This window comes from Ostrea edulis, chromosome 1 (assembly GCF_947568905.1).
Source record: "Ostrea edulis chromosome 1, xbOstEdul1.1, whole genome shotgun sequence".
Classification (NCBI taxonomy): domain Eukaryota; kingdom Metazoa; phylum Mollusca; class Bivalvia; order Ostreida; family Ostreidae; genus Ostrea; species Ostrea edulis.
The window spans coordinates 72,214,723-72,276,867 of NC_079164.1; the positions used below are offsets into that span (position 1 = coordinate 72,214,723).

Sequence of the window (62,145 nt, forward strand, 5' to 3'; positions counted from 1 at the left end):
CCAAATTTCAACTTCCCAAATCAATGCATAATTTAAAAAATGTAACATGGACGGATTGCAAACTAGCAGTCCCCTTCGACTAAATATAAAACACTCTTAAATATAGAAAACAAATTAAATGCTAGTGCACTTTAAACACTCTCTTGACATGGAATTGATATGATTCATCGTTTCTTTTTATGTACTTTAGAATGACTTTTTAAACGTAATTTTCGAGCTATTATTTGAAAAGAGTAAGTCAATCTAATGTCCTTGAATGTTTTGCACCACAGATCAATTTACCGACATTCAAATTTGTGGAAATCCAGTTGTAAACAGTGTCCCATATTCTATATTCAGTATGAAGTTTACCACACGGCTCCGTGTCATAAAGTTAGAAACATTGATAAAGGTAAAGTTAGAAACATTGATAAAGGTTAAGTTAGAAACATTGATAAAGGTTAAGTTAGAAACATTGATAAAGGTAAAGTTAGAAACATTGATAAAGGTTAAGTTAGAAACATTGATAAAGGTAAAGTTAGAAACATTGATAAAGGTAAAGTTAGAAACATTGATACAGGTAAAGTTAGAAATATTGATAAAGGTAAAGTTAGAAACATTGATACAGGTTAAGTTAGAAACATTGATAAAGGTAAAGTTAGAAACATTGATAAAGGTAAAGTTAGAAACATTGATAAAGGTAAAGTTAGAAACATTGATAAAGGTAAAGTTAGAAACATTGATAAAGGTTAAGTTAGAAACATTGATAAAGGTAAAGTTAGAAACATTGATAAAGGTAAAGTTAGAAACATTGATACAGGTAAAGTTAGAAACATTGATAAAGGTAAAGTTAGAAATAGTGGTAAAGGTAAAGTTAGAAACATTGATAAAGGTTAAGTTAGAAACATTGATAAAGGTAAAGTTGGAAACATTGATAAAAGTAAAGTTAGAAACATTGATAGATGTAAAGTTAGAAACATTGATAAAGGTTAAGTTAGAAACATTGATAAAGGTAAAGTTAGAAACATTGATAAAGGTAAAGTTAGAAACATTGATAAAGGTAAAGTTAGAAACATTGATAAAGGTTAAGTTAGAAACATTGATAAAGGTAAAGTTGGAAACATTGATAAAAGTAAAGTTAGAAACATTGATAGATGTAAAGTTAGAAACATTGATAAAGGTTAAGTTAGAAACATTGATAAAGGTTAAGTTAGAAACATTGATAAAGGTTAAGTTAGAAACATTGATACAGGTAAAGTTAGAAACATTGATAAAGGTAAAGTTGGAAACATTGATAAAAGTACACTTAGAAACATTAATAAAAATAAAGTTAGGAACATTGATCATTTAAGTAAGTTTAGAAACACTGATAAAAGTACATTTAGAAACATTGATAACAGTAAGTTTAGAAACACTGATAAAAGTAAAGTTAAAACAATGATAAAACTAAAGTTAGAAACGTTGATAAAAATAAAGTTAGAAACATTGATAAAAGTAACACTAATAAAAGTAAAGGTAGAAACACTGATAAAAGTACACTTAGAAACATTGATAAAAGTAAAGTTAGAAACATTGATGAAATAAAGTTTAAAACATTGATAAAAACAAAGTTGGAAACATTGATAAAAAAAGGTAAAAAACATTGATAAAAGTAAAGTAAGAAACATTGAAAAAAAATTAAGTTAGAAACAATTATAAATAAAAGTAAAGTTAGAAACATTGATAAAGGTAAAGTTAGAAACACTGATAAAAATAAAGTTAGAAATATTGATAAAAGTAAAGTTAGAAACATTGATAAAAATAAAGTTAGAAACATTGATGAAATAAAGTTTAAAACATTGATAAAAACAAAAAAAGTTGGAAACATTGATAAAAAAGGTTAGAAACATTGATAAAAGTAAAGTAAGAAACATTGAAAAAAATTAAGTTAGAAACATTTATGAATAAAAGTAAAGTTAGAAACTTTGATAAAGGTAAAGTTAGAAACACTGATAAAAATAAAGTTAGAAATATTGATTAAAGTAAAGTTAGAAACATTGATAAAAGTAAAGTTAGAAACATTGATAAAGGGCAAGTTAGAAACATTGATAAAAATAAAGTCAGAAATATTGATAAAAGTAAAGTTAAAAACATCGATAAAAGTAAAGTTAGAAACATTGATAAAGGGAGAGTTAGAAACACTGATAAAAATAAAGTCAGAAATATTGATAAAAGTAAAGTTAGAAACATTGATAAAAATGAAGTTAGAAACTTTGATAAACATTGATAAAGCAAAGTTAGAAACACTGATACGGATTTTTGGTTCTAAGGTATAATTGACATTCATCAACTATGATTCATCTTGTTAATGATAATTTCAATCATTGCAAATCTATATTTATCAAATAAACAACTTTTATTTTTACATTTATAAGTTTTAGCTTCAGCTGTACAATATAGCTACAGACAATTTAAAGTAGACTTCTTATATCTTATACAGCTGTTTTCTTAAGCTATCCTGTATATAGTCTTATTTTCGCTTCAGTTTATTTTTTCGCTATTTTTACTGCAGTCCAAACCATGAAATTTAAACATGGTCTTAATATTTATATACAATAGACTGGAAATAACAATCCTTAACTGTGATTTTAAAACTGCATGACTAACAAGCGCTTTCTATAATTTACGCATGGCGTGAATTATATAATTTTACAATGGATAAACTGTAATTATCATTTGTAAACTATAGCTTTGATAATTGCAATTCACCATTATATATATATATATATATATATGAAGAATATTTTTGTGAGACATTGAACAGTATTTACGTCAGATTACGATTGCTTACCCACGTTTATCAGACTGTGAAAGTTTTAAAAATCCCCAACCAACTACTAACTAGACTATACACTGTAAATGACTTAGTGATGTACTGCATGTTGAATTATACTAACGCCGTTAACCATCATTTACAGTGCTTGGTACACTATAAATTTTAGCGTGCAATTCGCCCAGAAATAGACTCTACAATGTGTTTTCACGTCTTGTTTTAAATTCCGAGGCTAAAAATCACAAACACATTCAAGTTGTATAAGGGCTTCAAACTTGGTTATGTTAACCAAGGCAAATTTGATGTAAATTAATTTATCCGCTATATTTAACCCACTTTTCGTTCACTCTTTTCTTGTTCCGGGTTCAGTTACCCATTTCTCGCCTGGAGCAGGTTACTTAAGGTAGTACTCTACATCGTCATAATGGCTGACTTCCTTTAAAAACATGGATGAGAAAATCGATATCAGCAATATTTGACTTTTCCTTTTCCATTTAAATACCTAGCCGAGTAGCTCAGTAGGTTAGAATACCGACTGAAATAAAAGAGAGAAAAAAAAGAATACCGACTGCTGAACTGTAGGTTGCAGGTTCGAGTCCAGCAGGGGTTTTAAATTTTTTTCAGATTACCTTCTACTAAAACTGTATTTTTTTGACAAAATAAAGTAAATTTGAAAATTTGAAAATTCAAAATATTTTTTGTGCATATCCTACACTTTTCATCTACATCAAATTTCTCTGGTGTAGCATACCTCCTTAAACCCAACCCAGTGTTACTTTAACCAGACCCAATGTCAACGCGTTACAAGTTACTTTAACCCAATCCAGTGTCAACGTGTTATAAGTTACTTTAACCCAACCCAATGTCAACGCTTATGGGGAAGGAAATTTAAAAATAAAGTTTACAACATTAACTACAAATTACATGAACTGCAAACTACATGTGGATGCAGCACACACACACGCTCGCACGCACGCGCGCGCGCGCGTGCGTGTGTGTGTGTTTTGCAAATCATGTGTATACACAAGTAAATGGACAATATCAGTATTATACCAACATATGAATAATATAAACTATAATGGTTTTGCAGTTTTAAAACATCATTTCTTTTTCTGAAAGTTTTAACTAAATATTCACTATAATTGGGGTGGGTGTCTCATTATATAACCATGAGGTAATGGGGGGGGGGGGGGGGGGGGGGGGTAATGCTGCTACATAGCCAGTTTTTCATGGAGAGAAATTACTAAGAGAAAATTACCATACAATACAATAACGACCCTAGATTTTTCTAAATTATATTTTAATGGAAGGTGTCTTAAAGCATATAGAGAGAAATTGGAAATCTGAGCACTGTTTTTAAATAATATTCTTTGAATTAGGATCAAGCCGATTTATATTGTTCATGAAATGAAGAGAATCATTTTCAAATACAACATTTGCATATGCTGTTGACATGTTGCAGAAGGTTGGAAACTTAAGAAGAATTCAAGTTAAATTAGTTTTGCTGAGATGAAACGACCTCTTTATTGCGAAACTGTGTACAACTATAGTCGACTATCAAAATAAACGCGCTCATATTTAAACATAGGGTGGAATTCCAAACCATTACACCCACATCAACCGATTTAAAAGCAGATATCTAACACGAAGAGGTGGATTTTCTCGATGATTTATACATTTCTTTTGCTTAATTCCATTTTTGAAATATGCCTGAACCTTTCCTTTTCTCTGAATGCCCTTGGCTCTTGTTAAACATTGTAATTGATATTCTCGTGTTATTGCGCCGTATTTAGTTTGTTATGGAAACTCCTAACACGAATTCTGATCCGGGCAGGCAGACACCACCCTGACCTTGTGTGATCAGTGCAGGCAGACCCTAACCTTGTGTTTATTTAACAAAAATATTTACTCAGACTCCCTGACTTGTACTGAATAGGAAATTCAGTTGTTAGTTCCGAATATCAAATTCGGTGTTTTGTGTGGTATGCATCATTCGTATTTGTTCATTTGGTTTTGTTTTTCTCTTTCTGTCTTAGAAACAATTTAATTAATTTGCGAAAATGTCTGATAATTTTGACTTGACATTAAAAAATTTGAAATAAGTGCTATACTCTCTCTCTCTCTCTCTCTCTCTCTCTCTCTCTCTCTCTCTCTCTCCTCGCTCTCAAATTCTATTAGCTTCTTCAATGCCCTTTTGCATGTATGATATTGACACAATCGCATCTCTTACGTCTTTCTTTCGGTGGACATTTTTCTCCAAGCCATTAACATCATATTCATACCCTCTCTTTTTACTACCGATATTCTTTATCTTTGTTTTTCCTGAGGTCTTCTCCATATTGTATCGATATTAGTAAGTCTCTTGAATAATAATTTCAATTATCGCTAATTATTCCTTCATTACAGGTTTATCGATACTGCCCATATCGTCAACAGAATATCACCTGTATCATAGAACAATGTGATGTCAATACACCTCGGTACAAACACAAAAATTGAAACCACAGTCCCATTCATATCTAGGTCGTTTACCGAAGCGAGGCACCTTAAACAGCAAGAAAATGCATGAATTAGTCTAAAGTCAGGAGGAAGCCTAATAAAGTTGGTTACATTTTAGTGGCTTGTACCACAACCATAATCAATGAAATGATATGTACATGTACAACAAAAATTATGTCAGTATCGATACGATAACATCGATATTAACATGAGCGATGTAATGTAATGATCTAATTTGCAAATACAACCTGTCAATGCGTCATGCGCAATACTGTCTGACGTGTTTCATACTAATTGTTAGGTCGTTCTTTATACATGTATATACTTATTTTGACTACGGATTACTCCGTTTACCCGATCAAGATATATGGATCACGACGGGTGTGGTCGGTCAACAGGGGATGTCTACTTCTCCTAGGCATCTTATCCCACCTCTGGTATGTCCAGGGGTCCATGTTTACTTTTCTTGTAATTTTGTATTCTTTTTATGATTTATGAGATTGGTCACTGTTCGTTATCTTCACTTGTCCATACGTTAAATTATGTCGGTATAGAAATGATATCGCCAAGATACCGATGTGTCTGAATACATTTAAGCAATAAAAATTAGTGGACATTGAAACATGTCATCATCATTAATGACGCATTTAATATGTATAAAATAAATTCGAAAAATTCAAATACCGAATTTTGAAAAAATGAAATCAACTACTGTAATAGTACTAAATTTATATAAAGCTTGAAAGAATTTTACAACACCTAATATTTACGTAATACTGGTTGTAATTTGCTCGATCGAGTAAATCCCCATTATTTTTTCTTTCAGTGACAGAATCCAAGAGTAATTCGAAATAAAAGGAAATCATACAAGGAACTACTGATACATTATGTAAGTCCAAAGCAGCAATGCATTGTTCGGCGTAGGCCATTTTCACTTTAATGAAATAACACAAAATTCATCGTGCATTAGAGGTTCAAAGAAGTACTTTAATTAAACAATAGAATTTATTTTAGTACTTTGGACAGACAGAAATAAAAAAAAGAGTACGGTTTTTAAAATCATGCATGTTTTGTGTGTCTAAATTCCAACGTGCATGTGTACTAAGTGTTTGTTGTCCGATGTTATATACAAAACTTTAAATGTGTTTAAAAGGCTACACAACACATTTAATTGATCATTTTAATCAGATTTAGGAGCAGTGTATTTTCATTCATTTATTAAATATCACAAATTCTAAATCAAAATATATCAGAAAAAACAGTGCATATGTTTTTCCCCCTACAAATGTCAATTTCAAAGGCCATCTCCCCACCAGTTTGGCAACTTTTAAAAACCACATGTTGTCCAACAGCAAACAGTCATCATCGTCAATATTTTGAAAGATGCATGCATCATATTGGGCGTTGCTAGGTGCTGAATGGTAAAATAAACAGTGTTGAATAAAGCAATAAATCGGTCACAAACCTTGAAAACAGGAATGAGAAGACGGTTAATTATATCGCTTTTCTATGACATTTAATAAGGCCTGTCTACTTCTGTAGAATAACTTCTTTTTACAACGTGTACTTTTCTATCTATTTTCTGGAGGGAACTAGATCATCAGATAAAATATATATTTTCACAAGGACATCAAATAATTATTTTCTAAAAGTAGCATAGGAATCAATAGTGATAGTATCGTTCAGTGGCAGCCTGTTTGGAATTTAAATATATATAGCCATTTCTTTTGAAATACAAGAAGACAACAATGTGATTAGATTTAATTTTAGAACTAGAGGAAATGTGATGATCTCATGATTCGTATTGGTATATTTTGGTACCATGTACCCAGTTTTCGAGAGTGATGGAATTTTTGACATGTACCCAACTAACGTGCGACTCCAAAAATAAAGATCTACTGATACACCCATTAAAGCATGGAATTTACCGTAACATGATGTACATGAACATGTAGGTCAAACCACAGGGGCTAAGCCCGTTTTGACCCGAAACTCATTGTAACCATAAATATAGATCTATATTTATGGTTACAATGAGTTTCAGGTCAAAACGGGCTTAGCCCCTGTGGGTCAAACAGAGACTATAGCCGTCGACAATCGACAATATCAATTGTTAATTTTCAAAATTGAAGATAAAGACATTTCTTAAACTTGCAGAATTACTGCTAGACATATAATTTCACAAAATCTGCGACTGAACACCATACATATTCATTTGATCTGTAGATTACATATTATTAAATGGGTAACTTCGCTTTGTAGTAATCTGTAGATTACATATTATTAAATGGGTAACTTCGCTTTGTTGTAATCTGTAGATTACATATTATTAAATGGGTAACTTCGCTTTGTTGTAATCCGTAGATTACATATTATTAAATGGGTAACTTCGCTTTGTTGTAATCTGTAGATTACATATTATTAAATGGGTAACTTCGCTTTGTTGTAATCTGTAGATTACATATTATTAAATGGGTAACTTCGCTTTGTTGTAATCTGTAGATTACATATTATTAAATGGGTAACTTCGCTTTGTTTTAATCTGTAGATTACATATTATTAAATGGGTAACTTCGCTTTGTTGAAGTGCTGCCAACGACATTAATGTAAAGCGCGGATAATGAATGTAGCAATACAATATCCCGGTAACAAGTAAATGATCAAATAAACTTTAAAACAAACTCAATTATTGTGATTAATTTTGGCTTAGAACATTGCCCTTTCGGATGATGACAGTGGAATAATCAATGAATCATTTGTACATTTGCTAATTAGTCTGTGATAGATGAAGCATGTTAAGATAAATGCCAATGAAAATTGATTATATCAAGGACATTTTTAACACGACCTGGAAATGGATTCCATTTATATCGCAGATTTATCTTAGAATCGAAAACTTGAGATGCAGCGTACTTTTACAATGATCTATTGCGGCTCTCGGCGGAGGCTGAAGACAAAAAGCGTCAAGTTCTTCAGTTTATATTTTGCATTTATCTTTGTTCTCCTTGGTTCTGGGCTCAGACACAATAGCAGTGAAGGTCTATATTGCTGTTTGATGTTCAAATGCAGATGGACAAACCTAAACGCACAGCGATTAAATGGCAAAGCAATTACGTGTTCAATGACGTAGAATTGCAAAAACCAAACATTTGGGGGTTGGGTTTTTTGTTTTGTTTGTTATAATAACATTTTGAAATTTCATTAATATATATAATTATATATATATATATATATATATATATATATATATATATATATATATATATATATATATATTAGACAGCACATGACCAATAAGAAAAGAATTCGAAGTTTCAATTACATTTTTTCCCTATTGCTTTAAGGTAGTCAGGCCGTCTCTTGACTGTCTCTGATCTTTTGAAGCAATTGCAGGGGGCAGCACTTGATGGTTTTGACGACCAGATGCTGGTGAGATAATAGTAGAACCTTTTTGAAGCTCTTTATTTTCATATATCTTCAAAAAAACATATTATTACACGAAACAGAAAAAAAAAAAACATCACATAACTATAAATAATCCGCTGAAGCCCTATATTGTGACTCGTATAAAACATCGACGCATCTTATAAAAGGCGCCCGTATAAAAGTGAAAAGCTTCCTTTTCCAGGTGTCAGTAAATAAGTAGCACCGCAGGGAACAGATTTGCCTCCATCTCGATTAAAGTATAGGTTAGATAAATCAAACTAAATTGGCATTATGAGAACATACATTAATCAGAACAATGGGATTATCGTCTTTGCCAAACTATGACTAGCACGTCTGACAATGTGTTATTGGTGGAGAGGATTAACAGGACAAAACCCGACACTGTTGTGGATTGGGTCGGTAGGCCACGAAATTGAATTTGATGATTGATGTTTTATAGATTAGAGGGAATTTATCATCGGTTAAGTGTCAAGTAAACATATATTTAATACAGCACAGAGATAAATATAAAATATTTCAAATGCGTGTGACGACGTAGCGAGAATTAAAATATATATATATATATATATATATATATATATATATATATATATATATATATATATTATATATATCATCCAGCAAGATGGTCGAGCGGTCTAGCGAGCTGGTCACATGCTGTTAAGAAATTTGGTTTCGCAGGTCGCGAGTTCAACCCCGGGTAGTGGCGGAAATGGTAATCCATATACATGTATTGGGAATGTCTCCGTCTTTTATATAATATCCATCTTGATGAAAGGTGACCAAGATAACAAACGAATAACTAAATTCGCGTGGCCTTACGAATTGTTACCAGGAGTTGATCCAATGCAAATCTTTGCCATGACAAAACTTCATATCCAACAGTGTAAATGTTTAGATTGTATGGCAACCTGGTGTAATCCGTTCGATAACGACTGCTTCTAGCGGGCATTATAAGTGCAAGTGTGTCATTCATTTTTTTTAAACAAATGACACTCTTAACCTCGTATTATTTTGTGGTCATGACACTTTGATCCATCGGTCATCGTCAACCAACTGTACACTGTTGTAAGCCGCATTTACACACATTTCGTTTCTTTCGAGAAATTTTGAAATTTAAAAAAAATGAAGATATAATTTTAAAGAAATTATTCATGATAGGCATGTTATAGGACGTTTTCACCATATATTGCAGCTGCTCGTAAATGAGCATTTTGGTCGTGGATTTAATTTCCAGTGGTTTGTGGAGTACAGATGTATTACAGTGGCGGATTTAGAGGGTGGGGGTGGGTGGGTCAGGGTCCTCTTTTTTATGACCCCCTCCTAAATAATAGAACAACAGCAAAAGTACACGATTTGACATTCAACCCTCGACCAATATCAGCCCCTGCATGGGCCTACGGCCCTCGAGCTGATATTGGAGTCTCGGGTTAATATGGAGTATGATACAGATTTGGCCATGTATTATTCTCTATTTATTCATTAATTTTAGTGTGTATAAAGTATAGCTAGAATAGCCCAGAAAGGTACATGTAACATAAAAACCTAAAAATTATGGAGCCTCTTGTCTGTTGTCACCCTTTAACAAATTCTACTGCCACGGTATTGTAAACTATCACGTGACCTGATGGGATACAACACTGTGCAGGACCTAGGTGCCGCTCGTGATGAATTTAGTGGAGCATTCCCCGGCATTATAATATTTTGCCTCCATTGAATGTTAAAACTTGAAAATTATTGTCACTGTTGTTTCACGTCCCGTTCGAGAATATTCAACATAGATTGGAACATGTCATTATTTGAGGGGGACGCAGCTGCTAAAATTTTCAAATTGAAGGTAAATCGTAGTACCTTGTTTAGAAAAATGTACTAAACAATAAAAGAAGCAATAATTTCTTCCCCTACCGGAGAAAGAAATGACAAAATCTTTTGATTTCCTGAATTAAATGTACTTTATTGGGTGAACTTAATTTTTTTCCCAAACCCTTAAAATTTGCGTAATTTTACTAATTTCACCTTATCAAAAATGATAGAAAATAGTACAAATGACTTAAATAGGCGACATATTTCAAGCCCTATAAAATCTAGGAGCTTCCGGGGGCTTTGCCCCCTGGACCTCCACCAGGACCCACTGGGGGCCTCAACGCGGTCAGACCCCTGCTTCATAACCCGGCGTCCCCGTAACCGCAATTCCTGGGTCCGTCCCTGGTTATAGGTGAAATGCCACAGAGTTTGAAATATTGCCTTAATTAAATTCAAAATTCTAACTTGCATGTACATGTAGGCTACATCCCCCAATCACAAGATATTTCATTCTAAAAATCAGTTTTGCAGGAATACCACTTCGCATAAAGTTGTTTTGTTATTCATTAGAAACCCATATCTTCGTGGAAATTAACACCATGCAAGCAAGAGTACAAACTCAAAACCTTGAACGCAAAGAAGAATTGCGAACCAGAGTCCTTGACCTTTTTAATATTGAACTGTATTGTGCCGTTTATAAAAATCTTTTAAACAGGCAAACCAATGAATATATAAACATATGGGCAAGATAAAATATCCCCCACTGCAATTTTGATGCAACGGAGACAAGTATCAATTAAGGTACATCCAAGAAAATTGTTATTGACGCAAACTTGATTATATATTTATTGTTTAACGTACCCCTCGAGAATATTTCACTCATATGGAGACGTCACCACTGCCGGGGAAGGGCTGCAAACTTTAGGTATATGCTCGGCGCTTATAGCCTTTAATATACACACTCGGAAATGATAAACCGTCAGCAAAAACGTTGAAAACATTTGCATAGTTGTAAAGATTACAAGACATGTGCACATTTCCAGCTTCACATATGGAGACGTCACCACTGCCGATGAAGGGCTGCAGAATTTCGGCATATGCTCGGTGCTTATGGCCTTTGAGCAGGGAGGGGTCTTTATCGTGCCACACCTGCTGTGACACGGGACCTCGGTTTTTGCGGTCTCATCCAAAGGACCGCCCCTATTTAGTCGCCTCTTACGACAAGCAAGGGACACTGAGGACCTACATGTATTCTAACCCGGATCCCCACGCAGAGTTGAATGTATGTATAATGACACATAGAAATTGTAAAAATTTACCATTAAAATGGACACATTTTAATAAACCCTGAACTAAAACATGTGGTCTACAGATTGGCAGCTTTATCCACCGCTGCAGTACTGTAGCTCAGTGGTACCCCCCCCCCCCACCCCCGAGCTACAGTTCTGGAGCTACCTAATCCACTGAACTAACCAGTGGCATTTAAAAGGACAAGGAATATATGGTATGATACTCGCTTACAAATTTGCAATAAACTTTCTTTTTAAATATTATGACTAGGTGCAATTCCTCTTTAAACAAAGATAAAAGGCCCACTGGCCTTAACAATGTTAACAGTCACTTGATTATAGTGGACAGCTAAATCAAACAAGGTGTTAATCATTCTTTTTTAAAATGCAAATAAATTGTTTAACCTTTCCTGATTCAAAGAGGTTTTTTTTTCAATGTCCAAGCTCAGTACAGGAGCATTTAAAACGATTGGTGTTCTGTCTCTTCCCAGGATTGCCTCTCTCTGAAACCTCAGTTGCTAGGCCAGGGGTAATGAATTCCACTATTGTGGTTGTAGTCTTTATGCTCTTCATAACCATACATATAGCATTGCAGGTACTTTGATGTAGAATGTATTATCTGATTTCCCCCAAAATCTTATGTTGAAGATTTCTTTCGTCATTTGGTATTGTAATAAATGACAATTTTTCAATCTCAATCATTCTTTTGTTCAGATTTTTAATGACAGCAAAAACGAGCTACGGTGAGCAGAGTTTTTGGGTAATAGAAGCTGATAAACATAAATAGCATTTTGTCACAATGGACAAAAGAAAAGATAAAATGTTACCTATTTAGCTTTGCCGGAAAGCCTAAACCATCAACACAAGGGTAGGAAATTACACAACTTTGTGGGAGAGCAACCTGCTCTTCATAACCATGCATAGAGTATTTACACAAAAGTAAAGAAGATGATTGTATATATACCCATTTGGGCCCAAACCTTAAGGACCAGCGGTAGGGAGCACATAACATTTTTCACAAAGCACAGAAGTAAAACAAACACAACTTTTTCAATATATACCCATTTGGGTCCTGCCTTAAATCCTGGGGCAAGAAATTTGAAAACTGTGGTAGACAGCAACCCAAGTTTCGTAACCACATATAGAATAATTCTTTAAAATACACAGAAATAATAGAGAAGATATTTTAAAATTATTGAATGCATTTTCCCTTTTTACCCATATGAGCCCCACCCTAAAGCCTGCCCTTTGCCAAGGGATCACGAATTCCATAATTTCATTTGAGGGATCCAGACTTTTCATAACCATGTATATAGAGATTTTCTTCAAGCCTGGTATGGGTAAAGATTTTCAAAGAATTTATGCATGTTCATGAATTATAAAGCCCCATCCTAACACCAAGACCCCTAACCCAGGGGTCACGACCTTCACATTTCTGGTAGAGATCCTGGCTCATAATGTCTGCAAGATGTCACCAAGTAAAGATTTTCAAAGACAGCATTATCTTTGTTAAGGGAATCTGATGCGAGGGCAGGTCAAAACCTAAAATCCAGGGGTCATGAATTCCAAAATTTCTGTAGAAGCTTCTTTTCACTATTCTTATGTACTCAGTTTGGTTGTTTGGAAATATCAAGACTTGTAAAGAAATCACACACTTTTACTATGTGAGCCATAAAGCCACAACCTGGCACCAAAACCCCTGAATTTTACAATTTTGGTAAACACTTCTTTTCTTATTATTACACTGTATTCATTGTTTGATGTCCAAAAGATAGAGAACAATCAATTGGAAAAGGTAACCCCGAGTGATTCTAAAGGATTGGAAAAACAGGCAGCCAAACCAAAAACACCTCCAGTCTTAGATCTCCAGGGCAAAGATACTGAACATACTGGACACAAGACTGCTTTTGGCAATACATATATATATAATCCAGAAATAAGTATAGAAAAATCTACACAAGTAGTAGATATATATATATATATATATAGTGTGTGTGTGTGTTGAAAGAGAATAATAAATCTGATATGTCAATGACATCAATACTGTACACACGTTTCAGGTGAGAGAAAAATCTACTGTGGCAACTCCTAAAACAAATTCAAGTCAAACACTAATATTTATCTGTTTAGCATGCCGCACAGAGTTTGTTTTACTTAGTCTTTGTTATCAATGAAAATGTACTTTTGTGAAGAGGGGTCAACTATTGCCATTGTTCATTCTTCAAAATTGTACACTTTGTTGATATTTATCTCCATGGTACTTCAAATTCAATAAACCCTCTAATCAGACCCTTGTAATCTTATGTCAAGACCCTATTAAAGCCTTCCGATACTCACCATATAAAAGAAACACCGAAACATAAACAAATATCCGAAAACAAAAGAGCTTCAATCAAAGCAAACGGAAATTCGTCATATCAAGCTTTATCTACAACAAGATGAGGAGTTTAAATATCAGTTTAAGTAAATATTTTTAAATTTAGATTTTGGTTTATGGTTCAATCGAGTCCCAGATTTATATCTCATCTTCCAGAAAATACAGGTGAAGTACAGCCGACCTTATCGAAAATACCTTGATAATTGCCACACCTCTCTTTGTATGAACATTGGTACATGTATCAACTAAATCCATAGTAACTGGTGCATATAGTTATCTTGGAATTTTTTTTATACAGGTCCTGACTTTATATTAGAGGCAGTTGAAATCTCATCTAGACAGTTTCTTCTGACCTTCAAACTGTGGTCCTCAAATCAATATCAAGGTCATGACAAAATATATTTGTTCATATCACAATTTCATTATTGAGAAATAAATGTCTTCCTGTGTAAACAAAACTTAAGCCAATCAATTTTGAGAGATTACAACAACACGCTTATTTGTCAAGCGACTCACTGTTACGGCTCTAAAGACTGGTTCCTAAGCCTAGAAGTCTGTCATTGTTAGGGCTCTAAAGACTGGTTCCTCAGCCTAGAAGTCTGTCATTGTTAGGGCTCTAAAGTCTGGTTCCTCTAAAGACTGGTTCCTCAGCCTAAAAGTCTGTCATTGTTAGGGCTTTAAAGACTGGTTCCTCTAAAGACTAGTTCCTCAGCCTAGAAATCTGTCATTGTTAGGGCTCTAAAGACTGGTTCCTCAGCCTAGAGGTCTGTCATTGTTAGGGATCTAAAGTCTGGTTCCTCTAAAGACTGGTTCCTCAGCCTAGAGGTCTGTCATTGTTAGGGCTCTAAAGACTGGTTCCTCAGCCTAGAGGTCTGTCATTGTTAGGGCTCTAAAGACTGGTTCCTCAGCCTAGAGGTCTGTCATTGTTAGGGCTCTAAAGACTGGTTCCTCAGCCTATAATTCTGTCATTGTTAGGGCTCTAAAGTCTGGTTCCTCTAAAGACTGGTTCCTCAGCCTAGAAGTCTGTCATTGTTAGGGCTCTAAAGACTGGTTCCTCTAAAGACTGGTTCCTCAGCCTAGAAGTCTGTCATTGTTAGGGCTCTAAAGACTGGTTCCTCTAAAGATTGGTTCCTCAGCCTAAAAGTAAATCTTTCTTAGGGCTCTACAGACTGGTTCCTCAGCTTAGAAGTATGGTTTCAACTTGCCAAACCAGCGGTTACCAGATTCACAATTCTACTGAAGGCCTACCAAACCAGCAGTTACCAGATTCACAATTCTACTGAAGGCCTACCAAACCAGGGTCTACAAGATTCACAATTCTACTGAAGGCCTACCAAACCAGGGTCTACAAGATTCACAGTCCTACTAAAGGCCTACCAGCTCTTCACATTAAGTACGGAATTGTTTGGTTTCCAAGACTTACTATATAAGCCATAAAGTCACACTTCCTATGTCCAGAGTGGATTGACCTTTTGACCTGAAAATCAATAGGGGTCATCTTCTACTCATAACCAACCCACATATGAAATATTACACTGCACCAGGGCCCTACAATCTAATCTGCATGAGGATGTTTGCATATTAATTTGACTTACAGTACATTTGTGGTTCAAGAAAAGATTTTCAAAGAATTCTTATGTAAAACTTTGACCTCTTTTGTCCCAGAGGCTATTGTGTAAACAAAATTTAACCTACACTACATGAGGACGTTTGCATAGTAACTTAAACCTATGTTGAAAAATTGTAGCCTTGTGGTTCTTTAGAAAAAAATACGTATTATAGGCATTTGCTTGTAAGGCGTGGTTTATTTTCATGCCCCCCCACCCCCTCAAAGATGAGGGGCATATTGCTTTGCTCCCGATGTTCAATCGGTAGATCACGTCTGCTCAATATCTTGAAAATCACTTTTAAAAATATTGTAATATTTCATATGTGGGTTGGTTATGAGTAGAAGATAACCCCTATTGATTTTCAGGTCAAAAGGTCAATCCACTCTGGACATAGGAAGATACTGTCTGCTCAAAATCTTTAGAACCCTGTCTTCAATTGGTACATTTTAAGCAGTAGATGGCCCCTATTGAATTTGAGGTCACATGGTCAAACAACTCTGGACATAGGAAAATACTGTACACTCACTATCTTGAGAACCCCTTGCTTAACAGACATCAAACTTGGTACACTGGTATATCCTAAGGAGTAGATGACTTATATCAATTTTGGGTTCACATGGTCAAGGGTCAAACTGGACAACGTAATATATTGTCTCCGATATCTTAAGAATCATTTACTTAATTGAGACCAAACTTGGTACACTGGTACGTCCTAAGGAGTAGATGACCTCTATTGATTTTGAGATCACAGTCATGGGTCACACTGGACACAGCAACATTCTGTCTCCTATGTTTTAAGATTGACACCATCCTTGGTACACGGGTACATCCTAGGGAATAGATGACCCCTACTGATTTTGACATCACATGGTCAAAGGTCAAGGCACTCTGGACTTGTATTTGCACTACTTTCAATCAAATGATGGATCTGTATAACCCTTTTCAATTTTGTACCACTGGGGGAGGGGGAGGGGAGCATAAATCCAACATATATTCCTTGTTGTTTTTTTTGTTGATGACAGTCATATTTTTGGAAGCTAAAAGCAGCCGAGCATTGAATATTAAATAGGGGCAAAATCTTGAAGAAATTATACCATACAAAAGAAAGAAAAGTAAAACAAGCCCATGTTAACTATCTGTAGTGTATTAAACAACCATCTGTAACAATCAATCACTTCTTTCATCATGTCACCTCCTGCAAAAACAAAAAAGATATCAAAAATTTGAACAGAAATGATATATATTCAAGAAATATTCTTTTTCAAATTCTTGCATCAGTAACAGACACTTTGTAACTTAGGAAATTTTGTATATACAACTTGAAATTATGTGTACTACATGTATGCAAAACCTACATGTAATTTCTTAACATGTCCACGTACATATATTTACATCTTAAACTGTGCACTAGCGGGGTAAACTGTGATTAACGCCTCCAACTACAATGTCTTCATTGTGTATAGTGATTCACATTTATTGATACATAAAGGTTTGTGTATAGTGATTCACATTTATTGATACATAAAGGTTTGTGTATAGTGATTCACATCTATTGATACATAAAGGTTTGCATGTGTATAGTGATTCACATTTATTAATACATAAAGGTTTGCATGTGTATAGTGATTCACATTTATTAATACATAAAGGTTTGCATGTGTATAGTGATTCACATTTATTGATACATAAAGGTTTGCATGTGTATAGTGATTCACATTTATTGATACATAAAGGTTTCAGAGACATAATCGGTAAATGTTACAATATTTGTGCGAGTTCAAAACTAACCTCTTTTTTCCTGTTTTGGGTCCTGTGGATTTTTTGCCTCTCTTCTTTCCTAATAATCCAAGTTCCTTCTTTTCTTTGAAAGATGGTCTAAAAATTGTAAATATTCCGTTATTATCACATTCCTTTATTATATCAATAGTATTAAGATGAACGATACAAGTAGTTGGTATCACCAATTTTGTTTCTTTCTTTTCCATAATAGATGACACCCTTAGTTGCATCTGTATATTTCAAGGCATGGATGCTAATGAGAGAGAGAGAGAGAGAGAGAGAGAGAGAGAGAGAGAGAGAGAGAGAGAGATTTCATAATACATGGCATCATATTCTTGTATTGGTGATTGATGCTTTTTCCCAGAAATAAAATCGACAAAAGCCCATGACTCACTATACTCTCACTTGATTTATCATGTGACCTGTCGCTCAGTACTGGGTACTGAGGGCTGAGTACCTGCTGATTAGTGTGTCTAATTTCACCTTTGCGTTTGCTTTATGTAAATCTGTGCAGCTATGCTATAGCCTTTAATTGGACCTTGTTCTTCGTGAAAAATGTTTTTTTAAGGATTTAATTCTGGAATCATCAAATTTCTCAATTTCACGGATTTCGTGCGTACCCCAATCCCACAAATTTCAAACCATAACAAAATACAAAATTTATATGATATTTCAATGTACAGGAACTATATCCGTGAAATCACATTCCATCAAAAATAAACTGTAAAATCTTGATAATACCCCCCCCCCCCCCTTTCAAATTTACATGATTCCATGATATCAGACTAATTAGTACAATGTAGCTTGGACAATGGTTTGAAATACTAGGATATTTTCATAATACAACCTGCATTTTGACAAATTATTGCCTTGTTGTTCTTAAGGAGCTATTTCTTATATATGCTGGCCTCAGGGGCATGGTTCCAACAAATTTGAAAATCTTCACTTCATGAGGATTTTTGCGTACATCATTCTGATAATTATAGTTTTTTAAGATCTTGATAAGAAAATTCAAATCCATTCTTTATCTGCACTTCTGTTATAAACAAATCCCTAATCCACAAATGCTTTATGTAGTTTGGTTGAGATCACTCGAGTGGTCCTGTCAAAGATGTGAAAAGTTATCAGCTGTGTTGATGGATGGGCAGACAATATTTGATTAGACGCTTCCTTCAACTTTCAGCTCAGGTGAACTAACAAAAACTGCAGAGTCACAGATATGAGTTTTCGTCTCATCATCTTTTATGACCCTGGTATAAGCTTTAAAAGTACAGTTGATCCAGTTCCAATTAATCATTCATTATATTCCTAGTCAGCATTCACTACATTATGTAATTCATTTATATTTATTACCAACACAATTCAGCAAAATAAATATACTATACAATATTTATGATACATAAGAGACCAGCAATTAAGTACCCTATTTGGAAGTGATCAATATTTGTATTTCTGGAGAGTCAACAAATATTCATGCATAAACAAAAACCACCCCAAATATGTTCATAACAGTTAAATCAACATCCCTTTCATAATTACATCAGCCATAAGCAAGTCAACAATGAACACCAGTAGCTGACACAATTCATTCTAAAACTAAAAGTGCATCTTACCCAGATCTGAACTTTTTAATGGCATTCTTTCCGGTATTTGTCAGTTCTTGATCAAAAGCAGACTTCCTCTTTTTGCCTCCCTTATTCTGCAGTTTATCTAATAAGAGACACAAATATAACATTAATTTTCCTCAGCACTTTCCTCCCTATAAATCTGTAGTAGATTGATATGGTATTATTTCTCATTACTGTTACATTTTTTACATTACTTTGGCGTTTTGGACAATGTGCTTTCTCATTTTTCATATTTCAACCTGACCAGTCAGTCTGAATAATATAGAGACTATAATGGGAGAAACAGGTTCCACAACTGTTTCTCGGTAGTTACCAGTGACTGAGGAAGCTTATTTCTGTCATTACTGCTGCATGTCCATAGTCACAGAGTGTATTTACTCACACCTATACAGTGATACTTAAAGATACTGAGTTACTACCATTATCACGTGACTATATCATTGTCATGTGACTGTATCATTATCATGTGACTATATCTATTATGTGACTATATCATTATCATGTGACTATATCTATCATGACTGATTCATTATCCTGTGACTATATCTATCATGTGACTATATCATTATCATGTGACTATCTTTATCATGTGACTACATCATGTGACTGCATCATTATCATGTGACTATATCATTATCATGTGACTATATCATTATCATGTGACTGTATTATTATCATGTGACTATATCTATCATGTGACTATATCATTATCATGTGACATTATCATTATGACTATATCTATCATGTGACTATATCAGTATCATGTGACTGTAACATTTTCATATGACTATATCATTATCATGTGACTACCTCTATCATGTGACTATCATTATCACTAACAGTCTCAATAAAACATCAACAAGTAATATTAACAGCTAAAAATCTCAACAAATTATCTAACAACAGTCATCTAATCTAAATTACTGTAAAAGTGGTTATCAACACTGGGGGTTAAGTACGTGTTTTTCCATGTCCAACATTTCGTGTAGAGGAAAAATATGCAATAATTGAATATAATATATATTATATCAAATATTTATAACTATACGTGTGGGGGAAATTTACTCGCTTATTACGTGACCATCTTATTAGTGTAAATGTCCCACATGTGTATATAACCACTTTGACAGTACCCTCAACAAAATATCATAATTATAGTGAAGGCAATCCCTAACAGAACCAAAAACTTATCTAGTAGTAGTAATCACCGGTAAATCTCACAAAATATTATAACAGTAACCGCTTAACAAACTTATCTAGTAGTAGTAATTACTGGTAAATCTCACAAAATATTATAACAGTAACCACTTAACAAACTTATCTAGTAGTATTAATCACCGGTAAATCTCACAAAATATTATAACAGTAACCGCTTAACAAACTTATCTAGTAGTAGTAATTACTGGTAAATCTCACAAAGTATAATAACAGTAACCGCTTAACAAACTTTGTGCATAATACATGTAGAAATATATCTTTTGTAGTAATTTTATTCACATAAATTTCTTTTTAGTAACGTACAAGTATTTGATACATTATAAAACTACACATATTTTCTATCAACAATGAATTATCTATGGGGTAAATCAAAAAATGTTTTCAAGGGCAATAACTTTTGTGTTGGTATTTTCTCTATTGTATGTCTATAATTTTTGAATGATATTCCTGATATCCACAATTAATTTATATATATTCATGAAATAGCAGTTTTTGTTTATTTTAATGCTCACAAAAAATTTAAGCTGTAAAATAAATTTGAGGTGTTTTTTTTGGGGGGGGGTTTAATTTTTTTTCTATCTGAAATTGAAAGTATCGAAAGTCTGGGTGAATTTTCTTGAGAGTCAGTAGAAAATCAATAGCAAGGATAATGAACATTTTCTTACATCCGACAGCTGACCAGTAGTGAAGAGTTTCACTGTATTTGATTCCCTACTTTATTTTGTGATAAAATCAATGGTGCTCGGACTTAGTTATGTAAACTCAATTAGACTTCAGTTTCTCACATGATGAATTATTAAACAGTATAATACACAAAAGTACAAAATAATATACACACTTTACATTAGTACAAAAGCATTTATATTGTGATGAACTGTTATATCTATATTCAATTCATTTATTTATTGACATTACCTTATTGGTATACAGCCAGATATATATAAACAAACGGACCAACAATCAAATCATTAACTGACACGATCGTAATTAGGAAGCAAAATGCATCTTAGAGTATCAATCAATTTTTTGAAGAACATGAATCTCGTTTCCTGTGCATAAAACATACATCTAAATAGTTACACATTCTGCGAATTTGAAATCCATGGATAAATTTTATTTTCATGGCATAATCACCATTGTATAAATGGTTTGTAGTAGTCAGACTGGTTCGATCGCAGGTGGCCAGATAGCTCAGTTGGTAGAGCATCTGAACGGAGATTCAGGGGGCCTGGGTTCGAATCCCAGTCTGGTCCGTTGCATTTTCTCCTTTCCAGTTACAGGTTATTAAAGATATTTGCATATTCAAATTGAAATTTATTGTAAACAGGACAGAAGTAAAATGTGTTTGATCATCCTCAATAAACTTAGAGGAGGGGGACATATACGTTTTTCTTTGAAAATTATTGGTTTACACACCAGCCTGTTTAACAAGTAATGAGTGATCACTAGCTTCGTTAGTTGTGATTGCTCACCTTTTCCTCAAATTGCATGTAAGGTGATCTGTAAATTTTTAATCATTTTGATCCAAAATATTGCTACAGAAGTGGAGTTCCTGAGATTGATAATAGAATTTTGTTAATTTTTCATGAGTTGTATCTATTACAGTTTTAAAAGAGGCATTAGCTGTCATTTTGTCACCAAAAATTGAATTCAATGAAAATTGCTCTACAGAGTTGGAGAAAGACGTCAGACTACCAGATATCTCCGGTAAATTTTCAATTTGTCTGGTAAATCTTAGAAACTCATCTGAAAAACTGTCCAGTAGATATTAGCGGCTCAGACAAAAAAGGGATCATATCCGCTGTTGTTTATTGTCTTTTGTACAAACAAAAACTTTGTCTGGTATACATAACTTGCTTTTGTGCAACAAATGTGATTTTTCCCAGAAATCATAAGCTCACTCCGTGTGTGTACTTTCAACATCACGCATGTCATTCTACTTCCAATTGTGTGGCCTATCACATGGTTGAAAAATCGTAGTTCAGATGTAAAAAAGAAAGTTGAATGTGTAAACACAGGTGCTTGAACAGTATGTCAACATGATCGTGAACAGTATGTCAACATGATCGCATATCTCCCTCCCCTTTAGTTTACAACAAATATTTTTAGAATAAATATAACTATTCACTTCCGTGGCGATAGCTCCGATTTTCGTCAGTTACAAATTATAAGACACACCCTCCCATATTTTTAAGACTGTTAAGGAAACATGTGATAGATGATAGATCAATATTGAATTATTGTAGAACTACATGTAGGTGCTGATTTCACATTTTTTTTAACCTAATGGTATATTTGCACTTATTTTCATAACATGAGTAATAGAGTAAAAAAGCTCAACTACTAATGTTACATGCTTTGTTTTGTACACCTTATATATTTTTAAATATCTAGATTTGTGTTTTTTAAATATGGAAAACATTCCAAGGTGTTAATGTCAGATTTAAACTTGGTATTAAATCTGTATGTAAGAATGGATGTACAATAACTGAATGATACAGTTTTAGAATTTCCAGGAAAATTGTATCAGAGAGCATGACATGCTTATTTGGCATGTTCTGAAAGTTGCTCCGAAACATGCTTACATAAACACAAAGCCTAAATATTCACATTGAACTGTTAAAGTTATAATTTTGTGTCTATAAAAGAACCCATACATATTATCTATAGATAACTCATTCCTTGAAAAAAGATATTGCATTGGTTTTATTGCTCTTCACATACAACTTCCAATCTACATCATATTTTTTCTAAAACATTTAAATTATATTGTATGTTCAGATATTTGTATAAATACAAGACAGACTGAATAAACGCGACACCTACTGGTACTTAGATCCTCCTCTTTGAATACTCGAATCTTTTTCTGCTTGAACGACTTCTTACTGTTACGGATGGCATATTCCTGAGACTTCTGAATTTCGTGATTCACTCTATCCTCTGCCTACAAATCATTATATTAACAGTCAGCATTCGTCATACCTAGCTTATCTTGCATGTTCATTTATTTGTTCAAAGGTTTACTAGATCTGTTCAAAGGGAGCAAACTCAGTTCACTAATACAATACGTACAGTTATTGCTTTTTTCTTCTCTTTACTACTTGTCTTTCTGTGTTTTGGTAATTTGTTAAATTCTCCCAGTCTTAATGCCTCTGAAATTGTATCATTGCTTAATTAAAGAAAAAGATAAATTAGTAAGAACAAATGTCATGATCACACACAATCTGTACAAGTCTATATTGTACAGGAGGTACAAGTACAAAACTACAGAACTGAACATACTTTCTTCATCCTTTCCATCCTGTGAATCTTTCTTATTTTAAATTTGCATCACTTTTTATAAAATATTTATAACAAAGATGAACGAATTTCGCTCTACTCTGCTTGTTATATTTCTATGTGAATTTCCCTCTGATCTTCATGTTCTATTTTTACGTGAATTTCCCTCTGATCTTCATGTTCTATTTTAACGTGAATTTCCCTCTGATCTTCATGTTCTATTTTTACGTGAATTTCCCTCTGATCTTCATGTTATATTTTTACTTGAATTATATTTTTACCCTTTTCTTGCATTCTCTCCTTGTGAGACTGGAACCAGATTCGTTTCTGGTCGTCCATTCCATTTTTGTCCTTCTCCAGCAGATTCTTGGCTTTATTCATCTGGTTTTCTGTCGCCCTTAAGTAAGATTCCTCTTTCTCCTGCTGCTCAATCTCCGCTATGTCTTTCTCTAACTTGTTTATTTTATCTCTGTACTTTGAAATCACCTCTGAAATGAGAATTGTCCAGTTTAGTCAGACTATTTTAAAAAAAATTCTATAAATATTTTCTGAAATCTGCAGCAGTATCATGTTGGAACAAGCATTCTGTAAGTATTGCATAGCAACATATGTCCCCTACTGATCCCGAGTCAAGATTTGATTCGCCGTGTGACACTCTGTGGACATACCATGTTACACGGAGGGCTTTCAGATTCTAGGCTTGCACAGAAACTGCAACTTCAAAGGAGCCAAGTTTTTCTAGGCCCACGCTAAAGCATGGACTTTTGGTCCTCAGGGCCCCGTGTTTTTAGGGGAATACACATGGCCGGTACTGTACCTAGCGTCTTCTATATTCACAATTTCTAACTGTGTTTCTATCGCAACATGATGTTTGAATTAGATCTTTTTGTGTGCAGTGCTTGAGTAAAAAAATCTATCAGATATTTTTGGATGATCAGGTGAATATTCTTATTTATACATGTAAGTCAACCTTAACAAAAGTGAAACCTGATCTGTATCTACTCATTCGGTAACCACATATCAAATTTCAGATTCCTTAGTTAAGGCAAAGTGGAACAAGATGTGAAACACTGATGCTCCACTCCTATATAGTAGCAAAGTAATTTTGGTATCAAAAGAAAAGTCGTATCACAAGGAATACACATGTGAAATATAAAAGCCTAAGCATTTTAAAAGCATTCAAAAGTTTTACAAAACTAGGTCAAACTCTTAAGGTGAAGATCATGAGGTCAACAATTTTGATACCAAAAGAAAGAGCATGTCACAAGGAATACATAGGTGAAATATGAAAGCCTTAGTGTTCAAAGTGTTCAGACATTATGGCCAAAGTTAATGTTTTAGGGTACAAACAGACAGACAGAGTGCGAACTAGTAGTCCTCTTAGGCTCTGCTGGTAGGGGACTAATAATGCGTATTCATGATACCCATTTTAATAACTTGAATTATCAATGAAAAACAATAGCTGTATTTGATTAGAGCTTTTTTTTCTGTAGAGCATTCTGCAAGAAAATAAAGACCCCCTACATACCTTGGGGTACTATTCTGGTTTTCAGAGGAGTTCTAGCTTTCTTGACTACTTCTTTCAGTAATTTCCTTTCCTGTTCTCCAACCAATGTCACTGATCTACGACAAAGAAGGAAAAAATCCTCATATTGATAAAGTACCTTTATAAAATATCAAAATTGAAGACACTATTTTCTAAAATACATACATCTGGAGATAACTTCATCAAAAGTATAAATTCAACTTTAATACCTCTAAAAATGATTGAAAATTGAAATTGTCTCTCTGGTTGAATTACCTCCCCCTGCGTCCTGCTCTGGCGGTTCGCCCCACTCTGTGCACGTAATGCTTTATGGTGTTAGGCATGGTAAAGTTTATCACCTGGAATAGTACATATGTACATCTCAAATTCAAACCTGTAAAAATCTACACTAAAATGTCATCTTGTTAATTCTAAATATTAATATAACTACAGTACAACAGGGGAAAACAAAGAAAATAAAATTAAAATAGCACAAAGGGAAGACCCACAGTTTTCACTCCTTCAATGTCCAGTCCTCTAGCTGCTAAGTCTGTTGCTAGCAACACATCTACAGCAGACTCCTTAAACCTTTTTAACGTCTCCAACCTCTGAAATAGTATCAAGCTATAAATGTATTCTGATGTGTTGGAGGAACTCCATTTTAAGTTTATTCAAAGATTACAGAAAATGATTAGTGATTAGACATTTAGTCCAGAGAGATAGAGATGAGAGTGAGAGAGAGAGAGAGAGGATTGGAGAGATAGATAGATAGAGAGGATAAGAGAGAGAGAGAGAGAGAGAGAGAGAGAGAGAGAGAGAGAGGAGAGTGAGAAAGGAGAGTGGGAGATTTTTCTATTATGAACATGAACACGTTCTAACCTGTGCCTGTGACAGGTTGCCATGGAGCTCACCCACATTGACGCCTAGTAAGCCCAGAACAATGTGCATCCTGTGGGCTTGTTTCTTTGTCTGTATGAACACAATACAGTGGTCTCTGAAGGTACGGCTGACCAGTGCTGCAAAGATATCATAAAATTAGTGTCAAAATGGTTGCTCTCATTCTTCTATCACATCAGAGTTTTATCTGAAGAATCTCACTCATATCAAAGAATTTTTAACATGGATTTAGTTTTGGGTATTATTAGTGAGGGTGTTGAGATAGGTTAAACTGAATATCGCTAACAATTTATTCTGCATCATAGGCAATAGTTATCTCTCTTGGAATTATTCAGTTGCTAAAATTAGCTCTTGTTAATTATATAAAAATGTATACCCATTCTTATCCAAAAATCGCTAAAGTGTCTCATAAAAAAATTCCACTAATGTGGTATATTAAGAGATTTATATTGTATGGTGCTAAACTTAATTAATCGAATAGTCAAATACATGCTCTGATTCTTAATTTGAATGTCAGAGACAATGAAGAATATCAAATTAAATGAATATTCATACACATCCCTCCATGAAACAATAATGATGAGAAAAACAGCTTCACTTCCATTTCATTCAAGTATAACTGAATAAAACTGTACAAAAAGTAACCAGGATACATTACTGTACTTGAAATTGTGAAAAAACGAGCATCATAAAGCAGACGTGTCTCTCCTTCACAATTTGGCAGATTCATACACTGATAGCAACATTGAATACCCATATACAGTGGAGCCTCGGTAATCCGGACGCCATTAATCCGGACACTTCACCTTCCGGACGATTTTTCTAGGGAATGGAATTTTTATACATTATTTTGCATCATTAATCCGGAAATTCGCGTTCCGGATCCGGACGGTCACTTTTTACTACAAAACGTTATAATGCATTGAAAATTGTACCGTTAATCCGGACGGTAATTTTGTTTAGGGAAGGTCTGTGTCGGACAATTTTAGCAAGGTGTAAATTATAAAGAAAACAAGCCAAACTGTCTAATTGAAGCGATTACCTGTACCCTGTCAACACCTTCCTCCAATTAGGTGGTGTGTGATGATAAGTCCGTTAGATAGCACGTGCCGATCGAGACATTGTATTGCCAATTTTCGCACATAAGATCTTTATTGCGTGTAGTGTTGAATTTTGTAAATAAATCTGTAGCATATTATTTTATAGTTTTGATCAATACCCTATTAGTATTAATAAATTAAACATCATGCCGTAATGATAATTTTTTTAACTGCTACACGTATCAGTTGTACTGATTCGTAAATTCATATCGGCTTATTCAAATCTAAAGAGTGTAGATTATACTTCTAGATTCTGGATTTTATTCTGTTGATTGGCGTGAAGTATACATGTATGTTCATGCACATGCATATATAGTATAAGGTTTTAACGTTTAGAATGGCACGCATGTAGAATGTACCTGTGTACGATTGATTCTTGTTACGATGTTGTAGAGTTTTATTGCTTTCGAAATTTTAAACTCTGCGTAGAAGTGAGAAAATTACCATTTTAAGGAAAATGACAATTAAATTCTGTATGTACCTGTAATGTTAATTTCACCCGAGTTTTGTTCCGTTATTATCGCATCATGAAAATAATAGGTGCGCGTGACTAGATCAAAGCAGTAGCAGGTCTTGATATTACGAGCTTAAATGATTTTGTTCTCCTGGTATTGTCTTGGATAATTATAGAAGTCTGGCAGATTGAATTTTGGTTAAAGAATGTTGTCGACTGACATGATAATCATGAAATTCTTATATCGACTTTGGACGATGAAGATTGTTTTAACAGACCGCCGAACCTGTAAATCGTGACAGATGGAAATTACCGGCCTCTTTAAGAAGTAAAAGTGTGATGAAATGTTTGAAATGTAAATGATTATGTTAGTTACTAATGATTTATTTACTTATAGTTACCTAAAGTGCTTCATTATTTGTTTTAGTGCATACGGTACACAGTTTTGTATATTTTTTTTAGGGGTCATATGTATGTACAATGTAAGCACAGGCAAATACACTGAACACGTACATTAAATTTTAGTGCTTTGAAATACATGTAAATGTTAACATTATCATAATTTATTTACTAATGCAAGTGGTTAAATCCAATGATAGAATGTGTTTAATTCACTATGCATCAATAGAGTAGGCACATATTGGCTACTTATGCAAAGCTAGAAAATATGCGATTCAGTTATCCGGACGCTTCAATTATCCGGACGATTTTGCTGGGAACCAAAGTGTCCGGATTAACGAGGCTCCACTGTATTCACCCACTCAATCCAACCACATAGAAAGAAAAACAAAAGATCACTTAATATCTCAATACGTAATCACTCACTCAGTCCAACCTTGTGGTGAGAAAACAAAACTCAATTCTTTTAACCATAAGTTACAAGCTATATACAACTGCTGTACTGCTGTACTTAGAATTAAGAAAATAGAAATACACGTAGCTCACACCAAAACAGAATTTTGTCAAGCATGGAGTTCTTTACAAACTTAACGTACAGGCGATGATTGCCTCCCTTTCCCCCTCTCTGTTGGCTCGTATCCTGATGAACTCCTGCCGAAGACCAAGGGCTACGTCTGTGTTCTGGTTGACAAAAATTTTCACCGGCTGCTTGAGGGAGACTGAGGCCAAGTCCTGCACAGCTTCTGTCATTGTCGCAGAAAACAACATGGTCTGCCTGGTTCTAGCACACTGACGGATGATTTCATTCATCTGCTCCGCAAAGTACTCGTCCAACATTCTGTGAAAGGAAGACTGCGTAATAATATGTACTGATATACTCTTTCAAGTTTAGTATTCGTTTTAGGGATGTCACACGAGATCAGAATTGTAATGTGGTTGATAATGAATTCTTCTGATTGATAAAAGAACTCATCTTGTCAATATTTTGTTTAAATGTATAATGGGTATGCATTAGATTGATCAATTAAATGTGTAAAAAAAAATGTACAAGTCATGCACATCAGTAAATAAAATGTACAACAGCTCCCTAGTGAGTTTGATCTAATAGACCTTTTGATCCCAAAATCAATATAGTTCCTCTCTTGATTATGGAGCAAAAGGCTTCAAGAGTGTCTACATGCTTTTTCTACTAAGTTCCTCAGTGACCTTGACCTTTGGACTTCAAAATCAATACAGCTTTATCTCGTTTAATGAAAAAGCTATATGAGAAGTATCAAATCAATAAAGCAAAAAATACAGTCTCTAGAGTGTCTTTAAGCTCGGCATCAAGCATACCTACACCAACACACACACCCACGCAGTGGCACACTTACACAAACACACCCACCAACACAAACAAACGCAAATGGACCTGTTACTATATGATATCCCCTCTTGCAAAGAATTGCGAGAGAACAACAAGACTGCATGTTTACTACAAGATATGTATTTTTTAAAAATGTAAACACCATACCTGTCTGCCTCATCTAACACTAGAATTTCTATATTTCTGAGAGAGAAGTTTGGAGAATTGTGCAGGTGATCAATCAGTCTTCCAGGAGTTGCTATAACGACATCTGGATTCATGCGTAGGGCTGCTTCTTGTGCTTTTACATCTAATCCACCTGTCAATATCAAACAAAACAGCCTATACACTCGGCTCATAAACAAACAAACTATGCACACGACTCATAAACAAACAAACTATACACATGGCTCATAAACAAACAAACTATACACATGGCTCATAAACAAACAGCCCATACACACGGCTCATAAACAAACAAACTATACACACAGCTCATAAACAAACAGCCTATACACACAACTACATAAGCAGGATATCCCATCAAAGCAAGGTATATTTCCAAAAGTGCTCTGTAATCACCATATCATTTAAAATTCACAACCAACAAAAACCTAAAGACAACATTCCTACATGCTCATTAACTAGAAATGTATAAACCAAATACACTCAAACTTATGCATCTCCTTCTGTAACCTTGACCTTTACAAACTGACCTTCAAAACCAATAGGACCAAGATCTTGATACAAGATACAGTAACATTCCGAAAAATTTGATAAAACCAGATAAGAATATTACTTCAACCTCAAACAAACTCACGAATGAATGCATATGGGCAAGTTAAAAATGTACTATCCATCCACAGCTTTGATGTGAGGGGATAACACACAAGATATCAACATTCAATTGTGTACGTGTAAATGAATATTTCAAATAATGTGTCTTATCGCAATTCACCTTTGAATTAGAACGCTTTACCTGATATAGTATTGCGTTGTGTGACGACACAATTGAATGAGACGATTGAACAATTTGAATGACATGTTTGATGTAATACAACAAGAGTTTTCATTGGCCGATTACAGCCCGCCCACTTTCTCGAGCGGATTCAGTGTAGCTGGAGAACTGTACATAGCTCTCTGAAAAGACCCACCTCTTATAAAAACCTTCGATTTACGGGTCACAAAAAGCTGCAGACGGTTGAGGCCTGAAATCGGTGTATTCTTGTGTTGCTGTCTCATAAACTCAATATAAAAAAATCTAAACATATTTTCCTACTATATACTTGCGTCCAAACATACCTTCAAATATTCATTAAAGCCACACACCACCCGAAAACACGCAGCTTCAAATGATTTCGTTTGTTGACGTAGCTATGTTAGGTAGCTGGTCAATTCGAACTCTTGCTATTGTATCTATTCATAAAATCGGTTGTAAGTTATGTATTCGCTCTTCATTTATTATCATCACGAATAATTAATAGAAATTAAAACATTTTTGTACCAGTTTTTGTAAAGGTAAAATAAGCTGTAGATGAACGAATATGCTACATAAGGACATTAGATGGAGACCGGCCGGCGCGGCGGCCGCTCATGACTAATGAAAGCCGCACTGCCGTGAGTTTAGCTATTTGAATAATTATCATTTAATAGGATTGGGGTGGTATATTATTTAAACAATTTAGCTAAAATATTTGTGGGGTATTAGTACACATCTAGACGCTATTGTGCCAATATGGAAATGAACCGGGATTCGAATTGACTGGCTACCTAACATGGCTATGTCTACGAACGAAATCATCAAAAGCTGTGATCGAGTCTTTGGGTCGTATGGGGCTTTAATAAATATTTGAAGGTAAGTTTGGACACAAGTATAGTAGGAAAATATGTTAGGATTTTTTTTATATTACATTTATGAGACAACAACACAAGAATACAACTTTTTCTCTTTCTTCCTTTGAAGTTTTTTTTCCATCTAGCATCTGGCCGTCATGTTTTCAAATGCTGACTACTCCCGTATAAGGGAATTTGGGCGGACTTATACATATGGACCAATGAGAGTTTCTGTTGCATTTCGCAATTGTATTACAAACAGATTCAATTGTGTCGTCACACAACGCAATACTATATCGGCCAAAGCGTTCTAATTCAAAGGTGAATTGCGATAAAAGAGAAGCAATGGAGGAAATTCAATGAAAAAGCTCTTTATGTTGGAAACATACCAGCTGATAAGACAATGTCTATGTTGGTAAATTGTGCTAACTGTCGGGCAACAGTGTGGACTTGAACAGCCAACTCTCTGGTGGGTACCAGCACAAGGACTCGCGTCGCTGCTACCTGTTGAGTTCGGTACATCAAGCGTTCCAGAATGGGAAGCATAAATGCCACAGTTTTACCTAACAAAATCAACTTTACAGGTTATTATTACATCTCAGCAAACCGCAAATTCTATTTGGTAAACACTTTTACTTGGCAATCATCATGATTAATACCATTTTACAATGTATCAATATTAACTTACAAAATCTTCGTCTGAATAACAATTCATATGTACATGTATATAAAATAAAATGCATGAGCTTTGACAATGATAGAATTACACTCAATTTGGTATAAAATGTTATATTTATGTACCTGATCCCGTTACAGCACAGGCACAGAGATCTCGACCGAGAAGAGCTACTGGAATGGTCGCAGCCTGGATTGGTGTGGGCTTAGAAAAGTTCATATGACCCAGGCCCTGTAGTGACATCACATTGTTCAGAACAGTAATCAGAATGTTATCTAATTAAATAACACTGCTTCTTTTGTTTATCAATGATAAAATTACATCGAAGAACTTAAAACTAGCTTCTTTAAAATTACAGAATTGTGTTATATGGACTGCCTCATTGTCACAACAAGACTGATTTAGTCCTCAGTTTCTTGTCTGATAGAGAATAAATGCTATTTTACCAGCAAAAAAAACCCATTATTAAAAGGACTATATGAATACAAATTAGGGATGTCAAAATTGTCGATGATTCGTCAACATATATTTGATGAGAATATTCGAATATTCAGTAGAAGGAACAATTTCTAGCACTGTTCTATCTTGTGTGTGTTACTCTCCACATACCATCTGTTCACATTTATCTTGTGTGTGTTACTCCACATACCATCTGTTCACATTTATCTTGTGTGTGTTACTTTCCACATACCATCTGTTCACATTTATCTTGTGTGTGTTACTTTCCACATACCATCTGTTCACATTTATCTTGTGTGTGTTACTTTCCACATACCATCTGTTCACATTTATCTTGTGTGTGTTACTTTCCACATACCATCTGTTCACATTTATCTTGTGTGTGTTACTTTCCACATACCATCTGTTCACATTTATCTTGTGTGTGTTACTCTCCACATACCATCTGTTCACATTTATCTTGTGTGTGTTACTTTCCACATACCATCTGTTCACATTTATCTTGTGTGTGTTACTCCACATACCATCTGTTCACATTTATCTTGTGTGTGTTACTTTCCACATACCATCTGTTCACATTTATCTTGTGTGTGTTACTTTCCACATACCATCTGTTCACATTTATCTTGTGTGTGTTACTTTCCACATACCATCTGTTCACATTTATCTTGTGTGTGTTACTTTCCACATACCATCTGTTCACATTTATCTTGTGTGTGTTACTCCACATACCATCTGTTCACATTTATCTTGTGTGTGTTACTTTCCACATACCATCTGTTCACATTTATCTTGTGTGTGTTACTTTCCACATACCATCTGTTCACATTTATCTTGTGTGTGTTACTTTCCACATACCATCTGTTCACATTTATCTTGTGTGTGTTACTTTCCACATACCATCTGTTCACATTTATCTTGTGTGTGTTACTTTCCACATACCATCTGTTCACATTTATCTTGTGTGTGTTACTCTCCACATACCATCTGTTCACATTTATCTTGTGTGTGTTACTCTCCACATACCATCTGTTCACATTTATCTTGTGTGTGTTACTCCACATACCATCTGTTCACATTTATCTTGTGTGTGTTACTTTCCACATACCATCTGTTCACATTTATCTTGTGTGTGTTACTTTCCACATACCATCTGTTCACATTTATCTTGTGTGTGTTACTTTCCACATACCATCTGTTCACATTTATCTTGTGTGTGTTACTTTCCACATACCATCTGTTCACATTTATCTTGTGTGTGTTACTCTCCACATACCATCTGTTCACATTTATCTTGTGTGTGTTACTTTCCACATACCATCTGTTCACATTTATCTTGTGTGTGTTACTTTCCACATACCATCTGTTCACATTTATCTTGTGTGTGTTACTTTCCACATACCATCTGTTCACATTTATCTTGTGTGTGTTACTCTCCACATACCATCTGTTCACATTTATCTTGTGTGTGTTACTTTCCACATACCATCTGTTCACATTTATCTTGTGTGTGTTACTTTCCACATACCATCTGTTCACATTTATCTTGTGTGTGTTACTTTCCACATACCATCTGTTCACATTTATCTTGTGTGTGTTACTTTCCACATACCATCTGTTCACATTTATCTTGTGTGTGTTACTTTCCACATACCATCTGTTCACATTTATCTTGTGTGTGTTACTCTCCACATACCATCTGTTCACATTTATCTTGTGTGTGTTACTCTCCACATACCATCTGTTCACATTTATCTTGTGTGTGTTACTCTCCACATACCATCTGTTCACATTTATCATTGATGACTTCAACAAATATACCACATTTTTTTAGATATACAATATCAAAATCAATGGCAGTCTGTAATAGTTACAATATATATCAACAATGGGTGCCATTAAAACAACATGGAAAGTGATAGTTTAAGTTAACAATTAGCTAGAGTGGAGTCCGCTCTGAATCTCCCATGCACATGTCTCGATATGAAAGCGGGGTTAACAGTCAGAGGAATTTCAGATTAGTTAAGAACTTGATATATAAAAATCAAACATATATCCCAAACCAGGGAAACCCAAGTCAGACGTCTGGATTTTTTTCCTTTAAAAGTAAAGCCAATCTTTATTTATGGCTAGAGAAAACACATTTCATTCTTCGTTAGGATTAATAGGCTAATATCTAGATGTGTGTATGTTGCACATATCCGGGCATAAAACTAAAAAGAAATAACCCCAAAATAATACAGTGATTTTTCTACATTTTTCACAAGGGTCCTGTGGCTTTCGAATTGGGAAAAATTGTCGACATTTCAGTCAAAATGGGAAAAACCAATTTTATCGTAAATAAGTTTTAAAATCATATCAAACATTATATTATCTTTATTTTACACATCTAATTTTCTTTTACCTTCTAAAATTTTGAACTTGAACTATATTCTATCCAAATCACCATTCCCATAACTCTTTGTTAAGTCGTATGTATATAATTCACATTGAATATTTATTTTTTTCAAATACATTTTTCTTTCAGAATTTTATTATTGGGAAAAATGCATGCTAAATTGGGGAAAAATTGACAATTTTTAGGAGGGGAAAGGGTCGAAATTTGGAGCCAAAATGGGGCTTAAAAAAAAATCACTGTAATAAATATTTATTAAAAGCATGTAAATACCGATTATATCAATTACTGATGGATACTGACTGTTCTTCCAGTCAAGACCGATTATGAAATTTTTCCGATTATTCAACACTAATGTTTAAGATAATGTCGGTCATGAAAAATAGTCACCGTGAACCAGTTCATCACTGGAAAATCGTGAGATGAAGTTGTTGCGAATAAAAGTTGGTTTACAGTAAGTTAAAATATATTAATTTTCAATCAATAGCTGCAGGGAGAGACAAAAAAGCCTGCAAAACTGTCAAAATCCATGTTTGCTAAGTTCAAGGTCCATAACTCTTTTGAAAGTAAGTCAATGAAGTCCAAACTCAAACCCATTGATATAAGTTCATGTATACATTTTCAACTTTAAAATAGTATTAAATGCAGGGAAAGAAAAAATTTGGATAGTTGGCAATGCACAGACACCTGCATGGACACACAGGCTGATCACTATAGGGTTCCTGTCTATAGATAGGGCCCAAATTAGTGATGAATATTTAATATCACTGCATCATTGGAAACCCATGTTTGATTACGCTTCACTCCTCTCTCCATCACTCGTGGGTCCATTCATTCCTTATCACTTGTTCTCATGAATAATTAATGAGGCAATTTGATTGGGTGCTCATCATACACCCTGAGCAAATCGGTCCAATCAAAAAGACACTTTCAGCACAATTTCGGTATACAACTGTTGTGATAGCAAAGTTAAGTTAATGCTACCTTTAAAAATAGAAGAGTTCCGTTACTATAACGATTACTTTGATTGGATGATATTTTAAAAAGTTTATTAATGAGAACGAGCGAGCAGGAATGAAGCGTAATCACCCGTGGGTTTCTGATGCTGATTATCACTGCTTTGTAACATTTTCAATGTTACCTATTTTACTTCTCAATGAATTTTCACTGTAATACATGTAATTCTTTTCTAACCTTCATGAGTGGACGAGAAACATTCATGTCCTGAAATGTTAACTTCTCATCATAGGAATCCACAGTTTCTGAAAACTCCACTTTTTCTTTTTCCTTTTCCTTTAAATACATCATAAATACATAGCTTTCATCCAATGTTATGCAAAATGATTACATCATTTCTAAACACTCTTAGAAAGGACTAAGACCATGTTTATCAAAATTCGGCCTAACGTCCAAAGTGAATACTGTTTCATTAGAAATATTCTCTAACATGTTCTTTTCCTGTAATGTACTGGCTTTTATATGTAGAGTTGGTGAAAGAACACAATTTTTAGGTTTACATTACTAGTATAAATCCTATAATTTGCGCTACTTTTTAAGATTGCGTCATACAACGTTGCTATATATTATTAGAAGTGGTAACGTATTGTAAAACATGATTATGCAATGAGTGGTTTAATATATAATAAGATCTTGAAAAAGAAATTTTCTTTCCCAAATACGCAAGAAGGTTATTTTACTTATAGCCCGAATGGCACACCATATTTTTCAATCCTTCATTCGGCCATTTTCACACGCGGCGCCGTTAGCCTGTTTGCGCTGTTCGTGGAAGTTGCAGAGGATGTACTCATCGCATTTCAACGTAAGTTTTAGAAATATGAATATACTTCACCTCTACTCGTTAAACTGTATAACCAAATAGGTGTACCAATTGCTCTTAAAAATAATAAACAAGTCGCATGGAACGTATAGTATGGTGCGCCTGTGGTGTGTTGACATAAACTCATAATATTCACGCATTGGGCTGTTGGAAATCCCACAACAAATCTGTTAACTGTTGTCAACATATATTTATTGTTTATCTATTATAATTATATATTGTTAAGATTTAAAATTGTATGTATATCAGCTGATCAGAAAAATCAGCTGTTTCACGATCATGCCATTTTCAATTCCGAGTGCATGACCTTCTCGGGTCTATTTGAATTTTCTTACATGATGTTTGACTCACTTTACACTTTGAACTTTCCATGTATCATTGTATGGTCTAAAAAGTATTTGTATAGGTTAAAGAGACATATAATTGTATATAGATGTATATTTCCATAATGGTATATGTCTCTGGGGTAACATGTAGGCCTGTGGGGGGTTATAGGTTGAATAATTTTCGAATGATTTGGTATTCTAGTATTCTACTATGTTTAAACTTAACTTAGTGATTATTTAGTAATCAAATAAAAGTTATATGATGAATCGATACATTTCTTCAATTTACTGTAAACAAAAACTGTTTCTGTGTTTTGGAATCTGTCTGGTATTAGTGCATAATAAATAACTTCATAAGTCAATAAATATATTCTTGTTGTAGTGATGACGTTTGCAAAATCTGTGAGAATAGAAAAAAATGTGTTAGGGTCAACAGAAATTTTTTATTAGGGTAGGTCGGGAAAGTGGAAACCAATTAACATATATATATTTTTTTTGGCCTTACGCGGAAACATGGATTAGAAAAGTCGGAATGATTTTTACATTCAATAATTTTTAAATACTTAAAAGCACCATTAAGCCAGGAAAATCATAAGAACAGTTTGGTTTTATAATTTAAATATGCCTTATTTCAAGATAAATTGTAAACATGTCAAACTTAATTTCAACAATTACGCTTACAACTTACATGCCTGCATTGGGATTAGACATAGAATCGTTTAGAGAATGTTGAATTTCATGAGTACTACCATGATTTAAGCATATAATTTTTTGTTAGCTTAAATCTCCTTTATATTATTGAATATTAAATTTTTCCATACATCTACCACAAGAAAGAGTATGAAAGATAAAAATATTTTGAGAATTTGCTGATAATTGTGAAGTATTAAAGATAATATATCAACATTAGCTACAACAAAAATTATTAGATGGGGAATCAAATTCAAATGAAATGTTTGTATATAATTATTTACGCAGAAATGTATATGTAGCTAAACTGTCCTCTATTGTTTAGTTGGAGACATGTCAATCTCCCACCGAATACATAAATGTAATTTTTCTGAATTCTATATCAATGAAAATACATGAGGGCATGAAAGTACAACTTTTATATGAATATTATAATACAAGGGTCCGTGTTTGCCCAATTATCTATTTTGTATTGTTTGTAGGAGTTATGAGATTGATCACTGTTTGTTATCTTCACCTTTCATTTATGATATAGTTTTGATAATGATATAATACTGGAGTAATTTGAATTTCAGGATGATATAATATGTACAGCAAAAATTTATGGCAAGGGTGACATGAATCAGATTGACAAGAATCCATATTCCTACTCCTCAATAATGCTATCATCACTGCCATCAGATTCATCAATGATAGTGGCATCAGTGACACATGCGGATAAGTGTTGGACATCACTGCAGGAATAGCTTCCTTGTTGTGCCTGCCAATAGCAAGGTACCAGATTATACAGCAGTTATGTGGAAACAGATTCCCACAATGGGGGGACCAGATTGACACCAACATTGTACAGTATCAGGCAGTTATATCAGAACTGGAAAAACTGGATCCAAACAAGACTATATTGCTTGGAAGAAACATGTCGACTCTGAAGTTTAACCCTTATTAACCCATGGCACTTCCAGAGACATCCTGATACCATCATTCTATGTCATTTGAAATATACCTGTGGAGGTTTTTAAAGTGGTTTTTTTGGGGGGGGGGTGTGTGTTATTAATTGGAAGAATTTATATTTGATGATTCAAATAAAAATCTGCATGTTGAATTATGAATGTCATAATAAATGTACTTTTTGAATGAGTTCAAGAATGGTTGTCCTGATAAAAAGTGTAGAGTCAAAAGTTAACAAATTGTCAAAAACACTGGTCAGGTCAGAATTCATCATCTTGGACACCTTGCAGTTGGAATTATGATCTCTATGAAGAAATGCTGAAAATCTTGTAAAAGAGGAAATGACAAGTTGGGGTCCAAGGCACTTGCATATATGCATGAGAAGGTGTTCTATCCAGGCTTGAGGTCAATTACATAGCAATGTAACGCCTTACATTACCTAGAAAATTTCACATTACCATTACTCCTATTTTGAAATATAATGTATTACATTACTTGAGAGTGAATTTACATTACACATTTACATAACATACTGTCAGATATTAAAGAAATGGCAGAAAAATTATTTCTGTATTATGATTTTTAATATAAGTACACAAAATATTCAGCAATGTTAGGAAACATATCTATTAAGTTATTCATTGCATTTGATTGTCATCAATGTTTCAAATGCTTCAGTCAATCACTAATATAATGAATTATTCTAAATCTTCAAAATATCATAAAATATTTGAAGTAGTGTAAATGTAATGAAAAATAATGTGCAGTACAGTATGCATTACATTACCATTACTTGTAATGCAAAAATGGTTCATTACACCCCCATTACATTGAAACTGGCTGTCATTTAATTACCATTTCCCCAGGCCTGGTTCTGTCGAGAGGTATTGAAATTGTCTATAGAGACTTTGTCTCAGGAAGTGGCCGAGATTGGTTGTGACAAATTTGTTGGATGTGAATTTACTGACACACATGTCTACACTTGCTACACAATATAGCATGTGGTGGTTTCAACAAGAAAGTTCTTACTCTGCAGGAAATGACGAATAGCTAATGGATTCACATTTTTTCTGACTTTTCTTCTGTACATTAGATGCATTGGAAAAACTTTCCTTTCCATTATCTTTTGCTGGTTCATACTTTGAAATAAAATCAAGTCCGAAAATAAAGTATTTTGGGTTTTTTTTTCAATGAATTTAAAAAAAATGTAATCTGTAATCCTTGCATATTTTCTTGGTGTTCTGTGATTGCATAGGCCTATTGATTTTTATTTGTATTCAGGTATGATTTCATCTTCAGTGTCTTGAAAGAAATTAATTTTTCAATAACGCAAAGAAAAATGTAGTTAACAGTATGATTTAAAAAAAAAAAATTTGACACGGGTAGGAATTGAACCCGGATCTCCCGATTGAAGGACGGGCTCTCTACCACTAAGCTACGACGTCTATGATGTCATTTGCTCAAAAATCCTTTATACATTTACTTGCCCTAGTTAACGTTATACTTTCGATATATCGGCAATAGTTTTAGTTATATCAATGCATGTTCTATAAATTCTTTTCATTTTGATCTTAGTAATTCTGTTGGTGTCGTCTAAATAAAAACTTTCTATAGCATTGAAGGTCCAGTTTGTCGGACAGCAGATTCGTTTGTTTACGCATCAAAATTCTATAGCTTTTAGAATATCCTGCACAAACCTGTGATAAAAACACCACATAGGGGTGTATTCTGCATGGAAATGATGTAAACTCCACATAAGTATATTGTTTTAATTTTTCAAAGCAACATAATTAATAAAATACCCACAACTCTCACAAAAATAAATAATTCCGGATTGCTCTTGATTTAATTCAAAGTTGATATTCATCAACAGCACACCTTTCGATCCAAAAAATCGTTCGTGCAAAATTTATTTGTATTGATAGATTTTGATAGACTACAGTCAGTTTCTGGATCGAAGGTCGTGTTTTATATGAATTATATGACTAAATTTGAAAAAAGTGGATATTTCTGCAGAAAACCAGACCGATACCGGTTTTGTCTTGTATAGAATTCCACAAGCTGACGTTTTGGCGGGGAAATCTTGGTACGTCGCGATGGTATAAAGATTATATTATCAAATGATAACAATTTTATTTCAATTCATTCTGCTTTATTTTTTAACACACCACAGGGCCGATATAGCTAAACATGGTCTTAGTCCTTTCATTGCATTTAAGTAGGTTTCTCTTTCATTGCAAATATGATAATCAGGGACAAATGTTCGTTCTATTTGTACTACTTCATACATGCAATGGAGGAAAAATCAGCTTGATCTTCTTAAATCTATTTTCTGTATTAAAACCTTCAGTGAAGCAATGCAGTTTTGGTGTAAACAAATGTTCAATATATTGAAACATTTTCTGCTTGCTAGATTTCAAAATAATTTGGATACTACTATTAACTTTGCATCTCAATGAAATTTTGTATCTCATGTACTTTCTATGATTTCGAAGCATAAGAGTGCCTGAGAGTGAAGAAATATCAATATAATGTATTCAGATCTTCTAATTAGGCTAAAGCATTGCATTTTGTCCTTAGCTATTGTAAAAAAAATTCTAAATTAATTATCCCAGTATATTTCTCACCAGAAGTAATGGTGAAACATATTATATATTATCTAGAGCTCCAACAAAAATTGGAGTTGTAAAGATGTCAGCAGAATGCCTACCTCCTCACTGTCTGAGTACGATTTTTTCTTCTTGCTTTTTTTCTTTTTCTTTTCCTTTGTTTTGACAGTGTCTGCAAAAAATGATACGTGCCATCAATCTGAAAAATTTTGTGGAGGTATTTTTTGTGAATTTGGGTCAAATTCTTTCACAGGTATTTCTGAGCATAACAGTTTTGCTTAAGGTTGATCGATCCTGCGCATGATAGAAATATATCTTTCTGAGGAATTTTATTCACTGGGTATGATAAAAAATCTGGTAAACTATAAATACTGAAAAAGTTTATATTTCCCATAGATAATCAATTAATTATAATTAAAAAAATGTTGTCAAGGGCAATAACTCCTCTGCTGGAATTTCCTCTAGTGGATGTCTATTATACATTGGTTTCCCTAATATCCACAATCAATCTATACATATTTATGAATTAGCCGTTTTTTTTTAAAACTGTTGATATTTAAATTTTGTCATTTCAACAAGTTTTTATCTATTTTTATTATTCTGTTTAACGAAAATGTGTGATTTTCTTATGTTGATGTAGACTTCTGTTTTTGTATGTCTGACATCTTTAACAAGAGTACCGCAAACGGTACATAATACGCCCGTGAAATGCTTACATAGGGTGTTTTTCTTGTGCTATAATTTGTATAACTTTGCTTCAGGTAGTATCAGCCATCATGACGCTGTGACAAACTTTCATATGAACAAAGGGCCTTAGCTTAAAAATCAAGATTTTCTCAAAATGGACCACGTTCAACAACCTGAAATTTTTTCAAAAATGGAAGAAAATCAAAATCCTTCCCCAGATGCACATCTTCAATACCCATACAAACACTCCACAAAATAAGATGGTCCTCATTTGAAAACTGTGGGAGGAGTTGAACGGACGAATTATGTACCCTCCATAGAATATTAATTTCAAAATAGACTACATTTAAGTTCAACAACCTGTAATTTTCTCAAAAATTGTAGAAAATGAAAATCCATTCCACATGCACATCTTAGATCAGTACCTATACAAACACTCCACAAAATAAGAAGGTCCTCACTTGAAAACTGTGGGAGGAGTTGGGCAGACAAATTATGTACCCTCCATAAATCAAAATCCATCCCACATGTACATCTTCAATACCCATACAAACACTCAACAAAATAAGAAGGCTCTCACTTGAAAACTGTGGGAGGAGTAGGGTGGACAAATTATGTACCCTCCATATAATAATTATTTCCAAATAAAGGGGCAAAACTCCTGGAAAAAAGGTCAAAATGGATCAAAATTGCAGTATGATCTAGAGTGACCCACAAAGAAGCTACACAGCAAGTGTCAGCATGATATGTGAAAGGGAAATGAAATTATAAAGAGAAAACCCCGAAGGGACGGACGGATGGACATACAGACATCGCTGTACCATAATACGTCCCGTCTAAAGACGGACGTATAAAAAGGTGGCAACATATACATTTTCTTTGGTTATTAATTAAATTAAACTATATTGAATGGAAAATAATAAAGTTTTTCCACTTTTAACCATTAATATTGATAAGTCACATGAGGATGGAGCTACATGTACCTTAAAAAATAAGTTTTTGCGAATTTATTTCTATGAATTTTCAATTCCGACGAACCTGCCATATTACTAAAAATTTAGCTACAGCAAAAATAACCAAACTGGTTGAATGGTATTGTGAGGAATACTATATAATTCAAGTTAAACATTCATATTATTCCAGAGCTCCAGATAAGGTGCGTATCAGCGTAAATACTTGTTGAATTTTACCAATTATACGCATGTAAGTTGAAAATCATTCGTACAATTACGCATTAGCGAATTTAAATACGCTTTACACCCCCAAAGTAATGCGTACTTGTGATACATGTAGTATGATATAAATACGAATTATCTATTCATAGGAATTGAGGTTAGCCCAGGGCTTGCTCATACATGAAATAGCGCAATGACAATCAGAATTTTGAAAGTTTGGAAGAGTTAACTCAAAACAACTATATAGGACTAATTGTTATACTTTTTTCTTAAAGAGGTAGTGTGTGGTCGAAATCACAGAAAAAAAACTTGTATTATCAAACAAATGATATGATTGCTGCTAAAAACATGGTACAGAAAATGTTACCGGATAAACAAAAGTTTTTCTGAAATGCTGCTCTGGCAGCATTGTCTCAATAAATATTTAAAAGCATCTGCGAGAATGGGAGACACGCATTTATTTAATACTTGTATATTTACGGGTGAAAATCCTTTGTAGTTCTTTTTATTAAAACTCTTCATTGTCATTTGGATTTTTTAATTTATCATTGAGGTATTGAAATATAATATGTCAGACACTCAGTCACATGATTACGATCCAATTCTGTATTGGTGGTAAAACAGCAAAGATAACCAGTATATTACAAAATACATTTCTGAAAAGCAAAATACTCCTTGATTTGAAAATCAGGGAGTAAAATACTCTTTGTGGTAAAATGTTATCTGGAGCTCTGTTATTCACATCAAAATCAGTTACATGTGTACCTGTCCTCATTTCCTCATCTGAAGATTCATCATCTTCCTCGATTTCATCTTCCTCACTCTCTCCAGCTATCACTTCTGGTTCGTCTCCCTTGAAATAAGTCCTACTTTCAGTTTCATGTTTATGCATATATTTCCTATTACATGTAATAATCAAAATTATTCTAATTGTCTTTCATAAACGCAGCTGTGATGATGATTTTCAATACGTAACATGACACCTGCACGATTACCTATCTAATTAAAATTAGACTTGACATACATTCGGATTCCACTTCACATATTGTACAGAAGAGGACTATAAATATAATTTTAATCAGATTACATGATTACTTTCATACCCTTTTCTGTTGCTTTCTAACTTTGGCAATCTTTTCATCTAAAGTGGTTGCATGCTGCTTTCTTTTAGCTTGCCGGATGGCAAAATCAAAGTCAAAGCTGGCTGAAGGATCAAGCTACAATTAACAAACACACAAATGAACACGAGGAGGTTTCCTAGGCCCATGATGGCAATTCTTCATTTTGTAATAATTTATTGTGATATGAAGGGGAATCATTTGAAATAATTCAATATTTTCTTTCTCAAAACATGTAGCTGAATTGGGAATAGAATGTTTTATTTCCATGTGCTAATCATCTTCTTGTTACACTGTCTTGGTAGATTTCCATTTTCAATTACAGACAAGTAATACATATTTGCTAACACAATTCAAACTATTTATAAACAATATTATTATTTTAGTCCCCGAGGGAGAAGAATTAAAAATAAATGCATTCAGCAGGAATGGGAATCAAATTTAAAGTGCATTACTAGTCACCCACTGAGCGATATCCACAGTCCATTAAAATCATCTTTTTCCTTCAAACAGGTTGGGAACACTTCCCCTATAACGAGAACTTCTTGCTAAAACGCTATTATCCCTCTTAAGTAAGAAAGTAATTTAAAAACATGTGATTCATTGTTTTGATTGAAAATAATGTCAAAATCCGTGTAATGCTGATTAAGTGAGACTCACACTCAACATGACATGAATTGTCACTATAAAATTGAAAACACAATCAAGAAATCTCATATCAACGTTGCTGCGTAAGAGGGAAGGAGGCTGAAATCCAATGCACACCGTCAGTGTTTTTGTTTTGATTTATACGTTTGCAGAAGTATCAGACATTTCAGCACTTTTTCTTCTTTTTACGTGAAACACAAAGAGATGTACTCCACGAGTGTTTTTCTCGGTTGTAAGGAATATATTTACTCTCGCTAAAGAGGGATAATCGCATTTTCGCGATAACATCTCGCTGTAGGGGAAGCGTTCGGAACTTCCCAACCTGTTAAAGTTCAGGCCACTATCATAGTCTGGTGTATAATCGAACTTTTAAAAGCTAATGTAACTGGTTATTTCCAATTTCTTTAATACATGCATTATCATAGAAACTCCCAATGCAAATAACATCTTAGGCTGCTTGCTGCACTTTTAATACGTGCATCAGTTCAGCTGCAAACTTTATATATTAATTTAATTCTTTAAAACGTTATACACTAATAGCATTGTATCTGCTGATCTGTACATTACCTGATCAGTAAAACTGAACTTTGTGTTAAATTCGTTATCATTTTTCTTTGCCTTTTTCTTTTTCTTTTGTCTTTGAGGTGTCTACAAAAAGAAGAAAATATGAAATTATCAAAACTAAACAATATGCGTATCAATTCAAAGCCTTTAAAAAAAACTGCATTAGAATCAAAATCACAAGCCTTCTAATGGTTTTCTCAATGCTTGATTCATTTGATTAAGTGTAGTTTATCAGATTGAAGATTTTTCTAAATGTAAACAAAAACACGTGGACACGACTTTATTAGATGTGGACATATCATTAAAACAATATTATCATTTCTGATTAAAAACCACTGTGCAAGTTCTATAATATAGAGTTATTTTTACCTGTAGTTCATCTTCATTGCTATCAGAACTCTCTGGCTCGACTTCTATTTCATCGTCTTCTCCGATAGTCCCTACGAACCCGAGTTTCCTCAAATCCGCCATCTTTAAAAAATATAATCACCGGAATTTTCGTAAATTTAAATCAAGGTTTAATTTCATGCAAAAAGAATATGTCAATTCATTATATTCTAAATATAATTAATTTGATGGCATTTGTCTGATATTATTTTTTTAAAAATCCAAGTTTTTGTTAAATCGCTAGCTTTACTTCTAAAATTATTTTGGCGGGTAAACCGTGTTGTCAGCAGAAGTAAACAAAAGCAGAAAACATGGGGATTCTTGGTTTATCAAAATTACTGGGTGATTATGCCCCATCCGCCATGAAAGAAAATGAATTCAAGAATTATTTTGGTAAGATGCAACCCTACTGTGAATTTCATGAGGGTATGGTCGTGTAATACTAATATTTATAATCAGCCATGTTAAGTCTTCCATAAGATCGGAGTTCATTCATATGTAATGCACTGCAAACTTCAATAGAAGCTTACAAAGAGAATAATTTACAATAATCAATATCTATTTATGATATAAAATAACACAGAATTCTAGGCATTTGATTAGAAATTTGATATTATTGTTTAAACATTGGCTCAGTTGATACTGATAAGTCCCCCCTCCCCCTCAAAAGGCTGCTTAGGGTACCAAGGTAACTCCCTAACTCAGAAATTTTCTTGATCGATTTTTCTGACGACTGACCAAAAACTATAATTCCCCTAGAACACTTCAGCATTAGATATGACTAATTTCTTTGGAAACCTGTGGGTTATTTATATAATCGGTCTTTCTTGTTCCCCTCGTTTCTGTCCAAGCCTTCATCAGTCATGCTTTGGTTTCGAATTTATTTTAGGTTACATTTGATTTGAATCATTTAAAAACTTGAAGTAAATCGATCCATGAATGATTTCGCAAGTGAATCCAATTGAAACCATTCAATTCCACACTGAATCAATGATAATCGTCCTCATTTCAAATGATACATCCTTTCGCTGTCAAATTCGCCTTCTATGATAAACAATGACTTAAGTGCATGCGTCACCTCATTTTGTAAGACATCTAGAGGCCCAAGAAAGGTAAAATGCCGAACTTATAGTAAATCGCACGGAATTCTAACTTTTTCAGTTTATTTTCTCATCACACGCATTGTATTTCTCTGAATGCACTTATTCTTCTGAATATGAAAATAATGAATTACTGAAAATAATTTGGTGTAATTTCCTTTTTGTATATACATCTAGGTAGTACTAGGTACAGTAGGTCATTTTTGAGCAAGGGTACTTTCACTTCCAATAAATGTTGTAGTTGATATACATGTAACATGTGAGATGACTTTTATAATGTACTTAGCTGGATATTGTGATAGGCTGATGTAGCAGTAGAATCTCATGTCAGATGTACACTTAGAGTGTGATTTGTGTATTTTAGGCCGAAAAGTAGCTGTCGATGCATCCATGTGTATATACCAGTTCCTGATTGCTGTAAGACAAGATGGGAGCAACTTAATGAGTGAAGATGGAGAGACTACAAGGTACATATGTAGATCAATAAATAGATAGTGATAGATCTTGAAGACGACTATAAAACTGATCACCAGAAAAATTCAAACAAATTTGATTTAAACTGTACAAAATGTTGGCCATGTTTATACTTGAGACGTACTGTAAAGATTGTTATACCGTCAGAGGTCACTTTTCCACTTGTTCTAAATGTCACTTCGTAATTTCCTTGTGGCACACTGATTTTAGAAATGTCATATTGATACTGCCTAGCAATAGCCCTTTGCTTAAATATCCAGTTATTGATAGCATAGTGGTTATCACCGCTACAACTAGAGTTAGATCCTCGGGATGGGCAGTTGTTGTACATGTGAGATGGTATTGTCCCCCCCCCCCCCCCCCCCACTTGGACACCTCCAGGTACTCGGGTTTCCTCTTGCATCATTGACCCCTCCATGCCAGTATTGAAGCCAAGAAGCATTGATCTAAATTGTAAAGCTAATTTGTTAATTGTCTGAAAACTGAAAATAAGTAAAGTTTAAACTTTTCAAACATATAGCGTTTTCATTGCTCCCTGTGCTTAGCTAGAATCGTTTCCATTAGTTTTGATATGGCAATATTTTTAGGATGATGACTAATTTTGAAGTCTTTTGATTCCAGTCATTTGATGGGAATGTTCTACAGAACTATCCGTATGGTGGAGAATGGTATGAAACCAGTGTATGTATTTGATGGTAAACCCCCAGAAATGAAATCAGGTGAGGTAAGAAACTACAGCTTCATATTGTATTTTTACTTGCAAAGACGTACAAGTAGTGGCATATGTTTAGAAAAATGGACATACCATATACAGTTGTAGATGTAGGAACTGTTATTATGTTCCCCTCTTCCAGGGGGGCAGACATTGTATTTGTAGTTCTCTGTCACACAATGTTTTGAACGCTTCTCCTGTGTGGCTTATCAGATAGACTTGAAACTTTGTACAATGCTTCTTTGTTATTTATAGATGTGCATGTTGTTGGGATGTGAGGATCCAATTATTTTTCTAAAAGTTGTAGTGAATCTAAGAAGAGTGATGGATGTAAAATAGCTTGTGAACACTTTCCTCCTATATGGCTTATAGGATAACCTTGAAATTTTGTACAATACTTCATTATCATTTAATGATGTTCACATTGTTTTGACCCAGGGATCTAATATTTGAACAAATACAAATTATGATTCTTTTAATGAAATTGACAATTAGTCTTTTAAGTCCAAACATTGACTTATTACAAACAGATTACCCACTCTGAGAATGTGTGGATGGTAAATAGATAGTGTCATTTTGTGTATTGCTAATAACTAGAGAAATACATCTGTAAAGTTTGTGGTCAAGGCCATTTTGCATTTGAAAAAAAAAAACCAGTCCCAAATTTGAGCATTTGGCTGTACCCTAGTTGAGTATATCAGTTTTCTAGTTGGCTATAAAATTGTAGAAATGGATGTATATGATATATAATGTCTTGTGAAATTTCTCTATTATTAGCTTGCCAAGCGAAAGGAAAGAAGAGAAGAGGCTCAGAAACAGCTGGAAAAAGCAGAAGAAGCAGGTAAGTCACACAGGATCCAAAAGTTATCCCATCAAACAACATAATGTTGACCTGAAAATGGAGATCTATATCATCTGGTTGTGTTGTTTTCAACTTTTGGGAAAGTTTTTCATCTCTACAACTTTCTTCATAGTACAGTGTAAGTGATACAAGTATTCTCCAGCACATGCATTACTGAATGTCAAATGTTAAGTTCTCAAAATATTGATCAGCCAATTCTCAGGTCAAGTTTTATTTGAAAATATGTGACAGAAATTTTTGTGTGTGTGTACTTTGAAGCAGAAAATCACAAGCACAAAATAGTGCAGAACTGACGTTCCATCGTTTATTGGGGGAAATAATTTCAATCTCCATTCTCCCATATATTTTACAGTTTGACAAAAATGAATGTCTAACTTTTATTGTCTTAATAGTAAATCTGTTAGTAAAGTATGACTAAGTCTTACTGAGCTTTATATAAAACAGTACACTCACTTAAACTCATCACTATATAATTTATAAAGGTACACTAAACAGTTACAAAAATAGAATTTAATTGCAGAATTTTTTTCCCACCAGTTTTACAGAATGCTAAATTCAATTTTTTTGTCATTAGGTGATGAAGAGAACATAGAAAAATTTAATAGAAGACTGGTAAAAGTTTCAAAGCAGCACAATGAAGAATGTAAAGAATTGCTGAAGTTTATGGGAATTCCTTATATCAATGTAAGTACACCATACTGACTGTTTAATACTGATTTGTAAAGTCATTCCATTCCAAACCTTGCTAATGAATGAAATGTGAGGCATTTTTTCTAGGATCTTTTGTTACATATACCTATTCATTCATTATATGCAAATTTCCAAGTTTCCCAATGATTGTTTCCCATTGTTCAACTCATACAAATGGTGAGACACAAAACATTTTTGACAATCGCAGTGGGTACAAATGCTTATTACTGCATTCATCTATTGTCTAAAGGATGATTAACAGCTGCTATGCCCCACCTGACCTGCAGTGAAACACAAATTTAGTGAATTCACGAGTATTTGAGAATAATATCCCCCAAACAAAACTTGAAATGCACCATCTTTTTTTGTTAAAAGTATTGATAGTGTCAAAGAGAAAGCAAATGATCATTACATATATTTAGTGCAATGGCCCAATTCAAACAATTTCTTCTTGACATGGTCAGTTTAATGTATACCAACAGTTGATATTGACAAAATGCTTGCTTTCATAACTTTCATCATCTATATAAACAGCATATAATGTACATATACACTCTGTACCCATCCAAACACTCAGTAGAAGTGAATGTGCTTCCATCACTGAAGAGTTGATATATCGGAAATTGCATATTGCTCACAATTACATGTCCCAAGGTGTCTTGATTTGGAAATGCTTTTACAAGCTCTAGGTTAAACAGAGGCTTAGTAAAAGCGGGTAAAGTTTTTGATTTGGAAGTGTTTTTACAGGCTCCAGGTGAAGCAGAGGCTCAATGTGCTGCCCTGGTAAAAACGGGTAAAGTTTTCGCCACAGGGACGGAAGACATGGATGCCTTGACATTTGGTACCACTGTTCTGTTGCGGAATCTGACTGTTGCTGAAGCTAGGTAAGCTTTTCTTTTGAAATATGCAGCATTCAAGACATTGTCTCAATCTGCCATGGTCTGGTGTCCATTCCGCTTACTCCTTCTTTTGACTGTGTGATCATGTATAAAGTGTCATAAATGCATCTATATTCATTAATTTGTAATGTCACCATACAGCCAATGAAGTGAGTTGTTTGTGATTGAAGTACTTTTAGAAGTGTTATAGATAGCAGATACTTTGGCAGGTTCACAAGGCAGCATGAAGTGGGAAGTACTGTTGAAACAAATTTTTTTAGCACAGATTCAATAATGGCATTATTAGTGAAAGTGATGGAATTGCTATTAAAAATTGAATATCGTTAACATTTTATTCCATATTGGAGGTAACCGTTATCTTTCCTGGAATTATAAAGTTCTAAGATTAGCTCTCCCTAAATATGATATATATACCCATTTTTATGGAAAAATCACTAAATTTGTGTCTTACTTAAAATTCCACTTATATATACGGTATAACTGATGAAAAGGGTTAGACAATATGCCTTTAATTTTTGACGATGCATTATTAAGGACTGTTTCTCCAGGATGTCTGGGTTTTCTTTCAGCTAGCTTTCATAATGTTTGGAAAGTGCGCGGGAGGAAGACATGTCCGATTTTTAGATTTATTACGATTATCCTTTTGTTTGATTATATCTCTTGATCTCATATCACATCGATCTTTGTAGGAAGTTACCAATTAAAGAGTACTACTACAACAGAGTTTTAGAGGAGTTGGGGTTAAACAAAGATGAGGTAAATTAAATATCCTATCCAAAATGATTAATGACAAAGTATGTCATAGGTCAACTGAACCTCTACATTAAAGCAGTTCATAAATTCCAGCTTTTATTGAATGAAGAATAATGCACAAATTGACTTACTTTTGCAGTTTATTGATCTGTGCATTTTGCTGGGCTGTGATTACTGCGATTCTATCAGAGGAATTGGTCCAAAGAGAGCCATTGATCTAATTAAACAACACAAAAATATTGAGGAAATTCTGAAACATCTCGACTCGAAGGTAAGCGTGTTTGTCAGAGATGTCAGCAAGTATATTGCATGGGTGTGGATGAAGTCTATAAGCTTTAGTTCACAAATGGTGAGATGTAAAGCAGCAAAGTCCGATATGCCTTAATTTGATTTGGTTGCAGAGAAAATCCTTATTTTTCGGGCTCTGTTGCATCGGACTGAAAGCCCAATGTATTAATAAGGGAGATAACTCAAATATCAACATGATATTGGGCCTAGAATTATGTACAGTAGATAGGCACACTCTTGGAAATCACATTAACTATAGCTTGTAGTGCAGAGCTATTTACTTGTACGGATTGTCTGTATTTTCCACGGATTTTAAGGTTAAAATATGCTCTACGGATTCACGTTGAAAATCTATGATTTGCCATGAATCTGGGGGGAAATCAAGTTTCCAAAATTTGTCAATGGATAGGATAAAGCAGCTTGTCAATTGAATTAAACTGGTTCCCCACTGATTGGTCCAACACTGAGGAGAGAAGCAAGGTCAATAGGGAACCAGTTTATCCATTTGAAGTTACATGTACCATTGTTTAAAGTGTACCATTGATATTGATTTATGTAACTTTTTAAAAAACATGTATGGCAAATGTCAGATTGACGAGATTGCAAAGGAAACATCCAAACCCATTTAGGGGTTCAGAACAAGAAAAAAAATTGCCCCAATTTAAGGACACATACAGAATGCTTTGGCCATGCCTTCAGCAATTGAGGAAAGCAGATCACATGGCGTTTTGCAGCATGTGGTCACACAGGCAAAAATGACTGCTACAGACACATTCAGAGTAAACAACATAAAGACCCATCAAAGCTGAAAGTGTCTAATAAGTCAACGACAAGATTCATGGATATTTCTAACAACTCTGAACTTAACCGCCAGCGTGCAATTACTAGTAAAGTAAATGTTTGCTTAATTCAATATGGTGTATTTAATTTTCATTCTATTTATTGACAAGTTCAAATTGTTTGGAAATTAAGGGATAAATGGTATGGATGTAGAGAATTTGATTCAAACGAAATTTATTGAACAAAGAGCATGATCAAAATTAATGTACACACCGGCAACCTTCTACAAGGAGAGAACCTCATGGACTATAAAATGCTATGGTATAAAATATGACAAATTTATATAATGATGTAAAATCATGATAATTACACATTAGGGCTATTCCAGCAAAAAAAATATGGGGGGGAGGGAAGGCACTTTATTTTTAAGACAGCCACCCATACAATTAAATTTTCCTCTGCTACCACCACCCATACAATTAGATTCTCCCCTGCCACCACCACCCATACAATTCAATACTTTTCATTTAACGTAACAAATGGATCAACCATATGATATTTTAGAACTTAATTCTAGTTTATATTTTTAAAAATGCATAAAAATATAAACAATAGAATGTCTTTCTTTGTTGTTTCATCGGGAGATGAAGGTAGCAATCATTGCAGAATTTTTTATTTTTTTTTTTTTTTACATATTTTGGTTTCCAATGCAATTTTGGTAGGGAGAAAAAAGGATGATCTCAGCATATAAAATGAAAGAAAAAATGCCATTAATTTTGTATACTCTGGAAACATGTGAGTTGTAGAAACCTAGCTCTGTTTGCTTATTATAAACAAACAGTTTCACTAGACTAATGATGTGGGATATTGTCATATCATTTCTGGACTAGATGTGCATGTCCTTTTTACTCATGTCATGATCTGGTGTTTGTTAATTGTTGAAATAACAAGAAGTTTTTTTTTTAATGATATAAAACTAAATAAAATATGAATATATTACACCAGTTTCAATTTAAATTCACATATATTGATTTGTTTCTCTCTTTATTGCTTTTAAAAGACATGTGTCTTATTACATCAGTTACAATATGTATACATAAAATGGCATTGTATAGCGGTGTACAAACTCAGGCAAGCAACGGAGAAGAACTTTTCTCGCAACTTCAGTGCAAGACATAGATATTTCCTTAAATTAAAAAGTGTACATGCATATAAATTGTGACTTTTTTCCTTTGACTTTTCCCCCTACTATCTCTCGTACAAGAAACTCGTGAATATTCCATTTAAAATTTCAGTCCCAGCATAATATTTACCTGATTTATATCGCAATCAGGCAAATTTTCCACTCTGTTAAACGTAATGGTATACCAGGTGGGAGATTTCATATCCGAATTACCCCGCACATATCAAAGTCTGTCAAAATTCACACCTTCGGAAACAACGGTCGTGATTCCCTGATCCTTGACTTTGTTAAATAAACAACAACTCGGATTTTGGTAATTAACCTCACACGACGCTGCATGTTAATTACACGTTAACCAATTGATAGCTTGGGTATAATAATTGATTCAGAGTGCCGATTAAACAATATCACCGCCGAATTTACCTGTGCATTTTAAAACGAAAGTGTTAGGGGCGATAATTCCCAGAATAGTCATGCTCGACTGAAATCGAAAGTAGGAATCGTGTTGTAATCGAAAAAATGTACAGTCGTTTCATAAAGGTGAAATTACACAAAAAGGTTGTAAAACTCATGATCGTTGGTTGCGTTAGACAGGTGGTCGTTTAGGACAGGTACAATATAGGTTGGGTAACGCCTTGGATCGGAGGGGGAAAGTTTTATGGTAACATTGAGTTATCTGCCCATTTATCAATCTTTTTCCGTACTTAATGTAGGATGGCTCCGCTTTCTTCTTCTTTTGTAAGAAACGTAACGTGATACGTTTTCATTTTTATCATAATTCACAGGCACCCATGTTTTTTTTTAACCTGGAAGACAACCACCCATACAAATATATTTTCCCAAATCACCCCCACCCATCCAAAAAAATATCGGCTGCCGTCCCTCCCCCCATACGTTTTTTGCTGGAATAGCCCTTACTACAAATGTAAAATACAAAAGCAACAGTAAACAGCAACATCCTATTTATATTACAACACACAGTTATTCATATAAAAAAAGGGTTTAACAACCCATCTAGCACTTTTTGTTATATTCAACTTTTATAATGACAAAGTGCTCAAAATACTGACAACTTGGTTCTAGAATACTGGCATCAGTCAGACGTGGTATAAAGGTCTGGTAATGTGTGGAGTAAAGTTTGTGTACAAAAATATTTAGTCATTCAAAACAGAAGTAATCCATGAAAAAAGCAGGTAAAAATGATTAGAAATAAAATCTGTCTGTTGTATTAATTTGGAAAAAAAATTCCAACCATAAGTGTATATCGTATATTAAATTCTATTGACATGTAAGAAATAAAGTTCCTTTTTGAAAATACACGAGAACATGAGGTTTGATGCTTTACGCCGGTACACTTTATAAAGTGTGTTGGTGCCTCATGAAAGGTATGCCTGCATGAAGTGTTGCAGTTCATACTCTCATGTATTTTCAAAAATGAAATGTATTCTTTATATTTACTTTCATTTCTGTCCGAATTCATAGCCATTAAAATAGACACACTATATTTACTAAGATTCATACACACATTGTTCACATTTGCCTGGCAGTCAGGAGGAAATGGCTATCGTTACATTTGATAGATATATTGAAGGCAAAAATGTTTGCAATGTGAATATACTGGGTTGAATATAGTTTTTGATTTTACAGAAATACACTGTTCCTGAAGACTGGATGTTCAAAGTAAGGATAAACTCTTTCTAAAGAAATGTATTTGTGTATTTGAGAATATTCCTATTGCTCATTGGTCTGTATGCTAATATCTAGTGGAATTTTTAATATAATTTTAGGAGGCCAGGAAATTGTTTCAGGAACCAGATGTAACAGACCCCGAAGAACTGGAGGTAATTAATTTAGGATTGTTCAAATTCTGAACCCATGTTCAATTCTAAAATGCACATACCTACCCACTTACTGAAAGTGTACTTCTAGCAGATGTTCTGTAGTATTGAAGGAAGGGTACAGATTTATGGTTTGCATTAAAATACAGATGCTCTATTTATCCATTGTCCAAGCACTCAGCAGAGTGTAGTCATGGTTATGCCAAAATAGTGCATCAGCAGCTCAGATTGCAATAAAGTTTTATTATGATAAAATCAGGAGAAATTAGTGCTAGCTGTAAAACTTGTTCTATTTCATTATAGAGAATGGAATGGGATTGTATTAAGTGAATAAATCACATTAAATATGCAAATGTTGTACTTCTCCAACAGAGGGTATTTGTGATTTTTAATCCATAAGGGCTATTCCAGAAATAAATAAAAGGGGGGGGGGGCACCTTTTGTATATACCAAGCACCCATAAAAAAAAATAAAAAATTGCCCCATGACCCATCAAATTGATAAAACTCATTTTACAATGACCCATCTAATTATAAATAACCTAACCAGACCCACCACAAAAATATTTTTAAAAAATGAAAACAGTACAAATCTCGCGAGGTTTTCGGGACAAACATTCTAGTAGTCAATGACGCGGTAATGCCTGTACGACATTATATCACAGTAGTTCTGAAGAAACGATGTCACATCAACAAACAATCAAAGGCGTCTATGGCGGGAATGTTGGAAAGATTGGGAGTCCAAGCGATGCTATTATCATGAAATGGGTATGGATATGTTTTTCCACGAATCGTTCGTCTTCTAATGGAGGCCTCTATATCACCATCACACTGACTGATAAATACAACGCATCGGTACCCTCGCATAAATCAATCAAGGTTTGCCTATTTTTATTAGAAAACGGAATACCTATTGATTTCAAAATATTCCCAAGATCGATGCACTGTAAACTGTAATAATCTACAGAGTTCGACGCCATCACGTCCCAAGGGACCCTACTAAACGCACCTCTAATTTGAAGAGTACCGTAATGGAAATAGAAAGTTATGTGCTATAAAGAGCGACAACTTGAATAGTTCTATGTTACTTCCGATTTCCGATTTCAAAAGCAGCATTTCGAAAGCACGTTTTCAATTTTCCCTCCGACGTTTTGTAACCAACACGACAAGAGCGACAATAAAAATATTCTGAAAACTCAACACCCACATGGCACAAAATTAAAAAACAATAGAAACTACCCACTACCCATAATAAAAAAATTTTGAACAGTCCAACCACGGACCAAATAAAATATGAAAAAATACGACCACCCACACAAAAAAATATCGTTTGCCGCCCGACCCTCCCATTTGATCATTTCTGGAACAGCCCTAAGTGCATTTTCTGTGAAATTCAATGATTAAATTGTGTTATTTCAAATGATACATTGTTAACAGTTCTATTATGGATTTTAAAAAATTCCACAGAAAAATGAATTTGAGTTTACTTGTACAGCCTGCTTCTTGCTGTTTTTCTTTTGTGTAGTTAAAATGGTCAGAACCAGATGAGGAGGGACTTATTGACTTCATGGTTAATCAGAAAAATTTCAGGTATGGATAATAGGAGCGATAAATGTATTACTTTACAATATATCCAATGTGTCAGAAGTATGTAAAAGAGTTGTCTCCTTTTGATTAGTGTCTCCACTTTGAGTAGTTCTTGATATTTTATATGTCTAATGAAATTTTTATTGTAGTGAAGACCGGATCAGAAATGGAATAAAGAAATTACAGAAAGCCAAACAGGGAACAACACAAGGAAGGCTAGATTCGTTCTTCTCTATTGTGTCCACATCAACAACAAAGAGAAAGGTGACGTAGTCCTGTAATAATGCTTCCACATGCCATATAGCAGTATCCCTACACATCATACAATAGTACCTTCACATATCTTACAGCAGTATCCCTACACATCATACAATAGTACCTTCACATATCTTACAGCACCAATCACTAAATAGTACCCCTACACATCATACAATAGTACCTTCACATATCATACAGCACCAATCACTAGATAGTACCCCTACACATCATACAATAGTACCTTCACATATCATACAGCACAAATCACTAAATAGTACCCCAACACATCATACAATAGTACCTTCACATATCTTACAGTACCAATCACTAAATAGTACTCCTACACATCATACAATAGTACCTTTACATATCTTACAGCACCAATCACTAAATAGTACCCCAACACATCATACAATAGTACCTTCACATATCTTACAGCACAAATCACTAAATAGTACCCCTACACATCTTACAATAGTACTTTCACATATCTTACAGCAGTACCCCTACACAACATACAATAGTACCTTCACATATCTTACAGTACCAATCACTAAATAGTACTCCTACACATCATACAATAGTACCTTTACATATCTTACAGCACCAATCACTAAATAGTACCCCAACACATCATACAATAGTACCTACACATATCTTACAACACAAATCACTAAATAGTACCCCTACACATCATACAATAGTACCTTCACATATCTTACAGCACAAATCACTAAATAATACCCCAACACATCATACAATAGTACCTACACATATCTTACAACACAAATCACTAAATAGTACCCCTACACATCGTACAATAGTACCTTCACATATCTTACAGCACAAATCCCTAAATAGTACCCCAACACATCATACAATAGTACCTTTACATATCTTACTGTACCAATCACTAAATAGTACCCCAACACATCATACAATAGTACCTTCACATATCATACAGCACCAATCACTAAATAGTACCCCAACACATCATATGATAGTACTTTCACATATCTTACAGCACCAATCACTAAATAGTACCCCAACACATCATATAATAGTACCTTCACATATCATACAGCACCAATCACTAAATAGTACCCCAACACATCTTATAATAGTACTTTCACATATCTTACAGCACCAATCACTAAATAGTACCCCAACACATCATATGATAGTACTTTCTCATATCTTACAGCACCAATCACTAAATAGTACCCCAACACATCATACAATAGTACCTTCACATATCTTACAGCACAAATCACTAAATAGTACCCCTACACATCTTACAATAGTACCTTCACATATCATACAGCACCAATCACTAAATAGTACCCCAAAACATCATATAATAGTACCTTCACATATCTTGCAGCACAAATCACTAAATAGTACCCTAACACAACATACAATAGTACCTTTACATATCTTACAGCACCAATCACTAAATAGTACCCCAACACATCTTACTATAGTACTTTCACATATCTTGCAGCACAAATCACTAAATAGTACCCCAACACATCATACAAAAGTACTTTCACATATCTTACAGTACCAATCACTAAATAGTACCCCAACACATCTTACTATAGTACTTTCACATATCTTGCAGCACAAATCACTAAATAGTACCCCAACACATCATCCGGCACATTGTACATAAGTACTTCTAAACATACAATAGTACTCCCATGCATCATACAAATACAACAGTATTTTCATGTATTGTACAGCAGGACTCCCACACATCATATAATACAACTCCCACACATCATATAATACAACTCCCAATACATCGTACAGCAGGACTCCCACACATCATATAATACAACTCCAATGAAAGGTGAAGATAACGAACAGTGATCAATCTCTTAACTCCTGTAAGCAATACAAAATAGATAGTTGGGCAAACACGTACCTCTGGATATACTAGAGGTGGACTCAGGTGCCTAGGAGGAGTAAACATCCCCTGTCGACCGGTCACACCCGCCATGAGTCCTATATCTTGATCAGGTAAACGGAATTATTCGCATTCAAAATCAGTGTGCCAAGAACGGACTAACAATCGGTATGAAACACGTCAGACAACTCTAATACATCACACAGTAGGACTCCCACATATCATATAATACAACTCCAAAACATTGTACAGCAGGACTTTCACACATCTGAAGTTGGATGAAGGCATCGCGAAGAGGTTGGTGACTCGTGCCAAATATGCAAATTAAAGTTGACATGGATATTCAACCTTGACATCACACTTATAGATTATGCATATATTTAATTTCTGAGTAGCTTATTTAAGATATTGTCATAAATCTTCATACATCTGAAAAGAGCATGACAACTATATCTAGATTTTTAACAGTGACCTTAAAAATGACCTTGACCTTTCCCCGTTCCCAGGGGATCCAAGAATATACCACCATCGTCGCCTCGCTGTAACAAACCTAGTGTAGCAGAGCCCTTACTGGACAGTCGGTACTATAAATCTGTACCTTCCTCGACCTTGACCTCACCAGATTTTGCTTTTATCCTAACGAACCAATTGGGAATTCCTTCATCAAACTTCATACAGATACATTTTTGGGAGAATATGACAAATATGCCCAGATATTTTTACCATAACCTACATGTATGTTTATTTAGTAATAAAGGCTTTATCTCATCATTTTCAGCAAGCTGAACAAAAAGGATCTGCAAAAAAGAAAGCAAAAGGAGGTGGATTCAAACGCCCCAAATAAGAACGAGACTTCTGTGTTGTGAGTTTGACTGCGGGATTTTTAACGTGGATCAGTTCTTGATTTTATGGTTTTACAAAATTATATACGAGTGATAACTGTGGAAGAACTTACAGTGATTGACAACAAGGCACCATTATCTATACATTTAGAACGATGCTTCAGTGGAGTCGGGAGTAAAATGAAACGCTGTGGAAATATAATATTTGACAAACGAGGCTGCTTATAATATCATGTTACTACTAGTACATGTAATGTATATCTCGGATGTAGAGGAGTGCAAAAGTTTTTGTATAATATGAAAGTTATGATATTGTAAGAAATGTGCATACTAGGGAAACTTTGGTTGTTTTAACCATTAGCTACATGTACATGTGAACTGAGAATGAATGGATATGTACAAATGAAGAGTGGCAACGGGAAAAAGGAAATAAAGCCAACAAAAAAAAAACTTGTGCTTTTTAAGTAGATATTGATGTTTTGATTGCCATTCAGAAGTCCCCCCTCAATAGTTGGATGATGTCCATATTTACAGTGGGCTGTGTGCCCATATGACAGGGTTGACAAATGCTTTGTGTACTTTAAGCAAGGTTAGAAAAATCTTCCTGGGTGGTGCACTTGACATGGTCATGAATTGACGAAATGGTTTGAAGGTGTGGGTAATGTTGATTTTATAGTGCACCTCTATATATCTCAGAAACACACTAAGGGGTAGCTGAGTTGCTTAGGGTGGGCTGACTGAATGAAATTGCTGAGCAATTCCGTACAGTGAATGAACCAGGTCAATTTTGTGATTTAGTTTTAGATTAATCGGGTAATGGAAGCTTTAATATAGGTGCACTGTATTGGGATGATGGGGGTGGGGGGATATTCTTAATGGAAAATTAGTGCAGTCTTCCAAATTCTTCTATGTAGTGTATTTTATAAGTTATAAAAATTAAACTCAATACTTGTATCATACATAGGTTGTGCTAATTTCAGGGTTATTTGCACACAGTTGAAGGTTGCCCCCAAAAAATGGAAATTGGAAACTTTACAATATCAATATTGTCAATGGTGCAATGTAAACCGCACATGTATTATTCACTTACATACCATCCTTGATGATATATTATTTACATGTTTTCTTTTGTGAAGCCAAACAGTAGAAGCAGAAGGATTGAAAAAAGAAATTGAATTTGCATTTGGTGGTCAGTATTATCTGCCAGAAGGTGTGTAACACCTGTTTAATTTTACAACCGATTGGAGACATTTAAAGAAACAAACAAGCTTCAACTATTTTGTCGCAAATCGGAATTGATGTCAAGCAATCCAACATGAAGTGCAGGCAGATGGACTGATAAAGAAACAAGTTTGTCTTTCATGGGTCTGGTTAGATAAGAAACGTGATCCAAACTTTCTCCTTCAGTACATGTTGATTTGGACAGAATGACCTACATGGAACTGAAAGAGACAAGCATTCTGATAAACAGAGAGATCAGGCTGACCTATAGAAAACTCCTTTGCTCCTTTTCCTGTTGGGATTTGCACATTAAGAAGTTGTGGATTTAATCAAATAATATATAAAGAAAGGAAAACAAAAAACATTGTTAAGTCGTCTTTTAAGTTGCAGCTATTTGTATACATATCCCTGCTAAGATTGAAGAATTCAAGTTGATTTATTAGACTTTCGTGTTCCCTATGAAAAATGATATGAAAGGAACTTGCTGTTCAGAGGTGGCAGGGGCTTTTGGTCTTTATTAAACACCTGCAATATTAGGAAATTAGGACTAGTCACTGTTAAAAGACCTGTTTTTATCTACTTTCAATTGAAGTCCTAAACATGGTAAAGTTATAATTTTAAAAAACAATGATATTTTTCACAAAGGTATCTCTACTAAGCAAAAAAGATTATGAACACTGAAAAGATTATAATGTATTACTGCATTGAAATTCACTCTTCAACATATGCTCAGGTAACTAATTAAAACACTATTAATCTAACATGATACTACCCTGATGACATGCATGGATTTACTTCTTAAGCTCAAACACCTGTACAACATGGAGCAACATCTTAACGAATTTGTTTTGCATACAGATAATCCCCAAAATCTTTAGGACTTCTTTGATGCCTATTCATTGCAATCTGTGGAAAGTTTCACTATTCATGTGAATGTCAGTAGTTTGGGGTGGGG

The 62,145-nt window shown here is 34.1% G+C and overlaps 2 protein-coding genes, 1 long non-coding RNA gene and 1 other non-coding gene across 4 annotated transcripts; 3 read left to right on the forward strand and 1 right to left on the reverse strand.

Moving 5' to 3' along the window:
- Nucleotides 1–16,939: 16,939 nt before the first annotated feature.
- On the reverse strand, nt 16,940–45,906 carry LOC125682747 (probable ATP-dependent RNA helicase DDX27). Its single transcript, XM_048923352.2, has 20 exons — nt 45,775–45,906; nt 45,409–45,489; nt 44,179–44,292; nt 43,841–43,928; nt 41,315–41,385; nt 35,998–36,096; nt 32,075–32,180; nt 31,663–31,836; nt 29,609–29,759; nt 28,692–28,933; nt 26,125–26,261; nt 25,755–25,853; nt 25,522–25,604; nt 25,249–25,343; nt 24,002–24,208; nt 23,514–23,593; nt 23,268–23,385; nt 19,209–19,305; nt 17,605–17,691; nt 16,940–17,011 (listed from the first exon to the last, which is right to left on the reverse strand). Exons 1-20 carry the CDS (start codon nt 45,874–45,876, stop codon nt 17,005–17,007), a joined length of 2,238 nt encoding a protein of 745 aa, XP_048779309.2. The 5' UTR covers nt 45,877–45,906; the 3' UTR covers nt 16,940–17,004.
- Trnal-gag (transfer RNA leucine (anticodon GAG)) lies at nt 21,622–21,694 on the forward strand. The gene has a single exon. It is a non-coding gene; the product is annotated as a tRNA-Leu (tRNA).
- Nucleotides 36,404–41,407, forward strand: LOC125664417 (uncharacterized). The gene is made up of 2 exons (XR_007365883.2): nt 36,404–36,622; nt 38,232–41,407. It is a non-coding gene; the product is annotated as an uncharacterized LOC125664417 (long non-coding RNA).
- A 122-nt stretch (nt 45,907–46,028) lies between the features above and the next one.
- On the forward strand, nt 46,029–60,354 carry LOC125682757 (flap endonuclease 1-like). Its single transcript, XM_048923362.2, has 13 exons — nt 46,029–46,185; nt 47,257–47,359; nt 47,988–48,090; nt 48,856–48,919; nt 49,515–49,624; nt 50,378–50,514; nt 51,219–51,285; nt 51,422–51,553; nt 55,181–55,213; nt 55,321–55,374; nt 56,896–56,960; nt 57,107–57,221; nt 59,906–60,354. The coding sequence occupies exons 1-13, from the start codon at nt 46,104–46,106 to the stop codon at nt 59,969–59,971; spliced, it is 1,131 nt and encodes a 376-aa protein (XP_048779319.2). The 5' UTR covers nt 46,029–46,103; the 3' UTR covers nt 59,972–60,354.
- The last annotated feature ends 1,791 nt before the right edge of the window (nt 60,355–62,145 follow it).

Bases quoted from the DNA above. Each gene is read 5' to 3' on its own strand.
- LOC125682747 (XM_048923352.2), bottom strand. From the start codon at position 45,876: ATGGCGGATTTGAGGAAACTCGGGTTCGTAGGGACTATCGGAGAAGAC. The intron at 19,306-23,267 runs GTAGGTGTCGCG...GTCTCTTATTAG, and splicing joins AGAGGAGGATCTAAGTACCA to ATAAACTGCAGAATAAGGGA. The intron at 17,692-19,208 runs GTAAGATGCACT...TACAATTTTTAG, and splicing joins ATTAAAAAGTTCAGATCTGG to ACCATCTTTCAAAGAAAAGA.
- LOC125682757 (XM_048923362.2), top strand. From the start codon at position 46,104: ATGGGGATTCTTGGTTTATCAAAATTACTGGGTGATTATGCCCCATCC. The intron at 51,286-51,421 runs GTAAATTAAATA...TTACTTTTGCAG, and splicing joins TGGGGTTAAACAAAGATGAG to TTTATTGATCTGTGCATTTT. The intron at 51,554-55,180 runs GTAAGCGTGTTT...TTGATTTTACAG, and splicing joins TGAAACATCTCGACTCGAAG to AAATACACTGTTCCTGAAGA.